Genomic DNA, 72089 nt, shown 5'->3' on the forward strand with positions numbered 1-72089 from the left:
ATTATAATATTATATCCTAAAGCATCAAACAATGATGATTTAACTAATAAAAACTAAATGTTGACCATATTAAAGTTTAAAATGGTATTTTATAATTTTTTACAATAATTAGGGGTAGTTATTACCCTTAAAAAACCAAAAGCGTACAACGGCTCAATATAGAATATGTACTAGAGGGTAAAATGAGCCTAATCCCAAATTTTTTGTACAAATCGATGCTGGAGGAAAATTTTTTCAGCTTCATTTCCTGGCCTATATATTCACATCATGATAAGTAGTTGAAACGGTCAAAACAAAGAGAGGCACAGTCCTTAAAAAAGCACGTGAGATTATACTCGTATAATCAACATTTACTGAATCGATCCAGGAATAGTCAACTCAAACTAGTAAAAGTTGAATTAAATTTTTCAAATCAACTTTTACTGCTCGTTTTAGTTGGAGTTGACTCGAACTAGGAATAGTCAACTCTAACTGAGAATCAACTTAAACTGTAACATATATAAATAATTAAATTATAATATAAGATAATAACGGCCCTGTACCGCCATTCCTTACTATATTACGAATATGTGTACCAAACATCTCAACAAAATATTAAAAATTAAAACTGCAATCTTGGAACGCGTTTTCCGCGCGTTGGTTCTGCCTCTTATGGATTTGCCTACCTTAGGATGGATTCTGATGCATATACCTCCTTACTGGCTTTACTTTATAATAAATTTACTAATTTTCATTACGTTTTTCGTCCCTTCTGGAAACAATTCCTTAAATCTGGCAAATAAAATATCATTGCCCACGTCTCGCTTTAACTTATTTGCACAATCTTTTGATTTTACATCCCATAGGCATTTCTTTTCTCTATATAATTTAATAAACTCTTCTCAGAAAGATTTATGTTTAATGTCCATGATTATTTCATTCATAGGAGATTCTGACCAATAGAAAGCTACAGTAGGAAAAATGAAAGAATACCCATGAACGAACATATAAAACACGCTGTATTTTCCTGTCACCGTGTCACACAAAAAATTGGCCAGCGCAAGTACATGTAATAATTATTGTTACATGTACTTGCACTGCCAGATACTTCTGCCTGTTACATGTACTTGCACTGATGGATTGCCAGACAACAAATTTTCGAAAAATTGTCGCATTATTTTCAATTTATTCCCACTCTCTTGTGATATTATACCCGATAATTTTTGATAATATCCCGTCGTCAAGTATATTACGTCAGATGCCCTTCGTTGCTACGAAAAAATACATTCAGTGACATTAATGACAATTAATATTTTAAAAATTATAAAAGTGATGACTTTCAACCGTCAAATATTTATAACAACTGTGTGTTTAATTGTACTAATTTGTACTTACATAAATAAATTACAATAAAATTTTGGTTTCGAACAGTCTTATTCATGAAATAATCGCAGCAAATTGCACTCGATCTCTAAAATTATTATCGAATTTTTGCCCTCGTGACACTTTGACATAATTTCACCCCCCTTCGGGTCGCGAAATTAAAACTGTCAAAGTGTCCTCGGGAAAAATTCGATAATTTTAGAGCTCTTGTGCAATTACTACAGATAATTCACGATTAAATAACAATATAATGCTGCATTTTAATGAACAACAAAAGTAGAAGACTTAAAAAATGCTAAATGCAGTATTCGCTACCCTACACACGTTGCAACTTGCATTTCAGCAGTAGTTCAAATATGACTGTTGATATGGTTCTTTTATGAGCATTTTTCATTTTTCATTTTTCAGTGCGTCACAGTTTTTCGATTTCTCTCTAACGCATTAAATTGTACGTGACAGAAGAAAACGCATGTCGCTGATTACATTTCGTCGGTGACATTTATAACATTTAATCTAGTTGTCAATAGATGGCGCTAATAATATAATATTAAATAATATTATATTATTCTATATAAAAAAATTTAATCTGTACAATTTATAAGACTATACAAATCAAAGAAAATACCATTTTATAAATGCAATAAACACAATTGATTTGTTTTTATACCAAATTGCAAATAAAATGTGACAACTGTCAGATTTAACTAAAATGTCATGTTAGAATGAATGTCATAAATGTGTATTTATCACGGACTAACCTTTTTTTCTATCATTTGTGACACACTGAAAAATGCTCATGAAAAGAACCATACGATATTTTATAGAAGGTCTGTACTGCGAACAATTCAACTACTGCGTACTGCGAAGCATCCAATTTGCCTAAGCACGTCACAATTTATCGTTACTGCAGCAGTTTGGACTAATATTCTACTGAATGCAGTACAATAAATCCTTACGTATGTAGGCCGTTTTAGGTATATATTGTATCAATATCGTATTGATTTTCGAGACGATATCGATACAATATCGATATTTTTATCGAATATCGTGAAGCTCTAGACTCTAGACTAGACCATGCTAGCTGCTGCTGTGACTGTAAGTTCAGTTAGTTGGATAAAATGTAGCGGTAGTTGGAATTCCACCATAGCCAGGTGAAGTTTATATCTATTAATTGATTGAGGTTTGGGGTTGATAAAATATCTTGGAGGCAGCATGGGTTACCAATGTTCATACTGTAGTAAAACTCCCGGTACTACATACTGTAGTAAAACTGTTTCCGATGAAAGAGTTGGGGGTTCTAGAACTGGAACTCATTTTCTGCCAACAAATCCTACTCTCACAGTCCCGAAGACTTTTGCCACGTAACCATTGCGTACATGGCGTACAACAGTGTTATGTAGCAGACTTAAACGCGCGGTGTTTGCTGGGCTTTAAAACTGGAACAAATCGGCTAATGGAATCAACCACAACAGAAAATTCTGGTCCTCCAAGAGTTGAGGGTTGGTCAGTGAGTTAACACTCCCCCCCCCCCCTTAGAAAACCTTCTGATACGGAAACAAGGTTAATGACTTAGAGGACTTAATCCATCTAAATTCCCTCTTCTGATTCTGAAATTTCATGTTTTTAGAGGCTTAGTAAGCCCTACATTTAAAGTCAGTTAGGTACAGGGTTATATTCTATCTCTGACTAGTATTAGTTAGCCATAATATGCTAAAATGACCAGATCACCCGCTCAATGGCGGAAATACGGCTCACTTCGTGTGAATTGCCTTCGTCTACCACCCATACTGTATCTTCATAACGCTGCGTATACCATACAACTCTTCAGCAAGCGGTCCATCCACCTGCAATTTTTATCTTGTATTCTTTTCAGACGAGTTACCCTAGTGATTGTTTCGTGATTGTTTCGTGGGTGACATTTTAGTTAGAGGGAGAAAACCGCGTGGCCTTCCAGGCTCTGGCTAGGCTATTGATAGGATCAATCCAGTTCCCGAAATACATAATGGAACAAAGGCAAAAATCGAAATATAATATTCAAAAGCAAGGAATATACGGGAAGATCACAAGAAGCCTGGGATATGAAACCTCTTAAAATAACTTATTGTGATCTTCTTGCAGATATTTTGAAAAAAAATCCTTTTTGACGAGTAATTTGTGATTGTCTATTTCAAAACCTCACTAACCAACCTCTCGCAACCACACTTTTCCCGTACATTTATCAGTTTCTGGTTCTAACTTCCTGCAGTGTCAATCACGCGAAATCAGCAAAGCGAGAAACCAAAAAATCGCCAGCGATCGCGAGTGCAACAAATCGAATACAAACTAAGCTAAGCGCAGAGACTTACATGTCCGCACAGCGCCAAGGATTATAACCGAAGCTTCTATAAGCACAAGCCGATTGCAGATTCTAATATAGCTTTTAACTTTCAAAGCATACACGGTACAAACGGATTATTATAAATTTCTGGATATGTACTTAAAACTATAATTTCACCAAAAGTACCTCAATATTTTAATAATTTTATATAATATAGGTAGGTACATACATTAATTCCTTCAGTCATAATCGTCGCAGATCTTTTCATAATTATATGAAACTCCGTAAAAGTCGAAAAAGTCATGTTAGTAGATTAAAATCTTTACAATTATTTATAAATACAACTTATCATTATAAAAATATTTATTCATTTTAGAGAAAAACTTAAATAGAAAGTTGTAGTAAATTAACAAGCTACAATTTGAGCTATGGCAAGTTTAATATCGTAAATTTGTTGTTGCAAAACAGCCCGCGAAAAGTCCAAAATGGCTGTTTTTTTTTTGCAATTGCATTATTTATTGTCAAAATAATGTGGCTTTTTTAATTTACTACAACTTTCTATTTAAAAGTTTTTCTCTAAAATGAATGAATGCATATTTTTATAAATGTTGGTTGTCAGTTTTAATCAATATATTTTATGCAAATAATAAGTTGTTTTCATAAATTGTGAAGATTTCAATCAAATAACATGACTTTGTTTAATCTCAAATATTCAGTTTTCATATCCGATATTAAACAAAGTTTTTATCACTCTGTATATCACATTAAAACGATTTGTTATTATATTAAAACATGTGTGGCCTGCTAATTTAGTTAACTATTGCGAATCATAAACAATAATTTGGACAATTGCACATAAAATTTGATGAGTTAATATATGTAAACTCTTTGTTCTCTAATATTTGGTAATAAGATATTTTGTAAACAACGCATGTGGGCCTGACCCAGAAAAATACTGCCACTAGAAAAGCATACTGTAACAAACTAATTCCTTACACTACGCCCCTGGAGGGAGACTGTAATAATTACGGTCGTCGAGTCCCAACATATGGCTTTTCAAAGGCCCTGTACTTTGTGAAGTGACCTACATTTATGTATATCGTGTGTGTGGTCTTCTGACGATTGCCTGTATATTTTGCAAATGTAAATAGAGTAACACTAAGACAGTATAATGTATTAGCTTTTGCTTTTAGATAGCATTCAAATTTTATACCGTACAGACGAAATACAACGTTCGACCCTTTTATCGTGATTTTCATTGTAAACAACCCCAAAAACCTGAGATTAATTATCGTGGAGTTTACCTTTATAATACATTAATATTCATTCCTTCGAATCACTTCAAATAGTCAAGATGTGACGTCAATCATTATCATTATTATTATTCATCCCCATTCCCCTCATTCAAATTTTTATATTTCTCCCGGACTACAAGTGTCGATTTAAATAAAGTTCTATATATTATCTTTAATCTGGTGTTTCACTATTGGCGATAGAAGTTGAGCTGAGCCGGTCGTATTAAACTTTTTACGAAGTTTCATATAATTATATAAAGATCTGCGACGACTATGACTGGACTGAATGAGTTAATGTACCTACCTATATTATTTAAAATTATTAAAATTTTGATGTAGTTTAGGTGAAATTATATGTTTTAAACACATATTCATAAATTTATGATAATCCTATCTTACCGCTTATGCGTAGAAAGCTAGGATCTGCAATCGGCTTGTGCTTGTAGTCGGTTCGGTTATAATCCTTGTCGCTGTACCGACATGTAAGTAGAGCAGAGCAGAAACGAAAGATTGAGTCATAGTTCATGTCACGGCTATAGAAGAGCAGTTAAAGAGAAACACACGGGCTCTGTCAACGGTTTTATGAGAAATGGATTAGGTTTGTGTAATAAGTACGGGAAGAACCGGGCAGCACACGCGTCGTGGTATGAGAGAGTCACGAAAACGAATAAAGATACTATTAAAACTGTACTTTTTGAAAGATTTAATGATTTTAGACCCAGAGGAACTAACAGTAAGAGTTAACATTCTAATTCTTGTCTTAAGATAAAAGTTAAAATGTCACAAAGAAAGTATTGAGAATATTTTTAACATTATTTTATAATAAAAAGATTTATCATTTTACGTTATTTCAATGTATTTTACTATATTGGGAATAAGCCACAATTTTACTCTAAAATAAGATTATTTGACGTTTCGATTTGTGTTCTACTCCATCGAAATCCTTTTCATAGTCGGTGGGCAGAGAGAGATACACGTCTTTTTGTTGCTCTATAAATTTGTATCATAAAACACATAGGTAACCAAAATATTAATTCCATTCTCTCGCTAAAACCCATTCTCTCATTCTCTCATGAGAAAATTCACATTTTCTATACAGGGCGTTCCCGAAGATAGTGCGTTCCTTAAAGGTATAGGTAGAAGGCACAATGTAGAGCAAAAAAGTCTTATAACTTTTTTTTCTAAATTGATCCGTTTGACCAAAAAACGAAAATACATTTTGATATGCAAATTGAAGTCTGGCAACAAAGCGTAACTCAAAAATCTAAAGATTAAAAAAGTAGGTTCGTAGGTCAGTTGCATCTGGTAGGTAAAATAATGTAAATATCAACCAAACCCATATTCATATTTTGCAGGTAGGTACCTACGATGTCAACAACCCCAAAAATCACACATCAAAGTAAATAAACAAAGGGTTATTAGGTTAAATTTTCACAGTCACAGCAAGTTCTTCTAGGCTACGTTGCCATGTCATTCAAATTTATGAAAATAAAAATTCACTTATATGGAGAACAATGTAATTTTTTTCTGGGAAACGGTTAAATTTAGAAAAAAATGTTATAGGACTTTTTTGTTCTAAATTGTGTATTATATCCATACCTTAAGGGGGGTATGGTTTGAAATCAACATATCAAGCACATTTTTGTGAATTTTTTTCGACGCTATGGTAGAATTATTTTATTTTTAAATCAAATAAAACATATTAAGTACAATTCAAAGAATATTTAAGAACAAATTCAATCCAAAATATTGAAAAATAAGCCATTGGCGACAAATTTTGGCCGACAGCTCAAAAAAAATTGATTTTGCGGTGGACATCAGAACTCATCACTGGATCATACGAAACAAAAAATTAAAAAAGATTTAATTAGCTTATGAGTTTCACGAGGTAACAACGTCGAGTTTTTTTATTTTTAATGATTTTTGAATTTTTGGTATCACTCAGAAGTCAAAAATACGAAATTTTTGATAAAAATTTTGTGAAAATCAACAGATTTAATATGGTTGAACAAAAAATAAGCAAAAAACGAAAAATATCTCGACGTTGTTACCTTACTAAATGTCTAAAGAAAATCTATGCCAAATTTCAGGTAGATCGGTCAAGTAGTTTTTCAGTTACAATGTCCACCGCATTTGAAAAAGCAGTTTTGAGAAAAATGCGTTTAAAGTTTTGACAACTGCATCTTCATCTTCTTATTTGTCTGCCAAATCGTAAAGTGATGAACATTGAAATATGTTTTTTGAATTGCGGAGTAATCTACAAAAGAGAAAGCGAACAGTTTTTTAACGTTTCTCACTACGCTCAAGCGTGCTGTCGCGAAGCCGCGACAAAGCGAGTCGAAGGTAGGGATATTCAACACCCTATATCTCTGGTAATTTTACTCCGATTATTTTGAAATTTTCAGAGAGTATTCTTGAAAGTATGCACTTTTATTTGAAATAATAAAAACAATTAAATTTTTCAAACCATACCCCCCCCCCCTTAAAGGAACGCACTATTTGGGGGACACCCTGTATATTTGGAAATGCATGTACCTACATAGTTATTCTGTTTTTATTTTTGTTTTTATTACTATTACTATTATTACTTCTTCTTGTTCTACGGCACTGCAGCCCAAATTGAGCCTTGGACTCTTTTATTTTTTGCCTTCACGCTTGTTTGTCTATGGCTGCTCATCTCCATACACAGACTCCTAAAAGTGCTTGCGCTTCGCTGCTTACTGTGTCTTCCCGGCGCTTTCTTGGCTTTTAAACCGATCTCTTTCCCTGCATTCTAGCGTTCAGTGCTCTTTTTGGTAGCCTATCCTATCCCATTCTTATCACATGTCCGGCCCATTGCAATCTTCGTATTCTAACGAAGTCTGACAGGGGTGTTTTCTTATAAAGTTGATAAAGCTCGTTGTTGTAACGAATTCTAAAGATTCCGTTTTCCCTTACAGTTCCTAGTATTCTCCTTATAGGGCAGTGAATGAGGGTATTTGGCTCCGAATTCCATCCTACTACATAGATTTACTTGATATTTTCACAGTAAGTAGGGAATAGCTTAAGAAACAAAGTCTACCCTATGCCGATGTGCGCTTTTATCTTGGGGGTGGTTCGCACCCCTTCTCGGGGGTAAAAAATGTTTTGGTTAAAATAGCCACGAAAGAGGCTAGAGAACCTAACTTTAAGCAAAAACTGTTCTATAACTATTTTTTGAAAACTGACTACTTTTTGAGTTATTCGTGGTTGAAAATTGCCATTTTCATTGAAAAATTACACCTTTTCGGACGGATTTTTGCGAATACCTTAAAAACTGTGCATCTAACAAAAAAACTATGTAAAATATTTCTGTAGATTATAAGAAAACAAAGAGATTCGTTCCTTCATAAATCTTCTAGTTAAAATACAAAGAAGGATATGGTAGGTAAGAAGAGTTTGTTTTTTTTGCTGCATACTCAAGTCGGTGTATTCAACTTTAAATAACAGAGAAACTGTCGATTTTAGGTGTATAATGATACTAATAACTTTTATAGTGCTTTAAAAGACCTTTAAAATGAGCAATACACTAAATGTCAATTAAATTCCAACTAAGTAAGATATTCTGCAAAAAAGTTGATGACTAATGTATTTTAAGAAGAAATGAGAAGTATATTTAACCTCTCATCCATCAGAATTTATATGCATCGTTTTCCTTCTACAATACTTTTTATTATAGTGTTATTTCTATGTTCAAAAAGTTGGACTGGATTAAAATGAATGGTTTTTCAAAAAAATAAGATCAAATAATAGAGCGCATTTTTAGATTTTCTTAAAAATCTTCCTTTTCCTCCACGTAACTCGAAAAATATAAGAGATACGAAAAAAAGATACCACACAAAAATTTAGGGCTTTTTCAGATAAAAATTTCCTTTTTATTTTTCATTACTGTATCTCTTATCATTTTCAAGTTACATGGAGAAAAAAAATATTTTTAAGAAAATTTAAAAATGCTCTCTATAATTTGATCTTTTATTTCAAAAACTATTCATTTTAAACCCGTCCGTCCAACTTTTTGAGCATAGAAATTAGAAATAACACTATAATAAAAGGTATTGTGGAAGGAAAACGATGCATGTACATTTTGGTGGATGGGGGTTAAAATTACTTATCATTTTTTCTTTAATACATTAGTTATCAATTTTGTTTGCAGCATATCTCGCTTAGTTTTAATGTAATTTACCTTTATTATAGCTCATTTTAAAGGTCTTTTCAAGCACTACAAAAGGTATTAGTAGCATTATACACTGTTATGTCAAGTTGAATACATCAATTTGAGAATGTACCAAAAAACAAACTATTTTCACCTTCCATATCTCTTATTGTATGATAACTAGAAGATTTATGAAGGCAAGTCTCTCTTTGTTTTTTATAACCTACAAAATGTTTAATATAGTTTTTTTAGTTAGATGCATAGTTTTTCTTGGTTATGCGGTATTCGCAAAAAACCGTTCGAAAAAGTATTATGTTTCAATGAAAATGGAAAATTTTCAACCACGAATATCTCAAAAAGTATTGAGTTTTCAAAAAAAAATTATAGAACAGCTTTTGCTTAGAATTAGGTTCTCTAGCGAATTCCGTGGTAATTTTAATCAAAAAATTTTCCACCCCTAAGAAGGGGTGGGAACCACCCCCAAGATAAAAGCGCACATCGGCATAGGGTAGACTTTAAATTAGGAGATATGTAAAGGCTATGCCCAAAATTTCATTAAAATCCATGCAGTAGAATTCGGAGGTAATATTCTTGCTCCCACTGACTGGCGTATTAGTACTTTCCTTTCGAATGTGTTGAGCTTTTTTTTATGTTTCTTTCAGAACCCATGCTTCACTGCCATAGTATGCTATTGGTCAAATCAAGGTTTTATAGATTCTCATCTTTGTATTTCGGTGGCTAATTTTAGACCGAAATATATGGGAGAGGGCAAAATAAGCTGTGTTTGCCTTGCGTTATTCTCTTCCGTATTTCTCCATCTTCTGATCCGTCGGCATATATTTATACTCCCAGGTATCAAAACTGTCCAACCGTTTGAATGTCATCTTCATATATAATATTTTCTGGGACTATATTTCTTCTCGTCTGTATCATTATTTTTGTATTTTATTTCTGTGCTAATTTCGAGACCTAGCCTTTTCGTTTGCGTTTGTTTAGCAAGGAATTTTTCTGGTAAGTTCTCTCGGTTGTTTTTCCAATTTATGAAAGAATTACAGAAACTGGTTTTAGTTTTCCGAATCCCCTGCCCATAACTCCCCGTTTCTATGTAAATACTCCGAATCCAGCAGCGAAAATCGTCCCAATAAGGCACTGTTTGTGTGTGTGTGCACCTGTACACCCGATGTACGACCATATTTCAGCGGGACGGGCACCAGTAAAACTTTGAAGGTTAAACGTCGGGCCATTTCACATGCAAAGTGCCCAGGAAGTATATACAGGAATAAACAAAGAGGTAATCCGAACAAATACGAGACAGGGCCAGGCACACTAGATATTATGTGCCGTTTGGACAGGCACCAATACGAATATTGCGAGTATCAGCATTCAAATGACGCAATTACGAAGCAAATGGGCCGGCTAAGGCTCCTCTTTACTATGCGCTCCCCTATCCCGTTCCATTGTGTGGAATACGATCTGGAACAGGGACGGCGCCATCCAGGGAAGATATATCGATGTATTCGAGTGTACTTCGGCGTAAAGTAGTGGTTCTGTAACAAAGGGTGTCTTAAATTTCGGTTATTTTAGTATCAAAACTTGTTATTCCTTTAACTTGTAATTTTTAAGTCTTTAGTCATGTGTTCATGATTAAAGATTAATCAGATATTTGTTTCTAACTATTTGTTTAATAATAGTGAAAAATCTTTAATGACCTGGCCTAGAACTTCTAATGGTTTTGAACGTGTTCATATTGATTTCTTTTTTTTAATAATGTCTCTTATCTGTTATTAGTGGACAGTAAATCTAAGTGGATTGATGTACATGTCATGGCTAGAGGTACTAATGTAACAAATACTATAGAAAAATTGAAACTAACATTTTCTATAATAGTGACATCATTGTTAGTGACAATGGCCCACCATTTAATTCTAACTGTTGTTTGAAATTTTGTAAAATAAATGGTATCAAAGTCTCCTCCATATCACCCTCAGTCCAATGGTACTGCTGAGAGACACGTACAAACAGTAAAGGTTGCTTTAAAGAAATTTCTTTTAGAAAAGTCAACATTAACAGTAGAACAAAGGTTAGTCAACTTTCTTTTTACCTATAGAAATACTCCCTGTGCAAGTACAGGTGTGAGTCCTAATGAGTATATTTTTAAAGTTAAACCAAAAGCAGTCATTGATTTGATTAAACCTAAAAAGGGTAATTATTGCAGTTGTAATAAATCATCAGATTTCAAACAAATTGAATGCTTTTTAGTATGGGAGAAAGTATTAGTAGGAAGACTACGTCCTTATATAACAGATAAGTGGCAGGAGGGTAGTATAATAAAACGTGTAAGTCCAGTGACATATTTGGTTCAAGTAAATGATAGAGTTTTGTACAAACATGTAAACAGCATTAGGAAATTTTCAACTACTACAAACATAGAACAACCAAATACTTCACTGACTACAAACCATGGGTTAAGACCTGCAGTAGTTCAGGAAAATTGTAATTCCGGAATTGTCGACCCTCCAAGTCACCAAATGACGTCTGTTAAAATTAAGGAAACTAGTCCTGATTCAGAAGGGGGTCTACAGTTTGGAAGTCCTGTTAAAACAACCGATAATTCAATACCTTTAGAAACTATTAATCCAACAGTTATTGAATTGAGACGTAGTATACTGAATATTGAATAATATTAAGTAGTAAATATTGAATAATATTAAGTAGTATATATTGAATCGTGTACGTCATCAACCACAGAGGTTGGACTTGTAAACTTTTAATTATGGGTAACGAGGAAAATTATGTGTATTTAATTGTAAGTTTCTGAGTTACTTGGCAACGTTCAGGCACGTAGCCAAGGGAGGGGTCCATGGGGTCCGGACCCCTCCCAAAACTGCATCGGGTTTTGTACCAAGGCAGCAAGTTTATCTCAAAGGTATTATTAATATTTTTGAAAAAGTGAACCTAAATATTATTATTTTTTACTAGGATTATTTCTGTTTTTATTCACTGTACGGATCAACTTATATCCAATTTAAAAATCAGATTTAGCAAAAACGAAGAAGTATTCTATCAGCATTTCAAATTCTTTTAACTGCATTTGCCTCTACAGAAACAGCAAAATTGCTATAAAATTTGGATGCCTATTAGTCCCACGACACTTTCCTTACTGCAATAAAAGCTGAATATATGTTATGGTGTAACTGTAATGCAATAGAATTTTTGGAACCAAATACCGAAGTTCTCTACGTAATAGAACATTGTAATAAAGATTTTTCTAAACATTTACAAATTCCTTACAATTTTGGCAACTATACCTGTCACAACGGCCAGTGTAGAACCTTCGTTCTCAACAATGAAGCGTGTAAAAACTTTACCCAGAAACGAGATGGGAAACGAAAGACTCAGTTTCTTGGTTCTTTGTTCCGTTCATTGGAACGTCGAAAGCCAGATCTAGACCTAGATATCAAATCATCATCACAGATGTCATAGAGCTAATAGCATAACTGAAGTGAAATTGGACGAGCCATGTAGCCAGAATGGAGAACAGTGGTAGATTCAAAAAATTACAGTGTGGTATTACAGAAGAAGGTAATTACAGAAGTGGTAATTACTGAAGAAGTAGAGGTAGACCACCTACACGATGGACAGACAACGTTAAAAGGGTTGCTGGGAATTGCTTGTTGAAAGCCCAAGACCGACAGAACTGGAAGAAATTAGGGGAGGGCTATGTTCAACTTTGTATGCATAAGGCTGGGTGATGATGATATATCCAAAAATAATAACCAAAAATTATTGGGTCGACAGCTGAATAGAAGACCAGGTATACTCTTTTCTACGGAATCCTATATTTCGTTAGTAGTCACTAACATCGTCAGGGACGCTAAAATGATATTAAACATACAATGGTGAAATCAGCTATTTAAAACAACTTTCTTTACTAGGGTGAGATTGTCGTCATATAGATGTTACATCTTAGTAAAGTAATAAACACTTGTTATGGCAATTTTTAAAATATTAAGATGGTTTTTTCAAATTTTGCATATGAATCTAAAATTTATTCAGAATATTTTTTCAATACCTTACCGTCTAATCTAGAAAAAAATTTGAGTTGTGTTTGGACCCCCCTCAAGAACATTTCCTGGCTACGTGCCTGGCAACGTTGCGTTGGGCTGTCAACGGCGACAGATGACAGGTAACCAGAAAATGGAGGATAGATAATAGGAATTAGAGGAATTAGATAATTCATAATAAAGTAATCAAAGTACCATTTAGTATTAGTATCACGGGCTTAAACTTAACAGTTCTTTAACGGGATCATTAATTATAGCGTAGGTAGTGGATAGGAACTCCTTGGACAGTCCTAATCAGGGAAAATTGAATTTTTCCGTACCCTCCACAGATTCCAGGTGTTTGCTGGCCCTTGAAACTAGTACCTGCTTATTGTCCCTTGTCCAGGGTTGCGGATGAAGACCACAACGGCAGTCACGGTGGAGGGGGAGACCTTTGATACGGCGAGAAAGGCGGAACTGGCGACCCCGGATTTTAGGGTTAGTGTAAAATCAAGCAGCGTGTGATCCAGAGTGGGCAGTTGCAAACAGCGTCGGATGCAGAATGGGTGGCTGAACGTTCACTTCTTCCAAACCGGAGGTTTTGGCGTCAGGCGTTAGCATCCTGGCACGTGTATCAACATCAAAGGCGAACACATACAAGAAGCAGGATGACAAATAAGAATCAGATACGGGGGGCAATACGAGGGCCATTTTGCTTTTAGTAAGAGAAACCCAGTCTTAAATTTCAGCCAACGTCGAAAAGAGAAACAGGAAAAAGAAAGAACTGGAGACGTTGGCTGAAAGAAGGGAGGCGGCGACAGCTGTAAAAAATCCCTATACAGGGTGTTTCATTAATAATTGTCCATATAGTAACTGGAGAAACCTTAGCACAAAATACGAAGATTTAACCTAAAACACTTATACAAAATGTGGTTCCTTACTGAGTTACAGGGTGTTTTATCTAAAAATTTAAAAATTATTTTTGCTCAGAATTTTAAAACTATTCGACGAATCTTTTTTATACTTGGCAGAAAGTGCGCCTACGAGACACCCTACTAAATTATAATAAACAAACGTTTCTAGCTACTACCAGAGGCGTACGACAGGGGATGGTGAATGGTTGACCCTTCTCAAATTTTACGCCACTGGAGGAATTACTATTTTAGTGCCATTTTTAGATTCTCCAATACTCTCTACGTAAATAATATACTCTTCATTGGTAACGATAAAGTCATTAGTTTTCGAGATATTTGAAGTTAAATATGAAACGGCACAGTTATTTTGATTAATTTATGATATGATTCATATGATTAAAATTTAAAAATTATTTGTACCCAGTACTTTAAAACTATTTGGCGTATCCTTGTCATACTTGGCAAAAAGTGTAGGTACTGTACACCCTACTAAACTAAGATAAATAAACGTTTCTAGCTACTACCAGAGGCGTACAACAGGGGATAGTGGCTGGTTGACCCTTTCCAAATTCTACGCCACTGACGAAATTGCCATTTTAGTGTAATTTTTTGATTTTGCAATACTTTTTATGAAAATAATATACTCTTCATTCGTAACGATAAAATTATTAGTTTTCGAGATATTTGAAATTAAAAATAAAGCGACACAATACAATAAATCAAAATAACCGTGTCGTTTCATTTTTAACTTCAAAGATCTCGAAAACTAACCACTTTATCGTTACAAATGAATAGTATATTATTTTTATAAAAAGTTTTGGAGAATCTAAAAATTGAACTAAAATAGTAATTTCGCCATTCACTTTCCCCCGTCGTACGCCTCTGGTAATAGCCAGAAACGTTTGTTTAACATAATTTATTAGTTTGTACAGTACCTATACTTCCTGCCAAGTATGAAAAGGATACGTTGAATATTTTTAAAATGCTGAGCAAAAATAATTTTTAAATTTTTAGATAAAACACCCTGTAACTCTGTAAGGAACCACATTTTATTTAAGTGTTTTAGGTTAAATCTTCGTATTTTGTGCTAAGGTTTCTCCAGTTACTATATGGACAATTATTAATGAAACACCCTGTATAGAGATAATTAATCTTATAGCATAAAATACGAAGAATATATTTAATACAAACAGATATTTCAACTATAGATTGATCATATGTACTGTGGGCATTCTTGAGGAGCAAAATGTTTAAGTGCGTCCAGTTGCTCCTTCCTATCCTGAGAAATGAGTGTCAAACCTAGACCCTAGCTAAGGAAAATAAACTAGCTATTACAAAAAGAATAATTAAAAGGGCAATGTTACAAAAGTCGAGAATATCATAACAAAAAAATTTCCAAACTCAAATTAAGCTTCGCAGGCCACACTGCTAGAAAAAAACCATTGTTGAAACATACCACAATACAACATTGAAAACCCTACAAAGATAGACAGCTTAAGGCTGATCTGCACCCCCCAAAAATACCTACACATTCAAAAAATTTGAAAAAAATTGAGAAGGTATAAAAATGATCGCTAGAAATATTTTGACAAATTTTGAGCAAACTTCATGTTTTCGTTTTCGAAAAAACTCAAAAAACTACTTTTTTCCAAGTCTAAAGCGGGAAAACCAATCATACAATTTTGTTAATTTTCTTACAGCATGAAGATATACTCCTAGTAGACCTGGATCCCGCGTACCAAAAAAAAGTTGATTAATAGCAAACTGAAAATTTGTTTATAGCTTAATGGTGTCTAGTCGGACAAACTTTGATGTACGAGAACACTGGAACAGGGAAAGTTTTAATTGTGGAATTTTGAACGTCAGATTACGAAAACGTCCCATGTATTTTGTCGGACAGAACATCCAATTGATTTGTTATCCTTCCATTAAACTCTCATGTCTCATAAGAAAATTAACAAAATTGTATGTTTGGTTTTCCCGCTTTTTAATTGGAAATAAGTAGTTTTTTTTGAGTTTTTTCAAAAACGAAAATATGAAGTTTGCTTAAAATTTGTCAAAATACTTCTAGTGATCATATACCTTCTCAATTTTTTTCAAATTTTTGAATGTGTAGTATTTTTTTGGGGGGGGGGGGTGTGCAGATCAACCTTAATGCAATTTAAACCTGGGTACATAGACGAATGTTACGAATACCCTGGACTTCCAACACCACTAACTTAAGGTTCTTCTCTTCACCCAGAGATCTTAAGCTTATTGAAATCATAAAACAGCGGAAACTTCATATCTCGGATATGTAATGAGAAAAAACAGATAAGAGGTTCTACAGCCCGTAATCGTGGATAAGATTGAGGTCAAAAGTGGATCAAGATGAAGATAGTGCTCCTGGTTTAAAAATATACGAGAAGGGGTAGGCTTGGACTCAAACGATTATCATCATATTCCCTCTCTATTCGTTTTCTCTGAGTGTCGTGATTTTCTACCATATGCTCTCATGGATTTTAAGACACAAAATAAAGGAGAGTTGAGTCTGAATGCTAAACTCTTGGAGAATTAAGAGATTTGTTCTGTACTCTGTCCATGTGATCCGAAACATTCTACTCCAGCATCACATATCGAAGTCGTCAATTCTTGTCTAGTTATTTGATTTCTTTGTCCAGGTGTCTGGCCTTCAACCGAATATAGGGAAAATGTATAAACGTAAGAATCTCATTTTGGCGTTCTTCGACCAAGGGAGCTTTCCATAATTTTCCTTTCCATTCCCATTCTCCTACGTATTTCGGTTTCACAAAAACCTGCATTACTTTTGTAGGATCCTAAAAAATTCAACTCATCAACCATTTGACAACTTGAATTTTCTATTAAGTAGCCAGTACATTTTTATGTATTTGATTTCGAGTTCTTCCCGTTTCTTTTTGATATGGGCTTTTCATCGAAGTCCAGTATCCAGTGTAATACTCAAAAACTTTGCAGTATTAGCATAAGGGATATGGGCATTATTGATTCCAATTTGTATATATTGCTGTTTTTTATTTGTGAAGTTTTGAAGTTTACGTGTACAGATTTTGTTTTATTCAATTTAATTTTCCATATTATGCATTTATTTGGTCAAATAATTGATGCTTGTAGTTTTCTTGCTGAATCATTGTGATCTTGTCCTATTACTGAGATGGCAGTGTCATCAGCAACGGTAGATATTGTGTTCTTTTCTGAAAAAGCAATGTCCCTTGTGTATAATATAAGGTAGGCTGTACATTGAATGGTCCAAACAAATAGCTTTGATAAAAATTTTAACACTATAGTAACAAAGAGAGAGGAATTAGAAATCGGTAGTTATAGACGGAGAGCAAGAGCCGAAAAATCATCGTCATAAGAATATGGAGTTTTTCCTATGAAATGTGTCCATTGTGTATTGACAGTTATGACCCCTTTCAGGCTGACACCTCAATGGATACAGGAAGTAGAAATAAGGGATGAAAGAGGAAAGTTAGTGCAGTCATTAAAGGTTTTCACCTCCTATTTTGTTAAACCTCCATCGATTTGCATGAAAATTGGTGACTAGTTAGAGCATACCTCAAGAAACAAAACTGGTTTGGTGCCACTTGCACTTTTACCCTGGAGGTGAATACCACCCCTTCCCGCGGGTGAAAACTATTTTATTAAAAATAACCCCAAAAATCGATAGAGGGACAAATTTTAAGTAAAATTTGTTATATCATGTTATTAAAATAAATCAATACTTTTTGAGTTATTAAAGATCAAAGATTTGTCTATTTAAGAGCATATGCGTGAAGTTACGGATGATAAAAAGAACATGTTAATTAATTGCATGTTAGTAAAATAGTATTTTTATATTATTTCGATATTTAATTGATTTTTTTTTCATTATAAACTGAATATGTCCAGAAACTGGGGTTGTCCAATAATGGGTACATTTGACATATTCGAATACACTTTTGCTAAATTTATAATATCGAAATAATATAAAAAATAATATTTTAGTAACATACAATTAATTAATATGTTATTTTTAACATCCGTAACTTCACGCATGTGCTCTTAAACAGACAAATCTTTGATCTTTAATAACTCAAAAAGTATTGATTTATTTTAATACCATGATATAACAAATTTTACTTATAATTTATCCCTCTATCGATTTGTGGGGTTATTTTTAATAAAATCGTTTTCACCCCCGAGAATGGGTGGTATCCACCCCCAGGGTAAAAATGCAAGTTGGCACCAAATAATTTTTATTTCCTGAGGTATGTTCTAACTAGTCACCAATTTTCATGAAAATCTATGAAGGTTTAACAAAATAGGAGGTGAAAACCTTTAAAGACTACACTAACTTTCCCCTTCATCCCTTATTGCTACTTCCTGTATCCCCTGAGGTGTCAGCCTGAAAGGGGTCATAATTGTCAATATATAATTGGCACATTTCACATGCCAAACTCCATATTACTTATGACGATGATTTTTCGGCTCTAGCTCTTAGACTGTTAATACACAGAAGACTGCAAAACCGGTGAATTTACAGGACTTATCTCACAAAACAACTGGAATAATCCTTATTCCAGTTGTTTAATTGTAATTTACACAAACATCAGCAGATAAAGATCCAAAATCTAAGACCAACAATAATTTATAATTTGTCTATTAATATCACATCAACTGAAAAACGATCATGTATTAAGTAATAGGTACCCCATGTTCCGGTTTGTACACATCAAACACGCGGTCCGGAACGATAAACTTTTTATGTACTTTTTATAGAGTGCCGAATATAATCCGAGTTCGGCTCTGCCTATTCCATTCACGATGACATAAAAACGACCCACTTCTCCTGATGTTTTACTATTGCCACCGAAAGGTTACGATCCAAATTTGTATGAGGGTTGTCGGGGGCTCTTTTGTCTTTATTGCCAGTAAAAGGGCAATTATTTTCTTTTTACTCAAGACCTCCATCACGCATAAAATCAATTATGGAAACACCAGTTGTTTTGTGCCGCTGCTTGCTGGCTTGCTGCATTAGGAACTTCAGTAGGAGATGATTTTTGTCTGGGGTATTTTAGACACAAAAATGACCATTTTAGAATAAGTAAATAATATAAACATCTAACTAGTTTTACGGAGGAAATTAGGAAATTAAATAACGGAAAATGCGAAACGTATAAATTAAAAAAAGGGCGAATTAGAGAAGATTTACTAAATATTGTGGAAGAATTTTATTTGGAACTATATATGGGAGCCAAAGGCAAAATCAAAATAATGTGAGGGAAGCGGTTTCAAAGAAAAAAAAATAAGCCAATGCTCCGAAATACTACCAGAGATAACCACTAGCGATATCTATCAAGCATTAAGAAAAATGTGAAAAATGGAAAAGCACCAGGTGAAGATGGAGTCGTAATAGAGGCCACTAAAAACGGAGGCAACATTCTTATAGGTAAAATAAATAAAAATTCTCTTCAACTTATGTCTTCATCAAAAGTCGATACCTGAAAAACGGAAAAACGCAGTAACAATACTTTTGCATAATAGTATAGTTTAAAAGGGATCCTATTGTGCTATCCCGTGGGCACTTTGTTGCTAAAATGTAAAACCAATATTTTTTGGTTTCTAATATACCTATTTGTAATGCAAAATCACTTGGTCGTCCAAAAATCGTTGCGGGAGGGGACCGGTGGGGAGCCTTACAAAAAAAAACTGCAATTTTTTTTTCGTCGTTTTTCGGATGTGCAATATCCGAAAATTCATTCCTCAGATTTGCATACCCATCCGGACATTAGAAATATTTGTTTTTAATTTATAAAAATACATCAAACCATTGTTGTATATGGAGCGCCTTCATATAAAATCACTTGCCCTGAAAACCCATATTTTTAAAATCGTTTACATCGCTCTATCTCGAAATATTGGGTGTAGCAAAAAATGGCTTTCTATAAACGTTAAAGACCAAACATCAGAGAACATGTGAGTGTTTTTGGAATTTTGATTGGATAATTAGTTTAAGAAAAAATTAAATAAATCGAACGGCATGTCACGACGGACAGTGGTGAACGCAGAGATGCGAGGAAGGGCGAGATTCTATGCGAGAGTCAATCCCTAATCGACTCTACTGACCGGGACGTTATTAGGGTCGTTTTTTCATTGTGGTGCCGATTTTAGGGATGATGAATACTGCTAGCGTACTAAATAGACTTTTTTTGGCTCGTTTTGTGGGCAGATTATTAACACTTTTGGAATATTGTTGGTGTTAAGTGATAGTAGTAGTTATATTATCATAATATTAATAATAGGTATTGTTGTATATATTTAAGGTACTGTTGTATACTTATATTATTATGTTTATCCAGATTTAGTCATACGGCTCACACTCCCTCAAAGGGGAAAATTCACTTATCCCAGATACTTACGATATCAAAAGGATTGAGCTCTGGTCGGACTCGTTCCGTGTTATCGAGCCCTAGATGACTTAGTACGTCGAGGTATCCCCAAAAATGTTCTTATAGCTTCAATTGTTTTATCATTATAAAGCTTATTAAGGACGTCGTAAAATGGTTAAAGTTCAAAAGCTTGGTATGTACATACATATTATCTAAAATGGCATCGGTTTTCCCTGGAATTAATTTCGGAATCAAGAACAAAGGATAGTAATACAAACAATTACATCTACGTACCTATTTCTTAATTACTAGATATACAGAAGGACTAGCACAGCCTAAAAGCCACTTTCTATACAGAGTTATTAATAATCTTGACACAGCTTCGTATGTCAACTTATGGGCTCGTATAGCTTTATTGTACTTTTTACCAGATAAAATGCCATCAATTGTGGACTGAGTAGATAGACCACTGTCCAACCATACATCAGCAAGTCCAGAATCTGTCATAAACTGACCAATTATTTTGAGGAAGTTCATAACAATGTAGAATCTACCTAGACGAATAACTACATTCCTTATGTCTTCTGGCTGGGACCATTGGAGCTCTTTAGCTTTATAATAGATCACTTGGTCAAAAATGTCAGTACGGTGTATCTGTTATTTAGCTTCTTAGCAATTTCACTGCACTTTCTGATAACAGTCCAAACGGCATCATATTCTGACGAGACATGGGGTAGAACACGTAAGTAGCCATAGGTCGTTACATGTGATATATCCTCCAAAGTCAGTTTATGAAATCTTGACCACTGTGGGATAACGGTTTCATTCCTAACAGAGTCCCTCATTCTGCAAATGCACCATGCCATGTTACGACATCGTATGTTATTATTAAGATTCTGGCTCTTTTCTATGATGCTCAGTTTATTTTCTTCTGATTGTACTTTTCTTTTTGATTTCTCAAAATAACTTTTATTAATTGAATGAAAATCATTAGGTATTGTCAGCTTCTGATTATATGGCAAAAATTTAAATTGTCCAGGTTTATCTTCATTCAATGGTCCTCTCTGGGAGACAGCAATTTGGGTTCCGTGAAAAGTAGGTGATTTATCCAAGGTCTTTTCCAAAATGTCATTGTTGTCAGCGGCAAATTGGACAAATCTGTCGGGTACCAATTGTCTCGGTATGGTCACATGGTCATTCTCCAAGTAAAGTTGAATTTCTTCTTGGGCGATGCTGTTACGCACTCTAAGAGTATTGATGTATGAAATTGAATGACCGCAGGCGTGCTTTGCTTCAATGAGTTTTTTTGATCTTGTTTCGTAATGAACTAAATGTCCTAGCCCAATATGATTTGGAGTTTTTATTTTTTCCTTTGAGCAGGAAAATAATGTCTCGGCAAATGCTTAGGGTTTCAGTCTTCTTTTCATTATCGCTTTTATTTCGGACTATAAGGTTAACCAGAGAATACAAGCTTTCAGAAATAGACTTTTGGTAGTCTCTAACATTCATTTTTTTAAGTCGGGCTCAGTTGACATCTTGTTTATCTCACTTCGGATAGTTTCGCAGATTTTGACTAGAATGTGTTGCTCCGATTCACCGAAACTGAAATTGAGAGTGTCAGATTCGTCGTGGTTGTGCACGATTGTTTCAATTGCCTCTTCTTTCGAGAACTTCCTTAAAAATATTGTGTTCTCGTTTTGTCTAGGAGACCTTACTGATTCAACAGCATCCCCAAAATGGTTTTTCATTTTTTTAATTCTTTGTTTCTCGTTCATGTCGTCAATGCCACTAATTTCACGATACCTTTTGCCAATCGATTTTGTATTGTATCCTTTACCTTTCTCAAAACCCTTTCTCCATTTCTTCCAAAAGTTTCCCAAATGCTTCATTTTCTGTTTTGTTAATATCAGTATTTCCAACAGATTTTTTATTTAGATTGTGTAATTCAGTTGAAATGCAAGCGGCATGATATTTTGTTTCCGAGGCAATTAATTCGTCTCCAGTTCTCCCAAAGAACACAGGGTTGCTTCGTGATATAGCTCTTATTTTTTCTTGTATATTATTAGTCATTACTTGGCATAGTTTTTGTTTCGGTGAGCGCTTCTGACAAAAGATGCACTTTTGTGAATTAAAAGGTGATCGCAAGGGCTGTTTTTGAAAAATATTTTCTCTACGAAACGTCAGTTTAGTATTTTTTTACTTGTACGAGGCAATGTTCTTTGAGCTCGTATAGGATTTGTAACAATTTTTGTGCCATTTAAAAAAATCTTGATTTTGTATATCATCAAATTTTGAGAATATATGCCGCATATATTCATCATATTATCATCATGACAATTTTTCATACGTTCACTCGTGCATTGAATAAATTTTTTTTAGATCTTTCTTGAGAATTAACCAGCCTTCCTCGTTCCAAACAAATAAGACACACATTTTGAATAAAAACGTCTTGTCCGACATCAGATTTTCGGAAAGAAACATGCCTTAATGTGATTTTTGACTCAAGTTAGCTGTCAGAGCTGCTGCTGTTTGTTAAATCCATTTCTAGATGGATACAAAAAATTTTTAGCTGTAATACTAATAAGTAGGTACAATATTGTTAACTTACCAATAGGTTTAATTAATCACTTTTAATAATATAATTAACACAGAAGAACTTTATTATGTCTCACTTAAAATCTCAGTGGATATCGCGCTAAAACTAAAGCTTATATCTTATATAGTAAAGAATTTAAAGAAAGAACAGCATCTCAAGGCAAAAACGACCCTAACAACAACCCGGTCAGTAGAGTCGATTAGGGGTTGACTCCCGCATAGAATCTCGCCCTTCCTCGCATCTCTGCGTTCACCACTGTCCGTCGTGACATGCCGTTCGATTTATTTAATTTTTTCTTAAACTAATTATCCAATCAAAATTCCAAAAACACTCCCATGTTCTCTGATGTTTGGTCTATAACGTTTATAGAAAGTCATTTTTTGCTAGATCCAATAGTTTTCGAGATAGAGCGATGTAGACGATTTTAAAAATATGGGTTGTCAGGGCAAGTGATTTTATATGAAGGCGCTCCGTATACAACAATGGTTTGACGTATTTTTATAAATTAAAAATAAATATTTCTAATGTCCGGATGGGTATGCAACTTTGAGGAATGAATTTTCGGATATTGCACATCCGAAAAACGACGAAAAAAAAAATTGCAGTTTTTTTTTTAAGGCTCCCCACCGGTCCCCTCCCGCAACGATTTTTGGACGACCAAGTGATTTTGCATAACAAATAGATTAGAAACCAAAAAATATGGGTTTTACATTTTAGCAACAAAGTGCCCACGAAAATCTTTTCTAGAAGCCTTTTGCCAGTCTATTTACTCTACTATAAGAAGGGAGATAAAACAAACTTAGAACATTACAGACCCATTAATCTTCTAAATCAATATTACACACTCCTTACAAAATTAATGATATCAAGAGGAGAAAAGAAGCTAGATTTTTAGTTTTACCAGCCAAAAAAACAAGCTGGATTTCGCACAAACTTTGGAAAAAACGACAGGCAGTAAAGTTACTGATTGAGAAGTCAATAGAATATAATAAGCCCCTTGTCCTAGCATTCGTGGTGTTTCATAAAGCTTTTGACACGATAGAGCTGGATAGCATTTTAGAAGCTCTAACTATCCGCATTGACTATCGTTATAGTATGGTCGAAGCGATGATCGGTGGGCTATGTGCATTTTATCAATGAAATTCGATATTTTTAAGATATTCCAGAAGCCGCTACATATAACATGTTTTAACAACTTATTAACCATTCAGAATTACTCGACGGATATTAGTATTAGTACAGTTAAAATAATTAGGACGAAACCCGGACAATATTGATTTAATGAGTGAAATTTAAAGTTTTTTACTTTAATGACAAAAAGAGCAAGCCCATTAGCAGAACCCAATTAAAAATTATTTTGCACATCATATTTGAAACATTATTTGGTTGAAAAATCTCATTTTTGTTGGCAAAAAATATATTAATTTGTTTATACTAAATTACAGTTGTGTTTATCTTAAAAAGGATATGTTACTATCAACATTTACACAGTGTTGCCAAATTGAATTTTGTTATTTTGGGTGTAAATTTTTTCCACGGATCTCCGAGGGTACAATACACTCATCTACAATATTTATAAAGAGGCAACAATATGCGTTAAGATACATTATAAAACCCAACTAAGCATCGAACGCGGCGTAAGACAAGGCGACACACTCTCGTCAAAACTATTCATAACTGTCATTGAATATGCCTTTAAGATACTCAACTGGGACAACAAAAGGATCACAATAGATGGAGAAAAGTTAAATGATCTTCGATGCAGAGGACATAATCCTTATAACTGATGACCTAGGAGAAGTCAAGGAAATGCTAAATGAGTTAGACGCTATTTGCTGGAAAATAGGCCTGAAAATGAACGTTATTGAAATTAAATTTATGTTTAATCTAATCTGATTCCTAGCGGACAGCTGATTATACGTGAACAGGTCATGAAATTAGAATTGGCAGAGATAACCAAGCATGCGAAATAAAAAGAAGATTAACTCTTTCTTGGGCAGCCTACGGAGCGCTGAGACATATTTGGGAGCAGTATACCGATTAGTTTAAAAAGACAATTGTTTGATCAATGTGTGCTGCCGGTAATGACATATGGAGCAGAGACACTGACTCTAACCAAGGCAACAGTGTCGAAAATGAGGGTTGCTCAAAGGTTTATGGAAAGATCTATGCTGGGCGTAACCCTACGGGATAAAATAAGAAATGAAGATCTTAGACAAAGAACCGGTATCACAGATGTTATAGAACGTATCACCAAGCTCAAATGGAACTGGACAGGACACGTCGCAAGGCTGAAGGATTCAAGATGGACACGAAAGCTAATGGAATAAAGACCAAGAGAAGATAAACGCAGTAGAGGAAGGCAGCCTACACGATAGACAGATGATATCAGGCGGATTAGTTAAAGCTGGCAACAATCAGCACAAAACCGTGAAGTGTGGATACAATTAAGACCTATGTCCAGCAGTGGACGTAAATTGGTTGAATGATGATGATGATGATGAACTAGTAAATGGTCTAAAAGCCCAACTAAAATAATTCATTGCCTAATTATATATAGAAAATGTGTTTTGGCTTTTCGGTATAGGTACTCTGTTAGGTACTTCTTTTTTCTTAACATTTTTTAAACCTTCCAAAAATTGGATAATGTTTGATGGGAAGTATAAAAGACAGAATTGAATTTTGAATTGAAGCTGTTACATGCATTAGGTCTCACATGCAAGGTCTTTTCATTATTAAAGCCTCAACACATTGTTGAAAATTAATTGCCTGAATGCTTGGATGATCTGGAGCATACTACCAATGCAACTAGAGACTAAAGTTAAAGTATTACTCTATTCTCGCTTACCTTTTCCTGTACATGCTTTTTAAAATGAAAAACAGCGCAAAAAATGGTTATTATTAAAAAATAAATTAAAATTATAATTAATAAGTATTGATTCATACTTTTTTTAAACGATCTAAAGATATGCACATCTGCTCTGGTGCAATAAAAAACGACAATTTGCAGATATGGCAGGAATATGAAGCCAACCATCAATCAATACGATATCAATAGTATTTCCCTTCCAATTTTGGACTATTTAAACAATGTCTATTATTGCTTACGTTACATACAGGCGGTAAACGATCTTTGATGTATCAATTTAATCCCGATAAAGAGGTATCGATAAAATATAACGCAGACCAGTGGGGTAGCTATTTGTTTTATGTGAGTTGATCTTTAAAGAATAATTTTTCATTAGAAACAAATTTCTAAATTATGAAAGAGTCTTCTACAGAAAAGACCAAATTATTCTTATACGTCATTTTTAATTTATTATTTTTCTTCTTTCTTTACATTTACTACTATTCCTAGGACAAGCTGTTATCTTTTATTCTTTAAGCAGATTATCACACCAACTTGCATTTTCTGTTCACAAAATTTTGTTATAATTTTCAGACTCTTGTTTATGGTTTTATGTCATGATTTTTTTTATTTTTTCAATATAAAAATAACGTCAAAAAGACAAAAGTTATGGCGCTTGGAGATAAAGAAAAGACATTTGAAATGGTTTGAGATTACCTCAAGATTAGAGAATGCCAAGATACTCTTCAGTGATTTTTTTGCAAAAACTGGAAGAGAAGACATTTGTAAAAGAACCGGTTAAGAAAAAAAGGTTAGTATTTAGAATGCAATGCCCATGGGTTGAGACTTACTGACTTTATTACCGCATTTACACTCAGTCCTGTTGGACAGGGAATTGGGCAGGGAAGTGGGCAGCGTGAATGTGTAAATAGCTCACTCGCGCTGCTGCTGCTCATGCTACTTCCATTGCACGGCGCTCCCTCAAAAGTCGGTTTTCGAGATCGAAGTCAAAGGACTGGCAGCGCGAGTGCGAGTGAGTATTCACATTCAACTGCTCTCTCTCTCTCTCTTTGCTCTCTCTTTGCCGCCGGCAAAGCGGAAAGTGAGTAAGGGAGCAAGACGATGCTGTCGTCACATTCCATTCTTGAGAGTCGTTCGGTAAATGAGTTGTGAGGACATTGGCGAGGACCTGATGTAAACACCTCACTCGCGTCGATATCGTATTTCGGGCAATATTTCCGGCAGCAGCAGTGGCAACGGCTGAGTATAAATCCAGCAAGACCGCAGTATCACCTACGGAAACACAGCTTACTAAATTAATTGACGACATGCTTATATATGCAAGGAATCTCACAGACATAACTATTGTATCATCATGCAGAGGAGTTCACAATGCTGTTCAGTCAGATCACTATATTTTCAGAATTAAATATCACCAAAAACATCCAGAATATAAAATGAAAAAATGTAGATCAAATCATTGAGAATATGAGAAATCCCTTTTAGAAGAATTGGACAAAGTGGAAAGGTAAAATTCTCCGACAAAAGGAAATAGAAAATAAGACTTTGCAAGTAGTAAAGACCAAACTGATCGGGACCAGAGTTACTCAATGGGACTCTTACAAGAAATAGTGAGGACCAACTATGTAGATGGGAGGATGTTAATGAGCAAAAATTGTAAAATATACTTTTGCAGACCACATGCACAAAATTCCACATGTGTAATCGGTTAAGAAATTCTACAGATGAAACCCAGAAGGCAAATGACATCAAGGAAGACCTCTTCTTCGCTGGCCGATGGTGTTGGAGAAGGTTGGAGGAAGTTGGGTGTCAGAACGACGAGCAATGTTCTATTAACGATTTGAGGTAGGATTTTTATTTTTCTGTATGGTTTAGAACAAGTGATGAGTCATGGTCCCAGTTTAGGATTTTTATTGATCTCTTCGGAATATATCCAATAGATAATTTTTATACTTTGTTGTTTGCATATTTTTTACACAAGTAATAAATTGACGTTGTTTGTTTTTTATTATAAAAAACTGAACTTTTAATTTTTATGGTTCATGAATTCAATTTTTTCTTCATTTCCATCTTCCTTTGAGCTCCATATCTTGGTAAATCTTGTACAATTTTCTCTATGGATTTATAGTCATTTAACTAATTTTAGATGAACTGATGATGTGTATGGATTTATATACGAAATGTATTAAATAAATAAAAGAATGAAATAGCCGTATCATTTCTTTAATCCTCCCACAAGTTGAAATAGAAAATATCTAAAACTCCTCTTCACCCTACCATCTCTCCGTCCTTGTCATCTATTGATTGATGCGGTTATTTATGCGTTGTTGATGGCAAGTCTATTTCTTTTCTTTGTTAATATCGATGCCGGATCATTATTCGAATAATACAGATGACTTATCAAATAAATTGGAAGTTATGTCATCTCTTGGTCATCAACTGTCAGTCACAGCATGAAAGGAAATCGTACATTAGAGACAGCCGAAAAAATTTCTTTTTAGATGACTTAGGATAAGGTGATAGTAATTGAGATGATATGAAAGTAATCGTATCTGGGAATTCTTGCTTAAACACGTTAATAATGATGTGGTAGATATTTTAATAGGGTAGATAGGTGGTAAGAACATTATGTATGTGGACGATACAGTTTTAATGGATATTTGTGAAAAATCTTAATCGTGGTATTTGAGTATGGACAAGAAAAATTATTATCAATAAAAATCAAGAAAAGTAAATGTATGAAGTTATTGAAGTATGAATATATAAAGCAAAAACAAATTTCATCAAATGGAAAAGGGAATGATGATGATATTTTCTACTTTGTTAGTCTGCAAATTGGAAATATAGACCTGCATCTAGCAACTATTACCAATCTGGAAGCATTCGAATTGAGGACATAATTATAGGCGATTCTTGGAAGCATGAAAAAAACGAGTTAACAAATGGAAATTTAAAGCGTCCAACGATTAAAACTCAAAATCTGCCATATTTAGAATATATTATGCATGAAGAACGATGCTACATATTTAGGTACATTCTTCAGTTCAATATACAAACAAGAAAAATTTCAGGAAAAAGATAAGTATAGGAAAGAGAGGAATTACATGGTCCTAACTTAGATAATGATATGATGAAGCAGAAACGTACTGTTCAGAATAGTCAGCAATCAAATTCAGAATTGCCATAATGGTTGCAAATCTCAATCACGGAGATAGCACGCAAAGAAGGAGAAAACTAAGAAGATGCTTCTAGTCAAGCATTCACCTAACTTCCCGCTTTTTCTATCACTATCACTTAATGTCTGTTTTTTTGGTTATTCATTTGTCTCTTTACTGGCGTTCGGTACTGCGTAAACATAAGTATGTAAATCATAGTTTATCAACAGAAATGGCAATGCTATTAGAAATTAAGCGTACTCATAGTAGTATCAATAACAAAACCGAAGTCTTACAAGCCATACTTCTTCTTTCAGCTAGTGACACTTTATGTCACCTAGGAGGTATTGTTGTTGGGTTTTCTGTTATTGTTGGGTACTATTTAACCATTTTCCAGTCTTATCGGTCCCTGTTTATTTCTTTTATGATTTTTCCTCTCTTGCTGTCCATCTCTAATATTTGTTAGATTCATATTTTCCTGGGTATTGATTTTCTTCTATTTTTTGTAACCTTTTGACCAGTCGATTGTTCTCCCTTTTGCAAATATGACCGTACCAATACATTTAGCTGGTTGTTCTTTATTGCGTTTCATATGGGTTCCCTGCTATTCTTCTAAGTGGGTGGTAGATATTTCTGTTCTGTTTATTCGTTTTATTATTTTGTAACGAAAGGTTGTCTTCCATATAAATAATTCCCAATTTTGCTAATAAATCTGGTCTGATTTAGTATTTTACAATATTGGAGCAAATGTTGATATAAACGTCTTTGTTGAAAATCTCGTACTCTTTCTTCTTGTAGCAAATACACTTTAAATACTTCGTTTTGTCTGAGCCATAATACATTTTTTCTCTTCTATCGACGCAGTGTTCGAATTCTTCGTACTATTTTTTTAACAATAAGAATACACCTAATCTACAAGATTAATCAGCATTTTTTCTTTAAACTAATTTTCCTAAATTTTTTTATAATCTAGGTGTTACCTAGTCCATCCTAGCTTTTTTTGACGTGAATATCAACTTGGTTGTTGTGGCTACACAGCACAGCACTGACTCTGCTTTTCACTAATTGCTCACGTCCTTGTTTTGGCTACAATGCACAACGCTAACGAAGCCTTGCACAACTTCTCACATTACACAAGCTTGAAAGGTTTAGTCCTCTTGAGCCTTCACATCTGGGGTTGGTTGACAAGAAGCTGAACTACTTCATGGTTGAGATGTTTATGGATTTATGGGGTCTATTTCTCCTGGCGACTGTAACGTCTGTACGAACTACATATTATTCGGTTTGAGATTAAGGATAGTGAAATATATTCTCTAAATAAACAGCGAACGCATTCATTTTTTTTTTTAAATTTCTTGCCCATGTTCTGTTTTCTTCTTCGTAAAAGAGGTATATGTTGAACTGGCTTATTTATATTTTTGGTCGCCTTCAAGAGGAAGTAATCGGTGCATTCATCATCAGTTAGTTCTCTCAGGTACTTATTGATTGATTCGTTCTTAATTTTAATGTAATATCAGCGATTTCTCTTTGCAGCTTTTTATTGTCAGTTATTCATTTCCATTGCCTTACCTTCCTAGTCTTTATTTTTTTCTGAATCAACTCTCTAATTTCTTTGGGGTAATTGTCTCCTACTATAAACAGTAGGTGTATACTTTGGAATATGGGTGTGTTGTTCCAAGCAGCCTGTTGGATGTTGATCATAAATAGCTCGGTTTCTCGTTCGTTCTACCCTGAAAAAAAAAAAAAGAATGTGTGTGTACTTTGTACGCACGTAAGAAGTTATACTTCTATTATAATATAATTTCAACGAAATAAATATACCTACTTAACAGTTACAATACAAAAAATTAACAATAATTACCAAAAACTAACCAAAACTTAACAATGGCAGATATTAAAAAAAAAAAGAAAAAAGTATGAAACGTCCGGGATTTGAACCCGCAATCTCGTGATTTCTCGATCTCTGGTCCAATGCTCTACCAACAAGGCCATCAAGGCGCATGCTACTGACGTTTCAGATATACATAATTACACATCACGGTGACAAGTGAAATATAAAAATAGATGTTTTATTATTTTACGCCCAAGGAAGACAAATCCAAAGACACAAAATTATAATAAAAAACCTTTTAAACCACCTTTTTCAAATTGCGCAAGTTGTATTATTAATATTAATGTTAATAAATGTTTCATTGCATTAATATTTTGACTTTTCACAATTTGACAATTCACTTTTAACTGCAGTGTTTTAAAATTTTTAAAGCACTAGTGCCTTAAAGTAGCATTTTTAACGCTCCTATGGAGTGCTAAAAATTGCATTTTTAACACGTTTGTAGAAAAATATATTTAAAAACACTAATATATTCTTTCCACACCTTTTCTGGACTGATACATACATAAATTAAAACATTTAGTAACTAACTCCATACTGCCTGTGTGCCCATTCGCGCAGATTAACAAAATTTCACTCTCAATGAAATCGCGCCTAAAGAAGTATAACTTCAAAAATGGGTAAAAAAGAATGGGGACAAAACCAACATAATGGTTTCTCCCCATTAATTTGACTTAGATTCTTCTACATTATACATTAAGTTTTAGGGACAAGTAAGAGTTTTATTGATTTGATGAAATACTATTGATCATTGGCACTCTAGCAATAATAAAACCGACAGAAAATTTAAAATTTCGTTCTGATTCTTGCGAAATCGGCAGGTGCGTGCATGCCATTTGAGCCTTGTCAGTCCTGTCCTCCCAACGACCCACTCGAAGTTTAGTCCGAGGAGGAAAAGCCATCCGCCATCAGACTTGTCAAAAACTCGTAAAATATCGTCGTCGTAGCGTAGTGCGAAAGGTCGTCGGCGAAGTAGTCATAGTCATGCTTTTACAATGACACTGCCACTCTGATGAATTGCTTCTGATGAGTGATTTATGTCGGCGGTGGTGATTTTTGTGTACAGTGCGAAATACAGTCAACTTTTCGAGAATGCATGAATGTAAAGGTAATGGAAAAAGGTGCGATTTTCAAAGAGGAAAGTTATTTCGGCATCAGCTTTGTTGGGCGTATATTATATACGAGCGTGTATAAATATTTCTTAACATTTAGATTTCATAAAACAATATCTAAGTAAGACAATTTTAAATTCTCTTTTTATATGAGAAGAAGAAACGTTCTGAATGCAGCAGCGAAAAAATAAGGTTTTTATTATAAAAAACATATATAGTTCTTTATATAACTTTGATTCTATGTGTTATACAAGAGCAGGAAAGTTTGTTATAGGAGACGCAACAAATATTGTTTGTATAAATGGTCAGAAATGTTCATCAAACCGAGGGATGGGACAAAGAAATCTCTTCTCCATTACACTAACAACTAGTAACCAGTGGGAAACATGCAGGAACAAAATTATTAAAGACGCAGCAAATAATATACTAGGACTTGAAAGACCATCAACTCTCAATGACTGGTTCGATGCTGAGTGTCAAAGTTCTGAGCAACAAAGAAGTACTTGAAAAAAGCAACAAATTTATAAGGATTTTAAAAGAGAAGTGAAGTACTTACACAAAAGAAAAAAGAAAAGTGAGTTTTTCAAAATGGAATATTGGAAAAACTTGAGACGTCAAAAAGGCAAAATTAAACCAAACAATCCTATAAATTTCTGAATAATGAAGTAGAACATGAAAATCCACTTACTCCACGAGCAAAAAAATACACCATTAGGACCTCTTTTAATTTAAGAAGGAGGGGACACAACAAAATATCTAAAAAATAACAAAACTCCAGGGAATGATGGTAAATCTGCAGAATTCATTACGTGTAATTGTAAGTGTAATAAATAATAATTCTACATTGCCAATAAACTAATATTAAGACTGGTAAGGTCTTGTAAAACGCAGTTAGAGATACCAGTTATCTGAACAACAGAGGAAATATCTGTATTAATTCCACACAAATTCTGGCCTATGCAGATGATCTAGACCTAATTACTCATACAACAGACAAGCTAGAAGAAAATGGGTACCACTTTCTCAAATGCCTAAAAAATATGGGCCTACAAATAAATAAAGAAAAAACCAAAATAATGGCATCAACACCCAACAACAGAGCTATATCGGTTCCCAATTCACTGTTAATACCTCTAGCTTTGAAGTGGTCGACAAATTTACATATTTAGACAACGACAACTCCATAACTAAAGAAATCAAACGGAGAACAATTCTGGCAAACAAATGCATTTTGGGTTACGTAAACACATGGAAAGTAGCAACTTAAGCCAGAAAACCAAAATAAACATATACTGCCCTTATACTGCCATTTCTGACATGAAGATTGGAAACATTGATCATCTCCAAGACATATGAAAACTCATTGCACATATTTGAACGAAGAATCCTAGGAGGAATATTTGGTGGCATCTGTGAAAACAGTATTTGGAGGATGAGGTACAATTATGAGATATACCACAGACACAGAGAAGGGATCGTTCAAGTATTACGTAACGCTGGTTGGGGGGGGGGGGTTAAAAATCTTCAAAAACGCCCAATTAAGGTGCGTTACGTAGGGGGGAGGGGGGTCAAGAATCTTCAAAAACCGCGTTACGTAATACTTGAACGCTCCCGAAGACAGATGGGCAGGACATCTAGCAAGATTACAACAGAACAACCTTCTACAAAAAAAAACGCTCAAAAAAGAATCCTGAAGTATGAGGAAGGATACATAGATGTATCAAAAATGACGGAACGTGAAGAAGAAGGACTACTTATAAAACAAAATGATGCAAATATGAAGACTGGTTCAATAAATTAAATCCCAAATAAGGTATTAAATATATCCAGATCATGTAGAATGAATGCATTAAACGGGAGTGCCTAAGATCTCATTAAAAATAGGAATGACATCAACAAGAAAAATAAAAAAAACACTAGAAGATAATGGCTGATAGCTGTGGAGGAATATTTAGAGAAGTTATGCGTTATGCGTTAGAAGATCGAGAAGCCTTCGCAATGGTGATCGCCAACGTCGGATAATTCTGATATGGCACGTGAAGAGGAAGATACGTTAGAAATTTCCAGATTAGAACATACAACTAAAAAATTAAAGGTCTATTTTTCTGATACAAATTTCACTTATTATGTTGAAAAACCCGCCTGCGTCAGAATCTGCTTAAAAAATAATGTAACCTTTTGAAACTTTTAAATACCTATAATTTAACCCTATCAAAAGTAAATTAAACCTAACAAAACAAAAACAGAATGTGTGTGTACTTTGTACGCACGTAAGAAGTTATGCTTCTATTATATATGATTTCAACGAAATTAATATACTTTAAACAGTTTATTTATGTTTTATTTAAATATTAAACTAATTTTAATACTTACTACTTCTCAAAACTGTTTATTAAAACAGTGCCCAAAATTAAAATAATAAAAGAATAAAACACACACAAACAAACACATTGAAAAATGCCACAAATGATTTTTGAACAATGTAGGAAAAAATTTTAACTAAATACGTATTATCTGAAAAAAAAATTATATAATAAACTTACAATCATAAAATGTATAAAAAAATAAAAAAAAATAAAAGTTTCCATTGGGGTTCGAACCCGCTTATCAGCGCAGTTAGTATTGAAATTCATTCACCTTAACTTTTACCCACGGAGACCATGTGTCATCATGTGCGAAGATCAACTAACTAAACGGATTAAACTTTTGACGGTTCTGAATTTAACCAAATTATTTTGATTTTGAATTGAAATTATTTAGAATTGAGAGAAATATTAGAATACAACAAAACATAGAGTAAGAAAACAATATATTAGGTGAATATTGATAGAAATTTTGATGGTAATCAAATTATGTAAATCAAAGCATTACATACTATTTACCTATGAAATTTTTTATTAGGATACTGAATAATTTACAATTATTAAGTACCCGTCGCTTTTAAAAACTATTTAAAAAGTCACTACAATATTATAAACTTGCATTTTTCTCTGCCATCACAACAATAAAAACTTATATACACAACATTAATTTGTTTATCCAAAACCTCCATATTGAACAATTATTGACAGATAATTTTAACACCCAATCAGATCTCGTATAACGTTTATACCATACTGTCTGTGTGCGCATGCGCGCAGAATTATGAAATTTTACTCTCAATCGCGCCTAAAGAAGTATAACTTCAAAAAATCATTTTCTTATAAAGTTAGCGAAGTAACAGTTTATCCCCGATCTCCTTTTCTCCTCCTCCTCATCCTCCTCCTCCTCACGAAAACAGTCTAGCGTTGATTTAAGCGATTTCGGAATCATGGCTCTCGTCTAGCATAGCATACAGCACCGATATTTATTTTATACATCTGTTCCCCTTGACGTAATGTCCCCCCATATATCGCGTGCATGCTTTCGCAGTGAGCGCTGTTAAGGAGCGAGAGATGGAATTGTGCCGTAGGATCACTCTACATTGTAAAAATGCTCCAAGTGTTATCCGAAAGTCATCATTATAACAAAAAAATAGACAGTAGGATAGTAGATAAGATGTTTATAAAGAAAATAATGAGATCCTAGGATTATTGTTGTTCTGAAGCTATTTCCCATTTGAATATTCCTAGGATTATTATCGATCTCAAGTCTTTTTATTATCCTTCATTTGGTGGATCGCGCCTCTCATCTCCTCCAGACTAAAGAAGGTATGTAGAATATGCCTTTGTTCGTCAATATTTCGTGGACTTTCACCTTGTTCTTCCTTACAGTTCCTTACTTACAGTTCATCAGAAGGTGATGGGCTATCTGATCGGGTATGACTTCTGTAAGGTGGGTGCCGCGACGTTCTAACTAGAAAAAATCTCATTTCAGAGAACATCCTTCAGAGATTCCCTATTCCCAGTTAGCTGTAATAAAGTTGAACTTTATCTTGAAACGAAAATTTCGTTATTGGAAATCGAAAAGGCAAGTTATTGGTTTGTGCTGTAGTTCTAGAAGACCGGTTCCAACGAATTTTATCATCTGGTCCCCAATACTGTCGCTAACATGCTGACAAATAAATTGTCTGGGTTGTATACACCATCTTCTGCTGTTGAAAGACGCAGGCTGTTTTGGATTATGAATACGTTTTTGGTTCATGCTTTCAGTCCAATTTTTCTAGTTCTTCGCCATTAGTTTCGTTATATCCCACGCGAAACTGTGGCACTTGAAGGCATCCAGTACGAATTGTATCTGCTGTGATTGAAAGTTATCCGGTACCTCAAAAGCAAAGTCACTGTTTGGCGGATTTTATAAGTAATAGATTTTGGGAAGAGCTATGACCTTGAAAGTGTCACAAAGAATATAACTCAATATATCTTTTCTTACTCAGACTGTTTAAAGCCTTTTACAATCTTTTAGAATCGAAAATGTTCAGTTATATTATGGGAACTGATAAACCAATGAATTATGCCGATTTAGTACACAAGTTTATGTGAAATTTTCAAGATCGTAGCTCTTCCCAAAATCCGTTACCTATACAGTGCACGAGTTTACCTCCACAGTGAGGATCTTGATGTCCTTTTGATGTATTAAAAATGTGAAAACTATATCAATATCTGGTTTGACAAAGACTGTGCTACCGTATTGATAATGTGGTCTCTCCAGTATAAGGTTCATAACCCAAATCCTTAGTTTGCGGCTTGCAGTACGTCGATTGGTTTCTTGAACCAGTAGTACACCGACATCCTGTTCTCTGCATATATTAGACAATATATCTTCATTATCTTCTGATGGTTCTTCAATATTAATTGAGGTCGTCATCAAAAATGGCCTTGATAAAGACTAACCGATATTACTCATTTCCAGGGGACACCCGATTGTGTTCACAAGTTGTCACAATTTACATAGAGGTTCCTTTCCTGTTATCCAGCGTCTATATATAAACATTTCCCATACGCATCCAGAAATTTCTACTCTTCAGACGATCTTTCTTTGGCAGAAACTGCTTCTCGCTTTGCTATCTTGTATGTATCTTCCACTCCTTTAGAGCCTTTTTACCCCTTTCTAGCCTCTTTCTTCTCCATAACTTCTGTTTGGTGGACTCTGACTGCTCAACTAACCAAGTTTCTTTGTCCCAAAGATGCTCTTTACCAAATGTTTTTCCTAACACTTCCCTCTTCCACTCGCACCATAACAACTTTGCTGTTGGCTTCCCACCAGTCATTTTTCTTCTTTTTACGGTTCCCATCCGCCACCAGTCATTAACCGTATCTTTTTCTTCAACCTCTTCCAGCACTCTACTCTTAAACACTCTTGCCAAATCCTTTTTAAAAATCGTTTAACTTCCACCATTTTACTTTCGGATGTACTACTTGCTTTCCTTTCCACCTCACCTTTATCACATTATCCACTATCACCCACTGCTCGGTGTTGACTAGGTACACACTCACCCTTTATAGTCCAGGAACCAAAGCTTTTTACCTCACAATTTTTACAGAATGGATCGATTTGATTGAAAATTTGAGAATATATAGTGGATAGTCCATGGATCAAAATCTATATGATGCCGACAGGCGCTTTTACCATGGGGGTGGTTGCCACGCCATCTCGGGGGTGGATATTTTTTAATATATTTTGACCGCAAAAGTTAATAAAAACATTCAATCTAAGCAAAAAATGTTCTATACATATTTTTTTGATAAAATTAATAGTTTTTGATTTATTCGCTATCGAAAGTGTTAGTTTTATGTCTAAATAAAAAAACATAAAAAATTTTTTTTTAAGAAACGCTTTTCTTTAGTTACGAGTGACTAAATTTAAAAATATTATAAAAAAATCAACTAAAAGGCAAAAAATAAAAAAAATTGAAAAAATCTAACACATTTGTCAAAGAAAAGCGTGGCGCGTGTTCATCGAATAAACGGTTTTCACCCAACGCTTTTCTTTAACGAATGTGTTAGATTTTTAAATTTTTTTTATTTTTTGCTTTTTAGTCACTTGTAACTAAAGAAAAGCGTTCGTTAAAAAATTTTTTTCATATTTTTTTATTTTTTACTTTTTAGTCTTACACTTTTCAAACATTAAAATATATCGTCATGTTTATTAAAATATGTGTAAATAATGTACTAACATGAAAAGTAGTCGGAATCAGCAAAAAATTTAAAACTTTATTGTTTACTAATGAAGCATAACGTAAACAATTAACGTAAAATGTAAAATTATGTATTGTTCATATCATTAGCTATACAATCCGTAAAAGTTTCAAGTTTTTACATTGTAAAAAACAAGAGAATTTAAGCGTTTTCCATTAAAACCGTTTTTTTTTATTTGAAAAATTAATAAACATGAAAATTTTTTTTTATTGACTATTCGTGTATTGTTCTCGCGAATGCATATGTCTGCAAATTTTCATTCATTTGCATTGAAGAAAAGGCAGTCAAATTAACGTCTAAAGATTAATAAAAAAAATAAATATAAAAGCGTTTAAAAATCAATGTATTTCGATGGTATACTCATTTACGATTCACTCAATTTTTGCCATAGAACAAATTTTATCAAACCAAGTTCTTGGGAATTAAATAACCTACAATTTTATATTTAAACATTTTTTCGTATCTCTGATGGTAATCTTTCTATTCTGAAGAAAATTGCATTTTTTACCAACTTGCAAACATTAGTTATTCGCTTTAAACTTCAGTTTTTTAAAAACTAATCATTCTAAGCCAGTCAAACTTCTAGAATCTATTAACAATACATAAATAAAGAAGAATGAATAAAGCCAATGACTAAAACACCGCTAACTTACATTATTATGCTTCCAATTGGATTTCTCCTTTTTTTTTCAAAAAAATATATTATATTAATTTTTTATCCGTAACTTTTTTATTATTTATCTTAGAAAGTTTGTTAAAAAAGAATTTTTTAGGTTTTTACAAGATCTATAAGGCTATTAATATTAAATCCATTTAAAATTCTCAGTCACAAAAACAGGTGGCATTGAAAGGGTTGGCAAAGGTGGTTTTTGCATGATATTACAAGTTTTAATTGTCAATAGCTCACTCAATTTTTGCCATAAAAAAATTTTTGCACACCAAGTTCTTGGGAATTAAATAAGCTACAATTTCATATTTAAATATTTTTCGTGTCTCTGATGCTTATCTTTCTATTCTGAAGAGAAGGGCATTTTTTACCAAACTACAAAAATTCGTTATTCGCTTTTAACTCCATTTTTTAAAAACTAATCAATCTAAGCCGATCAAACTTCTAGAACCTATTAACAATACAAAAATCAAGAAAACTAAATCAGGTCAATGACAAATTTTAATTAGGGTGGTGATTAGGGGGTTGTTTACGATCACTTTTTTTCTGAAAAAAATAGGGACTGACTTTTTTTCGTTATAAGTCACTTAATTTTTTTAGCTAGAGATTTTTTTTATTTCTGGAGATACATATTTTTAAATACTTTAAATTAGTTTCAACAAGTTATCCTCGAAAAATGCGTAGTTTTCCCGTCATTTGACTTTGAAACTACAATATTTAGCGTTTGACGAAAAAGAGCCGACATATAATAAAGCATAGCTCGATTACTATTGGTCTTAAAGAAAATTAAAAAAAAAACGGTTTTGTTTATTTTTTCAAAAGGTACATTTTTGTTAAGCAAAGTTGTTTTCATAAAACAAAAACTTTTTGAGTTATTAGCAGAAAACTGATTAAAAACATTGATTTTTTCGATATGAAACTAACACTTTTGATAGCGAATAAATCAAAAACTATTAATTTTATCAAAAAAATATATAGAACGTTTTTTGCTTATCATGAATGTTTTACCAACTCTTGCGGTCAAAATATAATAAAAAATTCCACACCCGAGATGGGGTGGCAATCACCCCCATGGCAAAAGCGCCTATTGGCATGATATAGATTTTGATCCTTTGACTATCCACTACTTATTCGCAAATTTTCAAGCAAATCGATAATTTCTGTAAAAATTGCGAGGTTTTGTCCTATTTTAAGCTTCATTACTTGGACTATTAGTACCTACTTTGAATTTGGAAGCTTCTTTTAGCTGGTTTCTTCTACAACATTCTTCAATATTATTATTAAATACAATACAATTCGATACTATTATTACTAAATTACTATTCTAGCTATTAGTTAACTAGTAAAAGTATATTCTCGTTTTGTTTTTGACAGTGTAGCCGAAGACGGGACGTCGATGGATATGATGCCGTTGACGTCGTCGGCTACGACGTCTTTCAGTTGCCTGTTTGCTTCAAGTTGCCACTGGCATTGCTTTGCTTTAGTTTGCTTCGTCGGTAGTGGAATAGCATGCACGCCATTTCGGACGAGATCTACGACTATGACTACGACTATGGGTTTGCTGTACCGAAAGTCCGGTTTATGTCCCAGACCGAGCTCCAGCGCAATGGATTTCCTTTTGGACAAATTGTCTGACGACTTAAATTTCGGTGGATTTTCATTAATTTTACTGTCTAGAAGTACGGAGGATGGTCAAAATTGGTCTAAATGTGTATAAATAAATTTACTAAGCTGTTAATACATTATACAAGTTTATATTTAGACCAGGACTAATCTGCAAAAAACGTGTATTTTTGGATGTGAGAGGTGGCATTCGGATTTTTGCAGATAAAGTTAGGTGACACTTTCAGTAATAATAATTGACTTATGCTCCTTCTCAAATATGCCCGGAACATTAATAAAAAAATTAAAATATTTAAAAATTTCGAAAAACGTCGATTTTTTTCTTCTTTCTTTGCTTACAACTTTAAAACGATTCGTTTTGGAACAAAGTCGTAGAGAAATAAAATAAAGATAATTGAATTTTGTATGATATACGACTGGTCAAAAATGTCTTAAGGTATTACCTTTTCTGCAATATAGCAATAAATACGAAATAAGGGGGCAAAATACGCCTGCTGTTATTCAATGTTTCTTAACCACTTTGGTGGCACTTAGAACCTTAGTAATTCGCTTAGAAAATTCTTATAACTTACTTAAATGGTCTACCAAATTTCATTAAAATTGACCTAATAGATTTTGCATAATAAATTTGCAATATAAATGTTTTTAAAAAAGTTCAAATTTTTTAAAATCTTTCTGAACAAAAAGTAGACCATTTCGAAGTTGGCTAATTTTTTACATATAAAGAGGTGCTCTACATATCTAATACACTTTAGAGAATTAAAATTGAATTATTTAAGGGGCCTCAGCAATGTTGTAAAATTATAAACAATTTTTTGGCTTATAAACAAATACAACAAATGAAATAGAGAATGTGGAAAAATCCCCTTACGAATAACTCACACATCCACTATTTCGGGCTGGGAAAAATTTTCTGAATAGAATCAAAGATCCAAACACCAGTTCTCAGAAATGTGTTTCGCCCTCTTCAACCTCCTTGGGCTCATCGGTAAAGATGAGAGGTTGAATATCTTTAGACACATTCCATCAAAAAACAACATCCGAGACATAGAACATAACAGGAGCGTATATCTACGCATCATCTGACAATGACAGTCTCAAGTTTTAATTCCCTAATTACTTAAAGTAAAATATATGTTTAAAAAACAAACAAAAAAGAAGTCAATCTTTGAACACACTCAGTGATCAAAAGATACAAAGTTGGTTCACCGACCAATCGTAACAAAATCAACAAATGAAATAGAGAATGTGGAAAAATCCCCTTACGAATAACTCACACATCCACTATTGGTTTTTTGTGGTTTTTTATGATTGGTCGGTGAACCAACTTTGTATCTTTTGATCACTGAGTGTGTTCAAAGATTGACTTCTTTTTTGTTTGTTTTTTAAACATATATTTTACTTTAAGTAATTAGGGAATTAAAACTTGAGACTGTCATTGTCAGATGATGCGTAGATATACGCTCCTGTTATGTTCTATGTCTCGGATGTTGTTTTTTGATGGAATGTGTCTAAAGATATTCAACCTCTCATCTTTACCGATGAGCCCAGGGAGGTTGAAGAGGACGAAACACATTTCTGAGAACTGGTGTTTGGATCTTTGATTCTATTCAGAAAATTTTTCCCAGCCCGAAATAGTGGATGTGTGAGTTATTCGTAAGGGGATTTTTCCACATTCTCTATTTCATTTGTTGATTTTGTTACGATTGGTCGGTGAACCAACTTTGTATCTTTTGATCACTGAGTGTGTTCAAAGATTGACTTCTTTTTTGTTTGTTTTTTATAAAGAAATAGCTTTGTTTAATAATAAAAAAATTAATTTTTAGCAATGCAACTAATTATGGGCCATTCCACGAACATACGCCTGTTTTGGATTACTTCGACAACGAATATTTTACTGTACAACATAAGAAGTACGAAAGTAAATGGTGCTAATAATTATTCCGATAAACAACAATGTAATTTGCAATTTACTTTCGTTCTTCTTATTTTGCACAGTAAAATATTCGTTGTCGAAGTAATCCAAAACAGGCGTATGTTCGTGGAATAGGGTATAAAACCGGTATAATTTGACTTAAACTTTCAAATGCTGTCAGCAGAATTGCTATTTTATTTTTTAATCAAGTTATTCTCGTTCAAAAATTGCAATTTTTCGATTTTTTGAATGTTCCACCGCGTTTATCTCGAAAACTATGCATTCTACGAAAAAACTTATAAGAACATTTTTTGCGAAAAATCGATGTTATGTAATTCCTCAAGTTCTTTGTTTAGGTATAACAATAACAATCTTATCGATATCCGGATCAACTGTTACCCAAAAAATTCCTGTTCTACGGGTCAAAATACATAAAAAAAACTTGGGTAAGTCCATCTAAATAAATGAGCCCGTAGCACCCCCTCCTGGACACAGTACTAATTTGTTTATAAGCCAAAAAATTGTTTATAACTTTAAAACATTGCTGAGGCTGCTTAAATAATCCGATTTCAATTCTGTAAAGTGCATTAGATAGGTGGAGTGCTTATTTATATGTAAAAAAATTGACAAATCTTTCTCTGTTCTAGTTTTTGTTGTGCAAGATTTTAAAAAATTTTAATTTTTTAAAAAAAGTTTAGATTGCAAAATTATTATGCAAAATCTAGTAAGTCAATTTTAATGAAATTTGGTGGACGATTTTAGGACATTACCAAAATTTTCTAAGCGAATTAGGAAGGTTCCAAGTGTAACGTACGTGATGGAAAAACATTGAATAAAGACAGGCTTGTTTTGCCCCTTATTTTATATTTTATGCTATTTTGCAGCAAGCGTGGTAAATTAAGACGTTTTTAACCAATCGTATCTGATAGAAAATTTAATTATCTTTGTTTTATTTCTATACGACTTTGTTCCAAAATAAATCGTTTTAAAATTATAAGCAAAGAAAGTAGAAAAAAAACAAAATTTTTTGAAATTTTTAAATATTTTATTATTTTTTTTATTATTGTTCCGGGCATATTTGAGAAGGAGCATAAGTCAATTATTATTAACGAAGTTATCACCTAACTTTATCCGCAAAAATCCGACTGCCACCTCTCACATCCACCTAAAAACAGATCCTTCCTGGTGTAATTCAAGTCACGGTAATATGGGATACCTTAGATTTATTTAACAGTTAATTATTTCCTCTAATAGGCATTAGAGACCAGGGCCTTTGAAAATGGTAAGAAATAAAGAAAAAAATAAAAATAGAAAAAGTTGAAAAGAACTCATATGAAAAGGAAGAAAATATAACCAGAATTAGAGGAAAAATCATTAAAAGGAGTGATTTTTTCAGCAAACAATTTCATAGACTTTGAATAGTAATATTGAGTGAAGTGTGTATTCCCAGGTGTATAGAGACCTCATACAGTTTGTGAATATATTTTTGTTTGTTTTATTTTCCCTAGTGTAAATGGATAGTAAAAAATAAAGATAATTAAATAAAAGAAATAAAATATAAATGGGGGTATACGTAGTTTTTTGTCGAGCTAAGCTCATTTTTTGTTTTTTTTTTGTACCTTCTGTTACTTTACGCTCTAACTCTTGGAACTATATCATGATTTCATTGTTCTCCTGGGTTCTCTATAAATCCAGCTATCTGCTGTCTGGGCAGTCTATGTACTCTTCGTTGGTTTTCATCATAGTCTATCAACTCTCTTAAGAAGTCTATTCGGATGGTTCCTGAGATTGTTGAATATTTCGTGTACTTTTTTGTGCATTGTTCTCAGAATTCTTTTGTTATGAATCCCTAAATACGCACCTTAGTAGGGCTTATGAAGGTACATATATTTAAAGCATCTCTGATCATTTGATTTTGTACGGTTTGTATCTTCTTCCTGTTGGACTGCATGGAAGAAACAGAAAGGCAGAAAAGAATGCACCGTTCAATTATTGTCATCTTCACAGATGGCCAGGCAGCGCTTAATACACTCAATGCTATAGAGGTCAATTCTAAGCTAGTATGGGATTTCGTGAGTGCCCTAAATAGACTAGGAGACCGTAGCAAAGTTACGGTAGCTTGGGTACTAGGGCACGAGGGTCATAAGGGCAATGAAAAAGCAGCTTTGGTAATAAAGGCTCAATAATGTCATTCGGTGGACCGGAACCCTTCTGCGAAGTTGCAAAGGCAGTAACAACAACGGCTACAAGAAAGTCGATAACACACATATCTCTGGAATGTTGGAGGAATCTACCAGAACAAAGACAGGCAAAACAGTTCAATTTACATAACAATTTACAGAAAATATAACAAGGAAAGACAAGAAAACCGAGCCGATGGGATTGTCAGATGATTATCTATGCAGATTTTGTCCCCTATGACTTAGAGGAAGAAACAACAGAACACATTTTGTGTCAGTGAAACAGCCTTAGGGCAAATGTGCAGGCTCTTTACATTAGGCGAGGAAAAGCCACCGGAAAAGAACGACGTGGAAGGTTCAGTCTCGAAGGTATTAGATCTTTTAAAAAAGGTCAGGCTAGAGATTGTATAGAAATATACAATCATACAGGTGAAATAGACCAAATGCCACCTCATTGAATCTATATATCTCTCCTGTTGGACTTGCACGTGTGTCTCTAGGCTGCTGAGGCATATGTTAGCGTTGGCAAAATGATACAATTTGCCATCCTAATCTTTGTTTTAAATCTGAGTTTATTCTTTTGACCTATTAGTGATGAGAGTCCACTACTGGCTGTAGCACTCAACCTGTTAAAAAGTATTTAAGCCTTAATACTCAACTCTATTTTGGTCACAAGCTCGGTATATCAAAGAACGCAATCATCTACTGGGATTGAAATTAGAATTTTTCATTTACTTGTATTTAGAGTCACTTGTTTAACACACTGTACCATGGGCGCCCATACCAATGGGCAGGGGGGGCCGTGCCGCCCCTAGCTTTTCGGGTGCTGTAAACTATATATGGTTATCCAAAGTATACAAAATATAATGTGCAATATATTCACGTCTGCCCCCCCCCTCCCTAGGGTGGTCCAAAAAACTCAAGTGTTTTTAAGAGACCTAGGGACCCTCACATTTTGTTATATCTTATTACGGTTGAAAATTTAGTAGTAACGTTTGTTGAGTTTTGGTTGTTTATAACCGATTATTTTGTCCTTGGAGGATGTATAATTTGTATGTTTGGATGTATATGCTTTTTGTGTGAGTCAGTGAGAGAAGATTTTTGTTGTAGAGTTTTTTGTTTTGAACGCCTTGTTTGTTAGCAAATCAACAACGTTCATTCTTTTTTTTTTCAATAAAGAAATTTTGAGAAAGGACTTGAAGCCTGGCCGGCGATTAGAATTCTCAGTTTTTAATTGAAAATCGTAGTTTTTCGATCCTTTGATGGGATGTGCTGAGAATTCTTATGTTGAGGTTTCCGTTTGTGTGCTGGAAATTTGGGGCACGATAAGAATTTTTGGGAAAACCCTCAAATATTAATTTAATGTATTAATGGCCAGGCTGAGAGTTGTTTAATGGACCCTTTTGCATGTTAAAGGTAAGCTGAAGTCATTTTTGTTCAGTTTATTGGTTCTCAGTTTTAAGAAGTTAGTTCAGTTATTTTTATTGTTTTTTCTTTTGCTAGGGTGTTCCGGTAGTACAGTAAATGTATGTGTTTTTCGATCCTGGGGCTTTGAAGAAGTGGCAATAGAAGTACATTTATTTAGTAGATTAGAAATAATACATTTGGCAGATTTATTTAGAAGTTCTACATTTGACGTTTAACCATTTGACATTGTGACAAAATTTAAGAAAGATTTCAGTGTGTTTATCCAGGCAAGTTTGTTATTGAAGGAAAAAAAGGACGGTAACAGATTTTATTTTATTTTATGGGAGAAGACAAGAATAAACAAGGTACAATTTAGGTTGGATTAAATGGGTTTTAAAAGGGGACTAAAATAAAAAGATTTTTATATTTATGTGAAGGAAACAGCTGGTTCTGGTTTATTTTTTTTTAATTAATTATTTATTTTTGTTCTTATAAACTATTGAAATCAAAATTAATATTTGTATGAAAAAAAAAAGGATTTAAATTTATGTTGACATTACATTCTCTATAGTTATCTAGTGTTTTATTTGAACTGTCATGTCTCATGCTCACTCTAAATCAAACCAACTAATAATATAAAAATAATAATTCCGACTGAGAAATAGCTGTGGTAATCTAATAAAAGAATAATCTATGCCAAATCTTAACACCCTAGCTAGAACATATGGAAGGCAGTGCTCAACAACATTTAGTTTTCATAAATTTCCGTGAAACACTTAAGTTTAGAAAATGTTTGTTTGTTTGTTTTTCAGGATTCAGAAGTTAACAAAGCTGTTGATCTCTTTATTACAGTTGATATCAAGCATTTTCAGTAGTTTGAACACTGGAGATGCAGTACTTAAAACTCTTAAAACATGGGATCTCGATGATAAATGGTATGGGCTTTGACACAGCCGTCAATACTGGTCTTAAGAGTGGTGCATGCACTTTCATTGAAAATAATCTGAATAAAGAACTTCTATGGTTGTCGTGTCGCCATCACATAATGGATATCATTTTGAGCAAAGTATTTGCATTATGTTTGGGACCTTCAAGCTCTCCTGAAATTCCCCTATTTAAAAGGTTAAAGGAATCATGGAATGCAGTTGATCGATCAGATTACACACCGTTAATTTTTCCCCCTGGAGAAGCTGGGTTAAAAACAGAGCCATCGAGTCCTTGCTACCTCATCTTAGTAAGAAAGACCAGCCTCGACATGACTACCTCAAACTTATTGAACTGACGCTGTTCGTGTTGGGACAACCAATAGAAAAAAATCACTGGAGAGCACCTGGGCCTATACACCACGCTCGGTGGATGGCTAAGCTTATTTATGCATATAAGTTGTACCTTTTCCTAGGTCAAGGAGTTTATCATCTCACAAACAAGGAGAAAGAAAACTTAGACAGATTTATCCGTTTCGGTGCACTTTTGTATGTGAAAAACTGGGTTGAGGCTCCAATCAGCGCCAATGCAGCTTTCAACGACCTAATTTTTTGGAAGGATGCTGGGAAATACAGCGTCATTTATGAAGATATAGCTAAAACTATCAAAAAAGCCTTGCAGCCACATTTGTGGTACCTATCTGACGAAATGGTCGGGTTATCACTTTTTTCCAAAAAAGTGAGCCTTGAAAACAAAGTGAGCATAGTGAATAAGATGTCTGTCCCGGCACCGCCAAGGATGATTAGAGGAAATGCCGATTTCCTAGGTGATGAATGTGAATTGGTAGATTTTGCTAATAGTAGAACAATGTTGTTGTTTACTAAGCTAAACATTATGCAAAGCTTTTTAAACAAGCACCCAAGTGAATGGGAACGGGACCCAGAGTTTAAAGAGGCAAAAAATACAGTAAATAAAATCAAAGTGGTCAATGACGTCGCAGAAAGAGGTGTAAAACTATTTCAAGATTTTAACAAACTCATAACAAATGATGAGGACGAAAAACAGCTGTTACTGCAGATTGTAGAGGCTAATCGAAAACAAGTCCCGACTGAGCCAACAAAGAAGGCCGTTCTAGAAAGCCTACAGAAACCATCCATTTCCAAAGACAAAATTTAAAGAGTTCATTTTTATTATGGTCTTCACTATAAAATGTACTTATTTTAAACATGTGTTGCAATGTAAAATAAACAAATAAATTAAGTTTTTGTATCCTAACATGTCTTGTAATTTTTTCAAAAATCGATAAAAATATTCCCGTTTTCATTATGTAAACAGTATTGAGCACTGCTTTTCAAGTGACTTACGGCTTTCATATTTTGGCTCCTTACTTCTTTTATCAGTTAGAAAAGAATTGGGGGTCCCTTGGGTTTTACATTCAACTTGAGTTTTTCACATAAGATCTTGAACCACCCTACCCCCCCCCCCTGAAAATTTTTATATGGGCGCCCGTGCACTGTACAAAACAGGACACATACCGAAACAAGGTATGCTATCCCTAAACTATCTCCACCTTTTATGCTATCCCTAAAAATACAAACGGTAAAGACTGCTGTGAATACAGAACAATATCATTAATAAGTCATGTCCTAATTAGTCTTGAAAATAATACATGGTCGTATAAATAAAAAACTGGAAGAAGCAGAGCCGGATTTAAGGCAGTGGGGGCCCGTGGGCAGAATTGGTGTGGGGGCCCCTGGGCAGAATTAGTGTGGGACCCTACCTCCTACCATTAAAAAAATTGTTGTTATACAGCCAAGTATGGAATTTTCCCTTTTAAAAATTAAAAAAAATGTTGATCTACATTTGTTACCGTAAAATATTAAAAATAAATATTGTAAAATGTTTGGTTAAAGTCTGGGTATTTTTTACATTTTTGAATTGAAAATTCCTTAATTATGTCTGACATATCAATTTAGTTCCTTTAAGACATCGTGTTTAATGCTTATTATAGAGAGATGAAACGCTCTTGGCCCACCATTAGTCCTGTCGCCAGGGGGGGTACAACGGCCTCCTGTATTCAGATGGACTTACCCAAGTTTTTTTTACATAACAGCGATTTCTCGCAAAACAAAACTTTTTTTGTATTTTTTGGGCCATTCTAACCAAAAAATGTTCCTACAAATTTTTTCGTATGATGCATAGTTTTCGAGATAAACGCGGTTGAACTTTCAAAAAAACGAAAAATTCTAATTTTTGAACCCGAAAAACTTTTGATTAAAAAATAAAATAGCAATTCTGCTTACCGCATTTGAAAGTTCAAGTCAAATTATATCGGTTTATTATTTGTATTGCTAAAAATGTATTATTTTATTGTTAAAACAAAGCTATAAACACCTAGTGCTTGAGTGATGTTTCAATGATTTCTCATTTAAAATCGAACGAGTACGTAGAGGAGGTAAAAGTGCAAGCGGGGCTATTTCTAAGTAGCATGCATTAAAACGCATGTATTAGGCACGGGAAACACTATGTGTTTATAGCTTTTTTTAACAATCAAAAAATAAATTTTTAGCAATGCAAATATTCAAAACAGATATAATTTGACTTAAACTTTTAAAGGCGGTAAGCAGAATTGCTACTTTATTTTTTAATCAAAAGTTATTCGGGTTCAAAAATTGCAATTTTTCGATTTTTTGAAAGTTCAACCGCGTTTATCTCGAAAACTATGCATCCTACGAAAAAACTTGTAGGAACATTTTTTGGTTAGAATGACCCAAAAAATACAAAAAAATGTTTTGTTTTGCGAGAAATCGCTGTTATGTAATTCCTCAACTTCTTCGTTTATAACAATCTTATCGACATCCGGATCAACTGTTACCCAAAAAATTCGTGTTCTACGGGTCAAAATACATAAAAAAAACTTGGGTAAGTCCATCTGAATTAAGAAGGCCGTTGTACCCCCCCTGGCGACAGGACTACATAGACAGAAGGCGATTTTTAATTAACTTTATTTTTGAAAATGATCACTCTCCACTGTAGTTAGAGACAGCAAGGTTGGACTTGCTCTCTAGAATTCATACATATACCATTTTTTTCACTTATTCATAAGCAACACTTATATGTTTGATAAGAATGTTTTTTCGATAAAATACAAGTGGAACAAGATCTGAAAACACTTAAGATTACCAACTGGAAAAACAAAGCAAGGAACAAAACAGAATGGCGGAAAATCCTAGAACCAGCCAGGACCGAAAATTATTGTCGAGCTACTGATGATGATGAATAACTAAAATAATAACACTACATAAGTATTAACTTAGTGAAAAAATGCTATAGAACAAAAGTTGCTTAGAATTCGTCAGCTTATCCATTTCCGGACTTATTTTGAACTTATATTTTTCACACCCGAGACGGGGTGAAACACCTCCAGGGCAAAAGCACAAATCGGCAAAATTTACTTTTCTTCTTTGACATGTTATTATTAATGTGTATGCCAAATTTCATGTCAATTCAAGCGGTTCTTTAAAATTTTCAGAAAAAACCGTGAGTCAATGAACTACATATTATAGGTACCAGTAACAATGAGAGCACTAGAGCACACAGCACAATTTTATTTAATACGCACCTTTTGAATGATTTTAGAAATTAGCATTTAAACTTGTATCCCAATTATTTAACAGTTAAAAATCCAATGTACAACTTAAATATTTTCCAGCCTGGCCTGACCATGTTTGTATGAGTAGCATGACTTTATTTAAATTTTTATATTTTAAAAGTCCCAACCCTCCAAATACTAGATAGGAAACTTCTAGGCTATCACAAAAATAAAGTAAAAACTTACCTTTTTCAACAGGGGTAACAGTACGAAATAATACAAACAGTTGAGTAATATTGTTGTTTTACTAGATTATCGTAAATTGTATTACAGCTGACAATTATTATTCTTTCTTAGGTTTAGTGCCAGATTTTCAGATTTGCTTATGCCACAATTTTTGTCAACGGGATAATTTAAGGTCAAACTCGTAACCAAATTATGACTCAACAAAATAGACTGAATTCCACTTGATTATGTTCTGAGTATTTTTCAACCCATGCAAAAAGGGTATTTAAAAAATATGCGTGATGTAGAATAGGATTTAGAAGACAAATAAATTATTGTAGGCGTAGGAGGCAAGTTTGGCTCAAATTTAAGTTCAAACTTTGTAAATGTGGAGTAAGCAATGTTTTGATCAATGCTATTATACTCAGTGGCGTAGTGCCAAGTCAAGATAACGATAAATAAGAAATTATTCTTGATATACATAATTATGTTTGCATAAAACAAAAATTATTTTATGTGAATAATGTGCTGACTTTTTTATGTTTGGGATTTTGTGGGGGCCCCCGGAATGTGGGGGCCCCGGGCAGCTGCCCAGCCTGCCCTCCCTTAAATCCGGCCCTGGGAAGAAGGAATAGTTCTGCAGGTTCAGAAACGAACTAGGAACCAGAGAGGCGATTTGGAGAAGGCACTTAAAGAAAAAGAAGAAGAACCACTTAATGTAAGAGATAATTCTCCTTTTGTATATATAATGTAAAGAGCTTGTCATAATATCACACATTAAGAAATACGGTTCATTATTTAATATTTTCTTAATATAACTTCTACATATTTCCACAGACTCTATGTGTGTTTTAATCTCAAAGCAGAGACGTGTGGTCCATGGAAGCGGGGGAAGCAGTGCTTCCCTATACTTCCATACAAGAAAATACATATATTATTAATTAGTATTTAATTATCAACAATGTTTCCCTAATCTAAGTAATCTATTATGTAACTAATAGGCATTGAAACATTATTAAAATTTGATCGCATACGTACGGTCTCAAATAAGCACACAATTCAACGATTCAGTCCGGTCCTGACGGAAGCGCATCTCAAAATCGCTGCTTGTCATGCATTTGTCCCGTTCAAAAATTGGTCAGGGTTTAATAACCTCACTCGCTAGTCATGTTCCTTTCACGCGAATTTTGATACGACTGGAAGCGCTCGTCCGACCGCTTCCGATTCGAAAACGAGATGCGGAGTCTGTTACTGCTGCTATAAGGGGTAGGTATTTAGGTACAAATGGCTTGATTTCAATTTTTTGCTTAATATTTTTATTAATATTTTATTTGACATTTTGAGATTTTTCCTTTTACTGATATTTTATAGTACCTACGACATTTTACAGACGAAGTCAAGTGACACTGCATTTTGTATAAGACAATTTGATGACTTATGATGATTAAAAAAATGAGCTGTTTAAAAATATTTGGGATAAAGCTGAAAATATGGGCTTCGAACCTAAAAGAAAAATAATGATGATTGATATTGTCGGCGAAGGAGAGACCTATCGACGATTATACATCGATATTTTTGATAATATTCTACAACAAATGAATTATCACTTTGAAAATTTCAAAGAAATAAAAATATGTAGAATTATGTAATTTTAATATGTCTAATTATAATTCATTAAAATCTCCCACAGAGGTATGTATCTTTTTAATTCAGTACGATTAAATTATGATTTTTTTTAATCTAGCTTTGCATTCTCAGTAAAAACGTCATTTATAAAACACCTGAAATTATTAATAAAGAAATACTTAGGAATCGGTTGAATTTTTTGAATACTACTGGTTTAAATCAGTCTCTGTGTGAAGTGGGCAAGTTGTGTGAATTAAGTAGTAGGTACTAACTATCTCAGCTACAAGTGCATCAGTTGAACGCAGTTTTTCAGTATTAAAACGCATCAAAAGTTTTACAATAAATTTTACAAGTGAAGACAGACTTTCCAAGTTAGCCCTATTATCCATTGAAAAAGAGTGCATTTATTAAACAATTATCAGAAAATCCAAAATTTTACGACGATGTTATCGACAAAAAATTTGCATTGGTTGATAAGAGAATAGGACTCAAATTTAAGTAAATAAGTGTCATATTGTTGAAAGTTGTGTGTTATGGAAGGTGATTCGAAATCGTGATATAAAAACAATTTTGAATAGAACTCTTCTTTTTAAGTTTAAAGAAACCAAGCCTGGAGCAGGGACTCGACCCTGAGCAAGCAGTACAGATCGATGATAAGTCACTAGATATACGATATACTAAGTCACTAGAGTCACTAACCTGCATTGATCGGGGTAGGATTTCGTTTGTGAGTCCTTGTATCCATGACGACTCCCACATAATAAGCACTTTGCTGATAGAGAGTCCATATAGCGCATCACAGTGCTATCGGAGGGGAAGTGGATAGTATGAAGCACTGGGGCGGGATGGAGTGACGCCCGCTTATAAGAGTAAATCCTCATTGCCTCAATTAATTTGTATCACCCGAATCTCATTCTCAAGGCGTGTGCATGTCTCTCAGACTGGGTTAAACACTATACCTATTTTTTTGTAGTTTTTGTTTTTAGTCGATATAAGTTAACAGGTAATACATTAGGTAGTCTCCTTTTCATGACCATTTTTTAGTGCGTCACAAATTATAGAAAAAAAGGTAAGTCCGTGATAATACACATTTATGACATTTATTCTAACATGACATTTTAGTTAAATCTGACAGTTGTCACATTTTATTTTCAATTTGGAATAAAAACAAGTCAATTGTGTCTATTGCATTTATAAAATGGTATTTTCTTTGATTTGTATAGTCTTATAAATTGTACAGATTATATGGATAACATTATTATTTTATTTAATAAATAATTATTTTTTGATTATGGCGCCATCTATCGACAACTGGAATAATCACTGAACTAGAATAATTACCAAAGTAATCACCGACGTGCTTTTTTTTCTGTCACATACAATTTAATGCGTTAGAGAGAAATCGAAAAACTGTTACGCACTGAAAAATGGTCATGAAAAGGACTATATACACCTATTAAGTAGGTATATATTTTGATCTCGACCCTCGTAAGAAAATATTTGTTAAACCCTTATTGAATCGCTTCCTCTTCCGAAAATGTCACCGCACGCCACTGTCTCAAAGTGTGCAAATAAAAAAAATAATTCTAAAAGACAAAACGTCTTTTCAAAAGATAAGTCTACGTCTTTTCATGAACATCATGCATTATTTTTATACTGCCTACCACCTGTACTATATATTAAATCGTCTCCTTCTCTGTCTATCTCCTCGATTCCCACTGATCTGGATGACAATTGTTAATATCAACCTATTAATCTGGCTTAATCACCTCACCAGTCAGCCGGGCCGGACGACTCTTTTACTATTTATAAAACGAAGAATTACGGTTCTGTCAATTATATCGAAATGTTTCGCTTGATAAAAAATTGAAAACAACACGTTTATAGATGACTGACACGATTTTTAAATAAACCGCAAATTTATTTTGAAATTTTCGGCTGTTTTTCTTCGGAGGAGGATTTTTTAGCTGCTAATTGGACGCAGCTTAAAAATAAGCTGCAAATTGGAATGTCAAATATTTGTGGAAATTATTGGCAAGATGTCTTTAGAGGCGTGTAAGTCTAAAGAAATTTAATAGAATTTTCTCACTAACATGTTTAACTAGGAGGGTAGAATTACTTGCTTTAAGACTATTTTTAATACAAGGAGGCCAAATAGCCCGATCAAAGAACAATCTGACACCCAAAAAAAAAATAAAGGAAGGATGAAAATTTGGGAATAGGTAGTTGAAATTGTCTATTATTATATCAGAAAAAGTTTACAATTCTACATCCCCTCCATTTAAAAAAATGGAGGGGAATACCCCCCTCTCGAAGATGAAAAAATACATTCAAAATAAGACCGGAATTGAATAAAATGACTAATTCTAAACAACTTTTCTTCTATAGAGTTTTTTCACTAAGTCAATACTTTTCGAGTTATTTGCGAGTGAATATGTTCATGATTAACAAAATAAAACATGTTTTTGGACGGTTTTTCGGAGATAACTCAAAAAGTAAGTATTTTAGCGAAAAAATATTCTTAGCAAAAATATAGCCCATAAAAAATTGAAAAAAATGGTGTATACATAAGGTCTGTAGACCCAGTAGAAGCAGAGTTGCAGCTAATGAAATGCAGGTTCTTCTTCGTCAAATTCCAAATCGAATTTTTCAATGTGAAATAACCCAAAAACGGAGCACTTTTAGGGGAAAATTCATTTTAACTTTTTTAAAGTGTTTAAAAAAAGGTTTACTTTTGTTTTTTAAAAAAACTTTTAATATTAAAAGTAAGTGAATTACGCTCAAAATATTGTTGCCCCCCCCCCCCAAGTAAAAGCAACCAACGGCACAAATTCAACTTTGAAGTGAAGGGTAAGTAGAACCTAAATCCAAATTTTCATGCAATTCGGAGTTGCCCCTGGAAATTACTCTCCAAAACGGTCATTTATTGGGCTAACTGGATGATGAAAAAAAAACTGGGAATTCAGTCCATATTTTGTTGCTATTTGTAACATTGACGTTGTCATCTTATTTCTTGCTGAGATTTGTGTTGGTTTTCTGTATAATTTGGATTTATAACCAATATTCTCCTTACAGAGAGTTTGTCCTAGTACGTTGAAATCTCGATTTCTTTGTTTTCCATGTCAAAATTTATATAACTACCAGTATCGAATATCACTACACGACATGCCAACACAAATGCATATATCATCCAGAATTACGTCAACGGGATGTTATAAAATAATAAAATTCGTTGACAATCTGATTTACAATCGAGATATTTTCTCTTGATTGGCATCGCGATTATATTTAGCCATTCCTCTTAAAATAAACATTACGGATCGAAAAACAAATAACTTATCCACCAGAACAGATAGATATACGTTCTCCTAATTCCCGATGCAAATGTGCCTGTCAAAGACGTCCACAGTAGATTAAAATTTTGTGATTTATCCCCGAGCAGTGGACATTTTTCCCCGCGAACGGGGATAGACGCCGAGGCAAAGGAGAAGAATGCATTTCTCTGCTGCAGTGTCTCGAGCAATATGTTCAATAAATTAACAACAACGATCACGTTGGCCTTGGTTATAGTCGACGAATGCACAATATCAGAGATCTCACTGGAGCTGGCACTCATCCGAGATGATATGCGTTCGTTCGATGTAGCTTGACTCGAATGAGCCGGCTTTGATTAAACATTTTCGGTAATTGAATCTAATAACTTTTGAATATGTCCAAAATACGGTGGAAAAAGAAAACGACAAATAAGTATCTCTTTTCAGCAACCACTATTTAATGCAATCATTACGAATCTATTTTTAGTAAGAGAAAGTACAAAATTCCCATTCTTTAGGTAAAATATTTGTGAAATACTTACTTGTTACGCGTTTGTATTATTTTATTCCAAAATAGGTGATAAAATGAATATTCCATAATTATCTGGTGCATCCGAAGAAATTAACTCTCAGAGACCATAATTTTTGAGACGAAAAAAATAGTAACATGATAGTAAAAGGAAGAAAATATAACAAAAAATTAAAAGAAAAATAATTTACGGGTGATCTGATCTATCAGGTACATAATATAATACAAATATAATTTTTTTAAGCAAACCAAGAAACATTCGGTTTAGATTTAAGCTATTAAGTTTAATCAATGGTTTCGATTTCACTTGAAGAAAGTTTCGAGTTGGCAGGTCAGGTAATAAAAAAGTTACGAATTGGCCGGTGTACATTTTGATTTGAAAATTTTTGTCATTAAAAGTTACGAGTTGGCGGGTGTCCGATTTGGGCCCTAGATGACGTTTGAGTGAATATAATATATCAAATTTTTCAGAGTGTGGAAGACAGGTAAATTGCCAGACGATTGGATAAAATCACTAATAATATATCCCCATACATAAAATGGAATGAAAGATTTATGTAGCAACTATCGCAGAATTGCCCTTATTGCGCACTGCAGTAAGATACTTTTACACATAATTCTAGAGGATAAAGCCCTCTTTACCTCCCGAATTTGCGGAGAAACAAGCAGGTTTCGTCCCTGGACGTGGTACTTGGTAACATACTTTAAACGTATCACATATTATAGAAAAATCCAGAGAATTCGACATCGCAAGATATCTGTGCTTCATAGATCACAGTAAAACTTTCGACGTAGTCAACTGGAGTAAAATGCAATATTATGCGACCTATACAATAACAATTATGCCAGATAAAAAAGATCAAGGCAGGTTTTGTTTATATTTGATTCAGAGTTGGACCACCATCTCCATATAGCTATTTCAGCATCCTTATGCCTCATCAGTGAAGCTCAGAAGTCTCAACTCTGAAGGAAATACAAACAATTCTGCCAATTTAAGGCAAACCATCGCAATGCAATGAACCCACCTCTGAGACGCAATTTAGCGACATCTCTCGTATTACGAGGAAAACAACGAAACAACGTTGGACGGTGGTCCAACTCTGAATCAAATATAAACAAAACCTGCCTTGATCTTTTTTATCTTTTTCATTTTTACTCGGTTTGAGTATTTAGAAACTGTCTTTCGGTCCTTTTCCTTGACGAAGGGAAGGTAAATGCGTGGCCTAAGCGTCCTCTATTTGCTTTCTCCTACTTTCGTCGTCTCTTGTGATTATATATTGTAAAATCCGGAGATACGGGATGCAGCCAGAAAGCAGTTTATTAACGAAAAGTCTTAGTTTGCTCTATAAACGTATGTCCGCAAATGCTTTGTTTCCGAGATACAGGGTGTTAAAATTTTTATTTCAAACTGTCAATTTTTTTTAAACTCTAAGACCGGTTGAGATAAGAAAATTACATTTGATAGATTTCAAAATAACAATTTTATATTCATCATTGGCGCGCCTACGGGTAATGGTCTGATTTTTTTTTAAGAAGAAAATGGTACGCCACTGAGGTATTTCAAATTGAAAATTATTTTTGTATTCCACGTTTAATTTATGAAAAATAACCTTTTCTGTTTTTTTTCCTATGTTGCACCGTTTTTATGCAAAAAAATAAAACATCTTAAAGCGTATTTTTCATTTCTTAATACATTATCAAGTACTCTCCAATATAATAATACCAAAGTAGAACAATAACAGAAAATATTACTGAAAAGATTTTAACTAGATGCAAAGCTACAACAAATGTTCAAAGTTACCTCCTTTACAAGTGACAGAATCTTTTTATATTCACCATTGGCGCCCGTACAGGTAATGGTCTGAATTTTTTAAAGAAAAAAAATAGTACGCCACTGAGAAACGTCAAATAGGAAATTATTTTTGAATTCCTCGTTCAATTTATGACAAAAAATAATTCTTTTCTATTTTTCATACGCGGCGCCCTTTTTATACAAAAAAAATAAAACATCTTAACGCTTACAAATTATTCGAGGTAGATTCCATATAATATTATGCATAGAAACTTATTTCAAATACTTTGTAAACGTTAAGATATTTTATTTTTTTCACATAAAAACGGCGCCTCATAGGAAAAAAAACAGCAACAATTTTTTGTCGTAAATTGAACGAGGAATTCAAAAATGATTTTTAATTTGACATATCCCAGTGGCGTACTATTTTTATTTAAAAAATTCGGGACATTACCCGTACGAGGGCCAATGGTGAATATAAAATTACTCTGCCACCTTTAAAGGAGGTAATTTTGAACATTTGTTGTAGCCTTGCACATAGTTAAAATAGTTTTTGAAATATTTTCTGTTATTGTTCTAATTTGTCATTATTATATTGGAGAGTTCTTGATAATGTATTACGAAATGAAAAATACGCGCGAAGATGTTTTATTTTTTTGCATAAAAACGGTGTACCATATGAAAAAAAGATAAGAAAAGTTCTTTATCACAAATTAAACGTGAAATACAAAAATAACTTTTAGTTTGAAATATCTCAGTGGCGTACTATTTTTTTCTTTAAAAAATTCAGACCATTACCCGTAGGCGCGCCAATGATGAATACAAAATTGTTATTTGTATATAAAAACATGCGCGCAATAACTACCTCTTAAAACTCACCAAATTTAATTTTCATAGCTCAAACGGTCTTAGAGCAATAAAAAAATTCGCAGTTTGTAAGAAAAATTGCAACACCCCGTATCTTGGAAACGAAGCATTTGCGGACATACGTTTATAGAGCAAACTGACATTATTTTTTCATGTAGAAATACGCCTTAAAGTTTTTCATACTTATTTACTAACAGCCTGTATATGCACCTACATAAATATATTCTTCTCATTAAGGATGGAGAAATCCCAATTCCGCGGTTATATTTTAGTTGCAGTAAATGTAACGATCATTGTAAATAAACCAAAAACTAAAGCACCACATTTGAAACTGTTATGGGGGCATATATCCCGAAATGGCATATATAAAAGTTTTGCAATTCGTCGAGGCTAACGTTGTGAGAGGATTCGGGATTCGGCAGTAAATGTTCGTTTTTACGTTTCCTTTTTATTGAAATTATGTGGTTATTTACTGCCATTAGACCGGATGATCCGATGCGTTCGACATTTTTGATTTGTTGCGGTGGCGTTACGGTCATATTGTGACAAAAATATGTTGTTTGGAAGGTTTACAATTTTTAAATTTTAATGGGAGATGATGCAGTGCAGGTCGATAGAAATGTATATTGGTATGGTTTCCCGTTTATGAAAAAGGAATCACTCTAAATTTATTTGTTCCTCTGTACTTGCTTTGACTGTAGACTTTGTGAGTTCTTTTAATAGAAGAAGGCCTGTTTTCTAGCGAACAAGGTTTTTCAACAATAGAAAATACAAGAAATATATGCTTTCCTAAAACTTAGGGTTTCAGCAAGACGAAGGCTCCAGTTCGTTACTTACTTACTTACTTAATCCAGAACTCGTCTACCTTTCGGTGTGAGTTATTACGGAGTTAGGTTCTCTGTCGTTTTCTTCCACATTTCCTTCCATTTCCTTCTATCCATGGCCAATGCTTTTGTTTCCTCCCATTTTATTTCTCTTTTGTCGGCCACTTCCCTCACTTCTTCTGTCGACATCTTTCTTGGTCTTCCTCTCTTCTTTCTTCCCATATCTCGGGAATATATATTCCCATATATACCAGTTCGTTTTGGTGTGAATGTTCCGTGTTATTTAGATCAGACATTTCCTGGATGATGGATTGGCAGATTAGGTAATATTGAATGGCCTCCTCCTTCCCCCGACTTGAATCGTAAAGATTATTTTTATTGAGTATACTTGAATAGTACAATTTATGAAATTAAACCAGTGTGAAGGGTTTTAAACCAAAAGTCGATGATTCCAATAATTTCTAGAGAAACATGGAGAAATGTAATAGTTCTACTACAGCAGCTTGTTCATCAGTTCTACTATCGTTTAGGATAGTGTCAAATTACCAACGAAGGACATCTTGACTACTTGATTTATCAATCAGCCCTGATTTGTCCATTGTCAAACATAGGCCGTCTCCAAATATTTCAATCTTCTTCTCTTCTGCGCCTCTGCTATCCAATTGTCCACAATTCTTTTGAGGTCGTCGGTCCACCGCTTTGGGGTTCTTCCTCGGCTTTGCTTGTCTTCCCGTGGTCTAAACTCAAGCAATTTTTTTGTCCATCTGTCGTCTTTCATTCTTGCAACATGTCCCGTCTATCTCGGAATACTTGATTAGGAAGATATTAATTTAGCAATGTAGTAAACTCTTAATTATTATGTTCAAATTTAGTTGTCCATAGTTTTAATAAAAAATATTTATTGAGACGATTAAGGGGTTCTAGTAGTGATGTTGAAAAAGTAACTATTCGTTACAAAGTACTCGTTACTTACGAATACCGAAAGTAACGATTACTATACACAGAGGCAAAACGTTACTTTGATTACTTTGATTACCTGATTATTTCGTTACTTTCGTACCAATCGCATTAGAGCGAGTAACGACTATTGTATCTAAAACCAGTACACTTGATTACTTTCTATAAAAAAATACCAATCGTATCCCAGCGAGTAACGGAATCGTTTTAAGGGTGTGACGGAATACCTATACAAAATACCTACCTACTGAGAAATACGATTCTCAATATGATTACCGGTACTCAAATACAAAAGTAACAAAAGTAATCATAGTAACCAATACATTTTTATCCCTTAAACATATCGGTGAAGGTCGTTGTTATATCGGAATACCTATACAAAATACCTACCGACTGAGAAATACAATTCTCGATATGATTACAGTAAGGTCTCTTTTTATGCGGATTTTTTTAATGCAATTTTGAAGTTGTGCGGTTTGTATTTCATTAAAAAATTTCCATTATTAATAACTAGTATAATTAATATAAACTATTCCCATCCAGATGTCATTAATCTGAGGGTTTGCAATTCGGGTATTCCCCTTGTTACATGATGTAGCATGTAGCTATTACATCAATCTGAGTTTCGGATTGAAAGGTATAACCTGTAATTGTTTTGAAATTAAATTTAAATGTTTAAGTATTTAAGAGTTAATGTTGCTGATTTCAAGTTGCAGTATAATAAACAGCACATTTTGATTTCTGGATTGAAACATTTAATTAAGTAACTCATACAGAAGTAAAAACTTCGAGATGTATTCTGGTATAAAATCGTTTATTTAAAAACTATCTAAAATGTCATGGATTGCAAAACGTTTTCGTTCTAATACAGAACATCTTCAGTGCATTCTGCCCAGTAGTTTGAAACTAGCACACTGTATATAGTGGTAACCCCATAATATATGGTTTACATAATATAATTTAGTAAAATTTGATGACTACAAGTCGATGTTGATAGATATAATGGAACACATGCTAAAAGGGGCACCATGCTTCCCTGCTCGAAGATGCTAGGTACTTGCCAATTCAATGGGCACAGACCAACTGAGAAATTAGGAAGTGGACACTTTGTATGTCTACTTGGTTATTATTATTATTTGTGCTCTGATTTTCAAGATTCTTGCACCAGTTTGTAGGTATGTGTATTGGTTTCGTTTATTATGATTCCGGTAACAAAAAACTTTGCTTGCATGGCATTATACAGGGGTGAATGGAAGCGTTGTATTTTCTCCTAATTTTAAAAAATTCTGTCGAAAAATGGAATAGCTGATTTTGTTTCATAGTCCTGTCATATTATCCCGGAGGCATCACTAAAATTCTGTTTTTTGAATTATCCGAATATCTCTTTTCTTGTAAGAGCTGTACCATTTTTTGTAAATAAAAACACTGATTGACTCATAAACTAGAGGTTGGATTGATAAGATTATAATGGCCCGCATGCTGCCCAGATCTCAATCATATTGAGCATTTATGGGATGAATTAAAAAAATCTATTCGCCGTCATCCTACGCCTCCAGAAAATTTGCTACAGTTATGGCCCTGGTAGAGGAATATCGGGCTATTCCCCAGGTAAGGATAACACATCTATTCGATGCTAAACATATTGCGAGCAGTCGTTGCTGCAAGAGGTGTACATTGGACATACCCGCTATTGAATTGTTTTGTTTTGTTGTAATTTTGTTTTGTTTTGTTAATTTTAGTGCGTTTGATATTTTTAATTAAATAAACTTCCAAAGCAGTGTTTTTATCTACAGCTCTTACAAAAAAAGAGATATTCGCAAAATTCAAAAAGCAAAGCCTAATACCTCCAGGATAATACAAAAGGAGTACGAAATAAAATTAGCCCTCCAATTTTTCCACAGAATTTTTTAAAGTTAGGAGAAAAAACAACGTTTTCATTCACCCCCGTATAATACCATCTAAGCAAAAAATTTTTGTTACCTAAATAATAACAAACGACATCAATATATGTACCTACAAACTGATGCAAGAATCTTGAAAATGGGAGTAAAAATAATAAAGTTATAGATTGTCAAACTTAATCAAAAATTTTGGGTGGCGGAATTTTGTGCCGGTGAGTGTAGATACAGTTCAACTGGTATCGAAGTAGATATTTCAACAAAAGTAAAATATACAGGGTGTTTTATTTAAATGGTAATCCTGTCAATGTTACAAACAGCATCAAATCTTCATATTGCAAGATATATGTATCCGTGTTTTTGTAACTGTCTGCATTTATTAAAAATGATTGTTCAGTCCTGGTATTTAAATCACTTAATCAAAATCGAAACGATGCAAACCAGTTTTAGCTAAACTATAATATATAAAAGTTGAATGGCTATTCTTAATCCATTCGTGTATATCCATCTAAATATTTAAACAGATTTAAAACACAATCCCACATGGTACTTGCAACACTTTGAATTACTTTATTGAAACCGATAAATTGTAATGGTGGAGACCGTTTCCCCATCACAAAAATAAATCCCACTGTTTTATGTGTCATAATTTCTCGTTATAGTTGCTTATAAAACCCATTTCTTATGATTAATTAACACATCTTCATAAATTCACCGTTATTATCCAGTAGGGACCAGCGAGCGCTCTCCTTCATCCCCGTCCGTCTCTCCCTTCTTCCCCCCCTCGTCAGCCCCTCAGCTACGCTAACTACAATACTTTCGTTGGAGTTCTTCTCTTCTGCATATGGATGGATTTAATAGGTTAGTGTCTCGAAAAAACTTTTGTACACAACGAAAAATACATAATGGGCGAATATTTCATTAGGAATTTATAAATAAAAAATATGAAAAAAATGTTTTTAAGAAACGCTTTTCTTTAGTTACGAGTGACTAAAATTAAAAATATTATAAAAAAAATCAACTAAAAAGCAAAAAATTAAAAAATTCAAACTTGAAGGATTATTCGAAAGAAACTTTTAAACAGATTAAATATACAAAAATCTCACACATTCGTTAAAAAATTGAAAAAATCTAACACATTCTTTAAAGAAAAGCGTGAGGCGCGAAAAGTTAAAAAGTATCTATCCTCAAACCGTTTATTCGACGAAGACACACTCCATGCTTTTCTTTAACGAATGTGTTATATATTTTCAATTTTTTAACGAATGTGTGAGATTTTTGTATATTTAATATGTCTAAAGGTTTTTTTCGAATAATCCTTCGAGTTTGAATTTTTTTTTGCTTTTTAGTTGATTTTTTTATATTATTTTTAACTTTAGTTACTCGTAACTAAAGAAAAGCGTTCCTTAAAAAAATTTTTTTCATATTTTTTTATTTTTTACTTTTTCGTCTTACACTTTTCAAATACTAAAATATATCGTCATGTTTAAAAAAAGGATGTATAATATGATAAACACATTTTCTGCATTTATTTCAACATTTGATACATACATTGTACATTTTCTGTAATTTCTTCATACATTTCTTAAATAAAAATCATTATTTACACCTATTACAGCTTTTGCAGTCTTTCCATCTCTTCTAATGCTTTACTATTGCACGGTGTAGACCCTGTTAATTTCTCGCGACTTACGAATTCTAATGTTAATTGTAGCACGAAACGTCTCTACGGATGGTTTTTCTAAGACTACGTTAAAAACACGAATTTTTTGAATTCGAATTTTGGTTGAAGTTTTGTTTCATATCGTATTGAAATTTGACACGAATAAGCGCCGATGTTTATATAAACAAAGATATAACCATTCAAAATCGTCGCCGCTTAGGATTTTTATAAACATGATGTACAAACATGAAAAGTAGTCGGAATCGGCAAAAAATTTGAAACTTTATTGTTTATTTATGACGTATAACGTAAACAATTAACGTAAAAAGTGAAATTATGTATAGTTCATATAATTAGCTACAATCTGTAAAAGTTTCAAGTTTCTACATTGTAAAAAACAAGAGAATTTAAGCATTTTCCATTAAAATCGTTTTTATTATGTAAACAATAAACATAAAAAAAGTTTTTTGTTGATTATTCGTGTATTGTTTCCGCGAATGCATATGTCTGCAAATTTTCATTCATTTGCATTGAAGAAAAGGCAGTAAAATTAACGTCTAAAGATTTGACGCAAACGATTGAACTAAATAAAAGCGTATAAAAAGCGTTCAAAAAATATGCAAACCATGTAAAAAGAAAGAGCGAGAGAGAGAGAGAGAGAGAGAGAGAGAGAGAGAGAGAGAGAGAGAGAGAGAGAGAGAGAGAGAGAGAGAAAACTAAAATTATATAGATACATAAAATAATGTAATGTTTTCAAAGAAATAAAATAGTAAAATGGTCACAGTTGAATATAACTGCAAGTGAATCCTTCTGTTTTCTGTTGTCCATTAATAAAGAGATCATCATCATGAAATAATATCACACCCAAGAGAGCGGCACCAACACAAACAAAAATCAGAGTCGAAGAACTAAATACGGAATCCACGGAATACTTATACAGAAAAGTATATCAGAGAAGATTGCTGTGAATGAAATATAAGAAAACTATAACATTGAGGAAAGCTGGGAAAAACAACATTATGAACACAGCAGCAGAAGCACTTAGAGAGAGGAAAGTAACGAACAATATATGAAAAAACCCATGGAGAAAAAAAGAAAGTATTTTTACAACGCAGAACACAGCAAACATAAAACTTCTCCTTAAGGTGCCGTCAATTTTCGAAGGTTGGCGATCATCATTACTATTTGTATTCTGTTTACAGCTGCTCTAAAACTGCTTGGTTAGAAGGGAAATTAAACCACTTTCTCAGATTGCGCAGCCATGACATTAGTCGCCTTTCACCGCTGTACTTTCCTAAAATCTTTCCCTGTATGATATTCTGCAAAGGCAAGTATATTGTATTTTTGTTATTTTGGTATTTTGTTCCTCTCATCACGTGATCAAGGTATTGTAGTTTTCGAATCTTGATTTCATTAAGGGGCGTTCAAGTATTACGTAACGCGATTTTTGAAGATTTTTGACCCCCTCCCCCCTATGTAACGCACCATAACGGGCCGTTCAAGTATTACGTAACGCAATTTTTGACCCCTCACACCCCCCAACCTGCGTTACGTAATACTTGAACGGCCCCTTATTCAGTTTTGCTTCTTTTGAGAGTCTTCGCAAGACTTCTCCATTCGTGATTCTGTCTACATTCAGTCAGACAAATAGAAAAGGAACACTGGTAAAGCTTCTTAAAACAGATGGAATACGATTTTTACGCAACACAATGAGAAATATGGGGAATGATCAGAGGACAAAGAAGAAAGAAGAGAGATAAGGTCTGGAGAACTACAGAAGAATTAATTTATTTAAACACAACACTAAAATTAACAATCAAACTGATAACAAATAAACTAAATGAAATTATAACACTTGCAGAAGAAGAACAAGGTTTTAGGTCGAGAAGATTGTGCACCGATCGACGCTATATTTATAATGGGGCAAGTGCAAGAGAAATACTTAGAATACAACAACAACAAACCGACGTATTTATGTTTCGTAGACCTTAAGAATGCATCTGAGAGGGTCAAATTAAAGGAAGTTATCTTAAATAGGTATTTGATAAGTCAAATTAAAGGACGCTACTTTGTACGCAAGACATGCCTCTAGGAATAATCAAAACCATCGAAAACATCTACCAGAACAACACAATAAAAGTAAAAGTAGAAGAAAAACTGACTCAATTGAAGCTGGCAATGGTTTGATGATTTTCTCTTCACATTGTTCAACTTGATCCTGGATCAAATAATAAAAAATTATTTAACAATAAAACACTGAAAACGTTTGTTTTCTATACTTCCACAAAATTTATTATAACTACCTATGTGACTACAGCTATTTCGGCAGAGTGCCTTTCTCAAGTGATTTAATTTAATATGGGCTTGCCTTTTTTAAAGTCTTTAAGTGAAGAGGTTGAGGAGTGGGGAGCTGTTTTTCTCGAGTTGGTCATTCAGAATTATATCTGTATTTTTTAATTTATTAATTTCCATAGATTCTAATAAAGATAGCTTATGGCCTTTATTTTGAATATGCAGAATTTGAAACTGTTCATTAACAGAATGATTATGATCTAGAAGGTGAAGTGCGTATGTAGAAGTGTCTGTTTTTCTATTGTTGAAAGCCCTTTTGTGTTCTGCGTTCTGCTATCCGTTTGTCAAAGGTTCTGCCAGTTTGACCGATGTAAGTTTTCGGACAGTCACCACAAGTTAGTTTGTAGACACTGCAGACAGAGTGGTCTACATTTTTAACAATTTTATTGCAAATCTATAAAATGTATAAAAACAATTTATTTATATCATAATGTAATAAAAATTAAAATTTATCAATCATTATCAAAGGTCGCTGGAATGTCCAATCAGAGCAAACTTATCCACTGTCCTGCGCGTAGCACCAAAAATTAATATTTATTCAAAAAAATTCCTGACGTCGTGCTAGTTAACCGATTTTACTTTTGCAAATTGCAAATAAAAGGTACAGTCTTCTATATGTAAAAAAAATTAACTTGCTGTCTCCTTTATTTTCAGTCCTGCAACATTTTGAAAAAATGAATTTTCTTTGGGAAAGCTGGATTGCAAAATTTATTTTGCCAAATCTATTAAACCGATCTTTCTGAAATTTACAGTATTGTTTTACTATATCATAAAGTTTTTCTGGGTGAAATATGAAGGTCCTAAGTGTTGCATAAATGGTTGAAACACGTAAAATGCGAATACTTGTTTTTTTATGTATTTTCGCAATTATTGCTATTTTACAACGAGGGTGACAATTTTTAAAATTTTTATCCAATCCTATAGTGTAAGAAATTTAATTATGCAACTTTTATGTCGGTCCAACTTTTCTCGGAAGTGAATAAAAGTTATAATCAAAAAACGAAAAAAAAAAATCGAATTTTTCCTTCATTTTTTGACATTTTGATTATTTAAACAATGTTCCGGACCTTTTTGAGTGGGAGGAGAACTCAAATATTATTATTTGATTTATTTTCAAGCAATTTCTGCAAAAAAATTTGAGTCACCTCTCAACATCCAAATGTACTAATATTTTTACAGATGCGCCTAGTCTATTAGAAAAGTTGATGGTAAGACACTATGAGAGCTAGAAATGCAGATAATATGCAAAGCGGAGAATATCAAGGATTTATTAAGAGTGAGAATAGTAGAAGTAAAGTACCTAGTAAAGACAGCGAGAGGCGACAAAATTTTTAAGTTTTTAGTTGAGAGCATACTTTGTAGGCCTACATGATTGGTTTTATCATATTTTCATAATGTAAATGTATCTACATGATTTACTACATTTTCTAGATTCGTGTGTCTCTTTAGTCGATGTCTCGTATTTCCTTACATTCGCCGTTGAAAGTATCATAAATATAATATTTAAAATACCTCTGAAAGTTTTGTCGTAGCTGAATTTGATGGGTTTCTTTTTTTGGATGTCACATCGTCAACATTTATTAGTGTACTCAGCTCCTCGAAGTAGCAGACGCCCCCTATAAAATACCATAATCTGACAGGACACCGATGCTTTATGAGCACTTAAGGACATGTTAAGTACTATATATACAGAGGTTTATGTACTTCGGTTTAGAGCTGAGGCGTACCGTATAAAAATAAACACGAGACGTCTTGTTTATGTGACAAGTCGCTTGTCTTGTATTGTGCATATTATATGAACATGCGAAGTAATACTTTATGACGTTTTATGGCGGGTAAAGCACCACCTGGCCGGTCAATTAACGAACTTTATGCGGACGAAATAGTCGAGAGGTACTGCCTTTTGCCTTAGGGACTCCGAATGCCGTATAGTACGCGCTAATGTCCCGTGCGTAGGTTGGACGTGCAGAATTGAACGGGACTGTTTAGCTTTGTCATAAGCCTTTCGAATTTATTTAAATAATTAAGACGCAGATGTATGTATGATACGTGAGCTGCATGACAAAATTACTTTATTTGCATATAAAAAGGAAAGAATCCCTCTCATTGGCTGTATACCATAGTAAACATTACTAAAGAAGTAAAAGTCTTCCTTTGTAGATGGTATATAATTTATTTAAAATTTTCTAAAATAGATCCAAGTTGGACTTAAAGTGGGTACATTACTAGTACAATACAAACAAACGTTTTCGGACTAATCAGTCCATCATCAGGTTAAAGCTCCAGATCCAAAGTATTTGAAACTAGCTACTGTGGTAGGTCAAATGACCTTACCAGTATAAAAAATTAGCCATTTCGACTACATCAAGGGTGACAATAAGTCGATGTTACAAGAATAAAGTGTAATTAAACCATAATGGAGTCTTCATCTTGGCTTCAAACTACCTGGTTATGTTGAAGACAGTAGGAGACGGACCGTTTCCTAGAGTCCGTTTCCTACTGTCTTCAACATAACCAGGTAGTTTGAAGCCAAGATGAAGACTCGATTATGGTTTAATTACACTCAGTGGCGTCGGGCCGGGGGGGCACGGGGGGGCACGTGCCCCCCCAACATTATGCAAAAAAAGAAAAAAATAATATAAATTATCTTTAAATTACGTATATGTATACACTAAAAGTTACGAATGAATAACTAATATAGATCCCCCGTTAGTCTATTTTTCTGTATGCATCTAATTTGATTCTGTGTGTGTAAAGTATGCGCGTGTTACAACTAAATTTACAAGTGCCGGTGAGCCGACTCTGGCCGGTTGCGCCCGAGCTGGAGCAGCCGATCGAACGCACCCGAGCCCAGCCGACGCCTGGCGGAGGGATATCATACCAGCTCAGTGCGCGTGTGTTGTGTTGTGTAGGTGGTCGCCACGTTTTATTCGTTCAATAAGCTTATTGTTACTAGCTGAGCTGCTATTGTTTGTGTAATTTTTGCGGATGTTCGTTTGTTCTCATGTCTAAGAAACAGTCCTCTGTACTAACATTCTTTAAAAAACTTGGAAATTCAAGTGAAAGTGTAAATGAAGATAGACATTTAGCGGGAAGTAGCACTGGAGGTAGCGTTGGTGATGAATCGCCATCTTGTTTACGCCCAGATCGTGATGCTACATTCCAGGGCGAAAGTAGAGATCCTTCATTGGGAGTACAAAGTGCAGATATTGCAAAAGGAGCATTTCAGCCTGTTGATTGTTTTAAGGTAAGCAAGATTCAATCCAAATCGAGGCAGTTCAAAGAATCCTGGTACAGTGAATTTAATTGGGTCGAATATAGCCCCATTACAGACGCTGCATTTTGTTACCCATGCCGACTATTTTGTCAACATAAGTCTGGTCGCGGGGAGGAGTCATTCACTAAACTGGGCATGAACAATTGGAAGAAAGCTTTGGAAAAATTCAGGAAACATGAGAAGAGTGAAATGCATCAAAAATCTAAACAGTTTCTCAATGAGTATAGAAAAGCAGGAAGCACGGTAGCAGATTCGTTGTCCTCGGCACATACTAAAATGGTTGAGATGAATAGGAGGTATTTAAAATTCATAATTGAAAACATCCTATTCCTTGGAAAACAGAATCTTGCCTTAAGAGGACATGATGAGAGTACTGCTTCATTTAACAGGGGGAACTTTATAGAACTGCTAGAACTGAGATCTACTGAAATGGAGGAAGGAATCCAAACATTAATGAAATCCCCAGTCCATTCATACAAAAGTGCCCAGGTACAAAATGAGATAATAGATTGCATAAAAAGTGAAATGCTTCAACAAATTGTCCAAGAGGTGAGTGAGGCTTTGGCCTACTCAATTATTTGTGATGAAACTACGGATATTTCAACCCGTGAACAGCTTAGCATTTGCATTCGATACATTACTAAAATAGATGGACACATTAAAATCAATGAAAGGTTTTTGGGCTTCGTTGATGTGTCAGACACTACTGGTGAAAATTTACATCACACTATTAAACAGTATCTGCAGCAGTTGGGTATAAGCTTAAATAAAATGCACGGCCAGGCATATGATGGAGCTAGTAACATGAGCGGCAAATTCAAAGGTGTTGCCTCAAGGTTCCAAGAAGAAGAGCCTAAAGCTTTGTACACACACTGCCATGCCCACTTGCTTGATCTGGCTGTTCAGAGATTTTGTGAAGAAATAAGACAGCTTCGGAATTGCTTATCCATAGTAAATAACCTGTATAACTTAATTAATGCATCAGCTAACAGGTTTTCAATATTTGAATCAATATGTAAGCAAAGCGGAGAAACAAAAATGAAAAGACTGGTGAGCTTGTCTCGAACTAGATGGACAGTTCGACACAAAGCAATCCATGTAATTCTAGAGCAGCTCCCTGAAGTGTACGAAACTTTGGAAGTTATTGCAAACGATGTATCAAATCGTAAAATTGCAGCCGAAGCTGATGGTCTAGCCAAACAAATCAGCACATTTGAATTTGTATTCAGTTTAAAACTATTGCACAGCGTTTTGAGTCAGACTGATATACTCTCCAAAGAACTGCAGAGTGAATCTCTTGACATTTCTAAGGTTTTTGCAAAAGTTGAATCAGTCATTGACTGTTTAAAACTGGACAGAAATGATGATGGCTTTATTCAGATGTGGAATGAGTCAGAAGAACAATGTAACAAATATGGTATGAAAGGTTTGTCAGTTGAAAGGCCTTCACTACCACGCAAACGGAAGATTCCGAAAAAACTTGAAGCTAGTAGTAGCTCTTCAGATGCTGCATTTCATCAATCACCTGAACAGATGTTCAAGACTGACATTTACTTTGCTGCTTTAGACACAGTAATTGTAAACTTGCAATCTCGTTTTTCCAAGAACGATTATGATAAAATCAACTGCATTGCCCAGTTACTATTTAATTGGACCGAAATTGACAACAACGCTGTTATGGCAATCCAAAAGTTTTATAACTTGTCTTTAAGTTTCTCTGCACATCTTAAGTTTTTTCACTGTTATGCAAAGAACAATTTTGTCAAAACAGACAAAGCAACCACAAGAGTAACGTTCCAAGAGTTGGCTGATTTTTTTATTGAGAATGATCTTCAAGCCAGTGCACCAGATGTTTGGCAGCTACTAGAAATATCACTTTCGTGGCCTATCACAACAGCAAGCGCAGAAAGATCGTTTTCTACACTACGAAGGCTAAAGACATTTCTTCGAAGCACCATGACAGAAGACCGCTTAAGTGGGCTTGCCCTGATGTCTATTGAGCAAGAATTGACGTCTGAATACATGAAAGATAAAAAACTAGATCTGTTAGTTGACAGATTTTCAAATCTAGCCGATAGGAGGCTAATGCTTCATTAGAACTAACGAAAATTGGTTCGTTGAAAACCATTACTGTAGTTCTGTTCACCTTAAAACTTTGTCTTGTACACAAATTTGTTTTTGTGTTATAAATGTCCATGCAGTTATGTCTAGAATAGAATAAACTTGTATA

This window comes from Diabrotica virgifera, chromosome 4 (assembly GCF_917563875.1).
Source record: "Diabrotica virgifera virgifera chromosome 4, PGI_DIABVI_V3a".
Taxonomy (NCBI): Eukaryota; Metazoa; Arthropoda; class Insecta; order Coleoptera; family Chrysomelidae; genus Diabrotica; species Diabrotica virgifera.